The sequence below is a fragment of the Vigna unguiculata genome, chromosome 9, assembly GCF_004118075.2.
Source record: "Vigna unguiculata cultivar IT97K-499-35 chromosome 9, ASM411807v1, whole genome shotgun sequence".
Classification (NCBI taxonomy): Eukaryota; Viridiplantae; Streptophyta; class Magnoliopsida; order Fabales; family Fabaceae; genus Vigna; species Vigna unguiculata.
This window is the reverse complement of record NC_040287.1, coordinates 13,441,345-13,513,433: the sequence shown is the minus strand read 5'-3', so window position 1 is coordinate 13,513,433 and position 72,089 is coordinate 13,441,345. Positions and strand designations below refer to the sequence as shown.

The window sequence follows — 72,089 nt, the reverse complement described above, 5'->3', positions numbered from 1 at the left end:
GTTTAATTTAGTCCCAAATTTTGTTAAAATAGAACCATTTAATTTTTAAAAGGGTTAAATATATTTTTAATCCCTCAAGTTTCAGTGAATTTTGGAATTAGTCCCTCTTCGAAATTTTATACCAATTTAGTCCTTCATCTTTAGAAATGCGTGAATTTAGTCCTTCTTACCAAATTTTATGAAGTTTATTTGACATTTTAAACGCATTTTGTGATAATATTTGAGTTAACATTGAAGCAAAAATGTTTCAAACGGTGTAAATAATTCAAATACTATCATGAAATGCGCTTGAAACGTCAGATAAACTTAACAAAATTTGGCTAAAAGGACTAAATTCACGCATTTTTAAAGATGAAAGACTAAATTGGTCAAAAGTTTGGATGAGGGACTAATTCCAAATTTGGCTGAAACTTGAGGGACCAAAAATATATTTAACCCTTTTAAAAACTCGAGGGACCAAAAACTTGACATTATTATTAATTTTTTTTTAAATTCAATTATAAATTATAATATTTAATTATAAATTGAATATATTTCTTAGATTCAATTGTTAAATAAAATATAATTATTTAAATATTATTAAAATATAATTATTAAAATTTTAAAAATATATATTAACATTTGTAAAATTCACATTTAAATTTAAAATATTTAATATTTTTATTGCATTTTAGATATTAAAATCTAAAATATTTTTTATTTAAATGTTAATTTTACAAATATTAGTTTACTTTTCTAAAATATTTTATATTTACTTTTCTAAAATATTTTGAATATTTAAAATATTTGTATATATAATTTTAAAAGTATTTTAGAATATAAACATTAGAAAATTTTTTTAATAACTTTATTCTTATAATATTTTAAATAATTATATTCTATTTAGCAATTAAATATAAGAATTTTATTCAATTTATAATTAAATTTAATAATTTATAATTGAATTTAAAAAATAATTAATTCAAATGTCAATTTTAGAAAAAATATTAATATAATTTGTATAAAAGATATTAAATTGAATGTCAATTTGAAAGGGACAAAATTAATTTATTTTAACAAAAATTGGGATTAAATTGAACAAAAACAACGAATATAGGGACTAAATTGAAAAAAAAATAATACTACCACAAACTGACACGTGGCACTAGCATTGACACGTGGCACAAATGTGACTTGACACGTGGACAAATTTTTTGAAATAAAAAAAATTGAAAAATTTTAAAAAATTTAAAAAATATATAAAAAAATTAAAAAAAATTAAAAAAACTAGGAGCTGACACGTGTCATGTACTGTTCAAAAACATTAACTATTTAAACAATGTTAGTGAAAATGACCAAATTGACCACAATTTGACGAAAATGAGGACTTAATTGAACACAAATCGAAAAGATGGACCAATCTGAATAAAAACAACAAAAATAAGGATCAAATGTATATTTAAGCCTTTTGAATACTATGATGAAGCATCTAATTCTATTAGTTTCAAGCTGTTAAAATTGGGATGTTATAGTTTTGCCCTATTTTGAATGGTTGTATTAGAAAATTTAACTAGTCATCTATTGCAATCTTGATCTCACAAATTTTTGGGTAAAAAATGTTAGCAGTGAGATATTTATAGCTAGAAATGACTTTTGTGTTATCATTAAACAATCATAATCTTTGAAAAACCTCATGCAAATTCTCATTGCAAATCAATTGGCAAAGAAGTGTATTAACTTCATGTTGTTTTAACCAAAAGAACATATGATTTAACATATGACAATATTAAGCATTTAATAACTGGAATTCCATCTCAAGTACTCTAAACATAAATTTTTAGTAAAGAAATTCACAATTTTTTAACTGTTTCCTAAATTTTTCCATCCTTTAAGTTGTTATTGTCTAATATTGTACTTCTTCTATTTTTTATCTCTTTTTACAACTATTAACTTTCAAAATCAAATTAAGGCTATGTGTTGAACAACACATATGAAACAAAGATATTTTTTTACTGAGTGTGCCCAACTATAATTTATCCTTAATTTTTCAATCATGCTATCATTTGTGTTACAATTGTCCAAAGAGATAGTAAACAATTTTGTATCAACATTCCAGTCCAACAAAACTCAACTAATACATTATAAATTCTAATAGCTTTGGAAGGTGCAATAACAAAAATGAACTTTCAAATTAAACAATATTTTATAAGAAATTCATTTTTAGAGGTGCAAGAACAAAATTTATTAGGAAACTTCTAAATGTTGCAATTAATGCGAGATAAAAGTTTCAACAACCATACATTTAAATTTATAGTTTTTGGAAGACCTAGTGATGACTTAGGCTCAATCAAAGGCCTAGTCACTAGAGGCATTGTAAGACCCGCGAAATTGAAATAATTAAATAAATAATTATTTAATAAATGCGGGTAGTAGTAACCGTAGGACATTCAATGTTAATTGTTATGGCGTGGAAAAGTACTAACTCAAGTGGTTGAGAGTACCTGGTTGTGTGAGAGGACTTGGGTTTAAGTCCTATGTATGCCATTTATGTGTTGTTTGATTTATTATTAATTTTAATAAGGCTAAAATACTCCCTTGGTCCATGTTTTCGCTGGAAAATCTCAAATAGGTCCATAGATTTTTTTTAATCTCAATTTGGTCCATAATTCTACAAAATTGATTCAATTAAGCCCATTCCGTTATTTCTTCATAAATGGCGTTTACTGCTGATGACCTGGAGTTTTGTACATGCTTTGCTGTCAGTTAATTGTGAGAAGTAGTGCAAATGACGTGGTGTTCTCCTATTTAGTAACATCTAGTAGTTTGCCCTAGCATTTTGGGTGGCAGGAACTGAAAGGAGAGAAGAGAATAGTTTGTTTATGGCTTCTTCTCATTCATGGTTGACGTGCTCCTGTAATGGGTTGGAGGTGCAAAATCAAAGTGATTCTTGTCGTGGAGGTGGGTCAAAGAGGTTAGGTTCAATGCCTGTTTGCTATTGTGGTGAGAAAGCTGTCTTGAGAACTGCTAGAACCCCTAAAAATAGGGGGAAACAATTCTAGGGATGTCCTAAGTATAAGGTAAGATCCATGGAACTTTGATTTTTTTCGTTTAAGTTAAGCAGGAGATATTTGACGACTGTATGTATGGTTTTTGGACAGAGGGGTTCTGAACAATTGGTTGGCTACAATTACTTTAGTTGGTTCAGTGGAGATGAAAATGAAGAAATTGTTGGTTCAGTCACGAAGAATGAAGAAAAGGATGTTAGTATGCTGAATATGGAAGAAATGTACGGGCAAAGGATGAAAATTCTTATTTTAGAAAAATCTGTCATGAATTTGGAAAATAGGATAAGGGTGTTATTTTGGGGGGTTTGTTTTGTTTGTGTATTGAATGTAATATTATTTTCGTTGTTGATGAAAAATCCATAATGCATTGTAAAAGTTTGATTGTGTATTGAATGAAAAAGTTTGATTTAAGCACATAATTTTGGTGTTGTTATAACAGACCCAAACTTGTCTTCCTCATCAGTGTCGGTTGCAGTAAGGAATTCATCTGAGTGCCACTCAATATCTGAAAATTCATCACCAGATCCTACTCCTACAACCTCATCCTCACTTGAATTACTACAGTGTGGTTGACTGGAAGAACCTGCTCCTCCAATATCTTCTGGAGTACCACCAACTTCACATTCCATGTGACCATCCCATGGCTCAACTTCCTCGTCAGCTTCAACACTGACATCAACAAGCCCTTCATCACAAAACTTCTCTGCAGCAACATCAATCCTTGTATCCTCACCATTTGCATTTGACTTATCTTCAATTTCGTCATAAACCTCAACCACCTCCACCTCATCTGCCTAATGTAAGTTCTCTTCAACATCAGCATTAACCTCCTGCACATCCTCCTGCACATCCTCCTTATCAGTCTCTTTTTCTCCATCATCATCCAACTCCTTTTCAACTTCAGCATCAAAATCCTGCACATCCTCCTTATCCATTAACTTCATCATCTAACTCCTTTTCAACTTCACCATCACCCTCCACTTCTTTATCCCCTTCATTATCAACCACAACCCCTTCGATCATGTTAATAACCTCAGGTTCAGTCATCCTGTGCACCACATAAAGATGAACAACACCATTTATCATAGATATGGTGGCCATATGCATAGCACCTTTGTCATCAACTAGCTGCACCAACCTATCTTCTAGCACTGACTCTCCTCCAACAGAGTACCACAACTCTTTGGGATTAAGATGTCCCAACTCTCGTACTTCATGCAGAATCTCGAAATAGCTCCACGTATCAGGATCACAGAACCACGACACCCTTTCCCCACCGTCATACCGTAGCTTCCCATCACTGACAAAATGCCCACAGTGGTGGACCACCACTTCGAAACGATCTTCAGACATCCAACCTGAAATTAAAATGCCCACAAAAGGATACACATATTACTGTCCATACCACCGTCAAACTGACAAATTAATATGGGGGACCACAAATAATATAAACTACACTGCTCAAAGCAAATGGGGGACCACAGACCCACTCACAAAATGGAAAATGAAACACCTTAAACCCCAATCACACAACACTCCCACACTTCCATCCATGAAAACAAAGCAAATAAAAAACGAAAGTCGAAAAAACACTAAACCCCAATCAACGAAAATAACAAACAAAATTCCCAAATCCAACTTCTAACCTTCAATGTAGATGACCTTCGCTCAACAATGTCGTCATGATAAAGCCTGGAGATTGCAATCAACCTTGAAAAATGGTAGGGCCTTCCTCCGCCTTGCATTCCTCCGCCTCGATATCCCAATCCCTCGTCGCAATCCCAAACCCTACTCGTAATCCTTATTTCTCTTAATCCCTAATTTTAAAATCATCCCAAAACGACGTTATAATTACGAAATGAATAAACAAAACGCTGAACTTGAAAAACATGTCTGTTTAATTCAAAAATTAATTTCCACCTTGTACTGTTCACATTAAAAAATAAATTCACATCAGCCATCCATTGAAACGTGTACAGTGTTATACAAAAAATCGTTACTCAACTTAACGCTGTTAACGAATTGGGCTTAATTGAATCAATTTTGCATAATTATGGACCAAATTGAGATTAAAAAAATCTATGGACCTATTTGAGATTTTTCAGCGAAAACATGGACCAAGGGAGTATTTTAGCCTTTTAATAATATGCATGATTATGTGAGTGATAACATAATTATAGAATTATAGGAATTATCATGAAACATGATTGGTTGAATTGGTTGTGCTTAGACTTTATGATTCCATGGTTCTGTGTTGAAACCTTACTGAGAACAAAATTGATTTCTTTATTTTTGCTAATATAATGGTGACTTGAATGTGAAAGGGTGGGAAAAACCCTAGAATTAATGGGGGCAGCCAAGGTAGCTGGGAAAAACAACCCATAATGGTAATTATAAGCATTAAAAAGACCAATTTTCGTTATTTTTTGCCATTTACCACAATTAGGAACCATATAAAAAGGGAAATTTAGGTAATTAGGAGGGTTTTTGGAGTCTGAAAGCTAGAGTAAAACAAGAGCACAAGTTTTGGAATGAAAATGTGAGTTAGAGGGATTCAAGAGAGCTGAATTTGATGGGCATCAAGGGAAGTCAATTTTGGGGCAAGAAGAGCTATCACCTTCATTGTTTTAAGTAGAGGAAAACCAGGTTAGGGGAGATCTATTGTATGTAAATTTCTGATTCTTAATAATTTTGCCTATTCTGAAATATGCATGAATAAATGTATCCTTGTCATGAAATTTCGTTGTCATTGTGGTGTGAATTGGGGGTTTGCTTGTTTTGATGTTATATGATTAAACCCTCACGAGATTGTATGGGAATAATAGGATTTTTTGTACTATTGTGGATTAAGGTTCAATTTCGAATTTTGGTTGTCAATTTGGTGTTCCAATCATGTTCATAATGCTTATACTCTGTGATGAATTGCTTCATAAAGTTGAATGTGGTTTTGGACAAATTGGTTTGGTTTTTGAGTGCATGACAGAGAGAATGTCTGCTATTCTCGCCTAAGCTAGCGAGGCTCGCCTAAGCGAGAATAGCATAAACGCAAAACTTGGTTTGTGTTCGAGCATCTCACTCGGGCAAGAGCAGCTCGCCTAAGCAAGAAATCGAGTAGTTATGAGGTTGTGCTCGAAGGTCTTGCTCAGTCGAGGAGTCGATGGTTTGGGCGACTAAGCAACTCGCTCAGGCGAGAGCTACTTGCCTAAGCGAGAGATCGTGACAGGATGAGTGTGATGCTTCTTGTCTCGCCGTCGAGAGACTTAGTGTTGGGCGAGGGATGATTTCGCCCAAGCGAGACCTCGCGTTAAGTTTCTGTAGCACTCTCGCTCAGGTGAGGACGCTTAGCCTAAGTGAGATAGGCCTAGTCGCTTAAGCTAAGGCTCCTAGCCCAAGCGAGTTTAGTGCAATTTGTGTGTATTGTTGTATACATTTATGCGGACGTGGATGTTGTGCCATGAGACGGTAGGTTCATGGATGGTGGTTAACACGTGATGGTATGAGTGGGGAGGTTCATTCCCAATTACTCTCATGTGGGGATACGAGCGATGTAGGTTCGTATGTTCCATGCTCATATTTGAGAGATGCTACGTGTGGGAAGGTACGTAGCTGGTTGATCACGTGTGTTGGACTACGGGCGGGCAGATTCGTAAAGTAGGATTACGAGTGGGGAGGTTCGTAAAGGCAGGACCACGAGCGGGCAGGTTCGTGTGAGCATCATAAATCCCGAGTCTATGTTTAATCTTGTTATGTAAATTGAAGGTTGAAAAGCCTTGGGGTATTAAGAACTTGGCCAAGGTCTAGCTATGATAATATAACTAGTTGTTTATATATTATTTAATTTGTGTGATTTCTTATATTACTAAGCTCACCCTTTTTGTTTGTGCTTGGCGATGATCGTGTAATTCTTTACACGAAAGTAGTTGATGATATAGGTGATGCTGCTAATGCATGAGACGGAGAGAGGGGATAGCTTGGGTTGGAGCTAGGAAATCTATTATGTCTTTTCTTTTACCTTATCAGAATATTTTCGGAATTTGTAATAAGTTATTACACTAATATTGTTTAAATTATGACACCTCGGTTATTGGTTTTAATTTTCCTGCGTTTGGGAATAATGAAAATATGAGGTTATTAAATAAATTGGTTATTTATTTAAATTAATTAAGTAATTTCCAGTAGGGACGTTATAGGCATGCTGGGAAGGATACAGGAAGAGATGAAGCTTCAAAAGCCCAATGGGCTTCAAATACTATTTTCATGTGCGAAGGAAGATATCAAGATTTGATTGATGTGTCTTAGTCCATTAGTGTAGATTTAAATTAGGCCAAGTGTTTAGGCCATGCTTTCTAAATAAATTGTAAAAAGTATAGAAAGTAGATTGGATCATAACTCACCTAGCTTTTGAAATTGGATCCATTTAAGCCTAATTCCAAAAGCCAAGCCCAAGAATGTTGCTAGCTTGTCCATGCATTAAACATTTAGCACATGTTGTAAATGAGGGGGGGCGTGACCATGCCATGTGGCTAGTGATTCGAGAATTGTGGATCTAGGAGGTTAGATCTACATTTAGGCACCATTTTTTCAACTAGCATGTGCTACATTTGCATTCAATTTCGTTGTACATTTAACTTGCATTTGGAGTTTGCCTTCTACTATAAATGGTGGCCTCCATCGCTTGTATTTAGCATTGTTGACTATGTAAGGAAATGTTGTTGAGTTCACTCCACAACTTATAATTGAGAGTCACCTAGCTAAAGCTTCTCTTAGAATCTCCTATAGCCTTCCCCCTCTAAGATTGACCAACCTTCTTAGAGTTCTTTCATCATTCAATCACCACCACCAAAAACACCTTTTTGCACCTGTCTTTCGTTGCATTAAGCCATGAAGCCTCCTTGTTCCAGCAACCACATGAAAGGAATGTCATCAAGTGGTATCTAGAGCGATTTGAAATCATCTTCTCGGTTCAAGCTAAGTGTTCAGTCCTTTTCTTTTGAATTTTGTGTTGTATTGCATGCTCTTGATTATCTTGTTTATGTTTATCAAATATCTTGTGTTTACATGATTGTATACGTTAGTAATGAAATGGTAGTTCAAGCAAAGAAGAGGGGATTGAATTGACTATATAAAATTTTTAGAAAGATTAAAACCCCTTTTCTTTGAATCAATTAGATCACAAAATTCGATTACAAAAGCTGCAGGACAGTACACTTTCAACTGATCAAAATTAAAAATAGCAGGCTGATTTCACTACAAGAAAACTGTATATTATCTACGAAATTATTTTCATAGATAATTTTATTTTATCTATGAAAAATTTTCTTAGATAACACTAACATTTATATATAACAAAAAAATAAATTTATCTACAAAAGTTTCTACATTATATTTCATAGATAATAGTCGTAGGTAAGTTACCTACGAACAATATTTTCGTAGATAAAATTACTTATCAGCGTAATACCTGCGAAATTCAGTTCGTAGGTAATTCATAGGTAAATTTAAATTCTCTACGAAAAATGTCTATTACCTACAACTTATTGGCGTAGATAATAACCATATTTCTTGTAGTGTGTATTCATACACTATGAATCAACGGATTAAAATTTCAAAACAATTGGCTAAAATACTAGGAAATTATGCAAAATGTAGAATACAAAATTGGCGAATCTCACACAAACAACATGCTTTCTCACCCAAGATTTGTTCCAAATAGTATTGCTAACAAGATTACACTACCAAATAACACAGAACACATGCAAAATCAACAAATATTGATTTGCTTGATTTTCTTAAGATTTCAAACTAAGTAAGATAAGGGAAAGAGAATTTGATAGTTGTTTTTATACTGGTTCACTCAATCACAAAGCTACATCTAGTTTACCAGGACAACCTGAGCTTGGTTTCCACTATTATCAAAAGTTTTTCAAATCACAAACCAAGATTACACTTTTTAACAATAGAAACACGACTTACACAAAAATCTTAACCACACTACTGTAAGAAACACACTAACAGACCTGAAATCACACCAAGAACACAACCAGAGGCACAAGAACTACGAAACCTGAAGGTGGATCTCCCTAGCCAACCAAACTCGAGTTCTTAAAGCTCCAAGCAAGAGATGAATGATTGTTTTTTGCGCTAAAAAACTCAAAGTCGTGCCTCATCTCTCTAAAAGACAACTTATATAGTTTGGTCTTAAGTGAATTCAATAGGTTGATTTGTCTGTACAATAAGTTGGTTTCACTTGACTTAAGTGAAATTAGTTGATTGAAAAACAATTCAACTAATTGAATACATTCATACCAGAAACTATACACAACAAGTTTTTTAACTATGCAAATAAAAAGAAAAGAAAAACAAAATTATGCACAAAGATGCAAGAATAAACTATGCAAACTAGAACTCAAGTTGCCATTTCCCCAACAACTAAACTAAATTCATCAATGAAACTAAATAAAGATATGAAAGAATGCAATACATGAGACCTAATGGATTTGAGAAACTAAATTTAAATGGAATGAAAAAGTGCCTAAATAAGTGAAGCATGTGTGAACAAATTAGAAAAATGATGCAATGCACACATTAGCAATTATTATAGGCCATGAACAATGCTAAAACTAAATGCAAAATGAAATTTAGACAAGACCAAGATGATGTGCATGAATCCTGTGGTAGCAAGACTTAAATTTAATCAACCAATCAAGCACCTATGTCCACTACTAAATGTGACAACATGATTGCTTAGCCTATTTGAATGTAGAATGGTATACACCATTGATGTTAGATGCAATTCAGTGCAATGAAAACACACAAAGAGCAACCTATACCATGAGGAACTTGTTCATGCTCAAATCGTGGCAATAGAGTACAAGACGTGAATGCAACACATTAAAAACACTGAATCAGAGCATTAAACCAGAACTCAAATTTGTATCAATATATAATATGAATGCAAGGCATATTTGGTGCTCAATTCATAACAACAATTCACTCCATGAAATTAGCTTCAGTTTAGGTGATTTAAATCCAATGCAAGCATGCTTTATATAGAAGAAACCAATGAGATTGATGCTAATAAAGGTATAAAATAGAAGAACCTAATAAAAACTATTGTAGAAAAGTAAACTAATGCAGATGTAGGTGTATAAACTAAAAATGCATGAGATAAAAGTTCCTACCACTAATACCAACAGAAACAATGATCCTACAAACTAAATGCTGCAAGAATTTTAAATCTGAGACAAGGAAAGTAAATGATGCAAAATCATAAATCAATAATAGAACACTTTAGGATTAAAAATTACAAAAATAACAAACTGAAACATAGTACATGATATTCTCATGGATTCCTCTGCACTCGGGAATACATCTCGATAATTTATGCGCACTTTGGGGTCACTTGATTTCCAAAAGGAAACATTTATGTGTGCAGAATTGTGAATCATGCTCAATCATTAACTCAACAACACAAACTAAACTTAAAACTAGAAAGTAATAAAGAAAATTTAAATTGCTTTAGAATTAAATGCAGAAATCATAACATTGCAAGCAAAAACTAAACAAACTAAAATCAAAACAGAAAATTGGAAAGGAAACTGAATAGTAAAGTGTATTTCATTGTAGAATTAAATAAGTGTTACAAAAGGACAACGTAGAGGCTAAAATTAGAATGGTGAAAAGAGGTTCAATAAGCAATTCCCAACCACTTTGTGCTCGTGAAAAACCAAGTGAAACCACTCACACACAAAGGAAAAATCCAATCTTTGAAGGACACTTTGTGCTCATTAGAGATGGAGAACCTTTCTTACAATGGACTATTTCCCTCTCTCGTAAGAACACTCTCGAACCCTAGCCCCTAAAACAAATGTCTCTTCACGCACACACCAGGGTTCTCTTGAAAACCTAAAATGCTACGCTTAAAAACCGTAACAAAAAAAAAATAAAAAAGGAACGTGAAAACTACCTAACCCTTTCCTCCTTGCTCCAACAAAAATTGCAACCCTTGCTTTTGCTTTGATCCTTCCACGCATTCACGAATCTACCACGAATCTGCTCTAATCTCTCTCTATCTTGATCACACATCATCCTCCTTTGATTGCACATCAGACTCATCTGATTTTAGAATTAAATTTCCTCTCAAAATGGAGTGTTGCTCTTTATGACTCTCGTGGTTCTGCATCATAATGATCCAACTCCTTTTTTTTAACAAAACATGCATTTTGGCCACCAACAATTTAGTTGATCAGGGGCCTCTCTACAAAAAGAGAAAATTAGATTAAAGGGCTCACATGCAAATCAATAATGATAAGGTTTTCCTGGTAAAGCTAATTTATTCTAAAAAGGAGATCTAGAAAGGACTAACTAAATGCATTAAAATACTCTTAAAATTAACCTTTTTAACATATTTTTATGAAAACTTTATTTTTCTAAACTATCAACAAAAACTAATTAGTTAAAAATGAAAACACATTATTTATACTATAAAAAGAAAACTTTTAGAAAGGAAAAATATGGAAAAATGCAGTGCTAACAACTATCCACTCAAAACAGTTAACAACAGATGCATGCACGTTGGAAATCATGCAATAAAAGTGATTTATGGTCAATGCAATATGAAAAGTTGGGTTTAGCTTATGCATTAGTTGTTATTTACTACTATTACAGTCCAAACAATGTCATGTGATATTAATTTGACTGGGTCAATCAATTGAATTCAATTCGAGGATATCTACATCAACATAAGTGAAATCAACATATAAAAATGCAGAGTTAGTCGATTAAAAATGCACCAGGTCACACGAATTGAGTGTTATGCCAATTTTAAGTGAAATCTATGTGTTGTTTTTACAAATTTAATAGACTAAATTTCATATCACACGAAATTCATGCTATGATAGTTTAAGTGAAATTTATGTGTTATTTTGTGAAAATAGTAGATTAAAAACATGCTAGATCACACATTATGTTGATTTTGACAGTTTAAGTGAAATCTATGTGTTATTTTTGCAAATTCAACAAATTGAAATCTTGATAATTCACATTTTAAGCAGAATTTATCACTTTAAATGCAACAAGCACATGATCCAATATAACAAGCCAAACAAATATCAACACACATGCTTCATGTCCAGAACACCCAATTCAGTTCTAAGCTTGTTAAATCTATCACGTGCGAGTGGTTTAGCGAATAAGTTAGCCAATTAGTTTTCAGTTTTCACAAACTTGATTTCAATTTCACCTTTTTGAACATAATCTCTTATGAAATTATGCCTGATTTCAATGTGTTTAGTTTTAGAATGTTGAATTGGATTTTTAGTTAGGTTGATATCACTTGAATTACAATAAAAAGGTACCTTCTCTAGCTTTTCACCATAATTCATGACTTGATGCTTTAGTCAAATTATTTGAGCACATCCATGTCCAGATTAGGCTACACATGCTTGCTTATTCCATGAGATTAGGCTTGAGCCAAGTAGATGACATGTACCACTTGTGCTTTTCTTATCCAATTTGAACCTTGTATAGTTAGAATATGAAAAACCACTAAGAACAATGTTAGAATCACTAGGATACCATAATCCAACATTATTTGTTCCTTTCAGATACTTGAGAGTCTTTTTGTAGCTTTAAAGTGTGACTCCTTTGGATTGGATTGAAACCTTGCACACAAACATACACTAAATTGAATGTATGTCCTACTTGCTGCTAGATATAGCAAAGAACTAATCAACCCTCTATATTTGGTTGAATCAACTTGCTGCCTCACTACATCTGCATCCATAAGACAATTTGTGGCAATTGGAGTGGCAACCTCTTTGCAATCCTCCATTTTAAACTTTTTCAATAAGTCAAAACATTATTTTGACCTGTTTAAAAATGTCCCTTGCTTGAGTTGCTTTACTTGTAGCCCTAGGAAGTAGGTTAGCTCACCCATCATAGACATTTCAAATTCACCCTACATAGCTGCAACAAACTCTTTACACGTGGAATTATTATTTGAGCCAAATATTATATCTTCAACATACATTTGAACAAGTATAACATCACTTGCACGTTTTCTAATGAAGAGTATTTTATCAACAACACCTCTAGCATATCCTTTTGATAAAAGAAAGTTGCTTAGTCTTTAATACCACTATCGTGGTGCTTATTTTAAACCATAAAAAGCCTTTTTCAATTTGAAAACCTGGTTAGGGTAGAGGTGATCTTAAAAGCCAGGGGGTTATGATACATACACTTCTTCATTTAAGAAACCATTCAAGAATGCACTTTTCACATCCATTTGAGAAATTTTGAAATTACACATGCAAGCATATGCCGATAATAATCTCATAATTTCTAGCCTAGCTACATGTCCAATCAATACCTTTCTTTTGATTATACCCTTTAGCAACTAACCTAACTTTGTTTCTAACTATGTTACCATCTTCATCCATTTTATTTCTAAACATCCATTTAGTACCAATCACATTCATTTCATTTGTTCTGGGAACTAGAGACCATACTTCATTTCTGGTGAATTTATTAGTTCATCTTGCATAGCAACAACCCAATTACTATCACCTAAAGCATCAGTCAAATTCTTAGGTTCAATTTGAGACACAAATGTCACATGTTCACAATAAGTAAGCTTGTGTCTAGTGGATACTCTTTGACTCATATCACCAATGATGTTGTCCTTTGATAGTCCTTTAGGTTCAATCCACTCCTTGGGTAAGTTTCTATCTACAGCTTTTTCAGTCGACTGATTTTCCTTTTCAATTGATTGATTTACTGCAGCAGGTTGCTTTTCCATAAGTATATCTTCATCATCTGCATTCTTATACCTTGGATCTGGTAACATTGGGTTAGTTTCATCAAATACCATATTCACATACTCTTCAACAATCATCAGCCTTTTTTATATATCCTATATGCATGGCTATTTGTAGCATAACCAAGAAATATGCCTTCATCTACTTTAGAATCAAACTTTCCAAGTTCCTCTTTGCCATTATTTAAAAGAAAACATTTACAATTAAATACTTTTAGGTGATTTATAGCAAACCTTCTACCTTTGGAACATCATATTTCCTTGCATAGTAGTTCTTATAAACACGACCTTTCTTCATACAATAGTTTCAAGAAATGAATGGCGTATCATTTGGCTCACTTTTGGAAAAGAAACTAGAGAACTTCTTGGCTTTCTTTTCAAAAGTAGGATTATAACCAAGTTTAGCCTTCCCAAAAACACAATTTTGAGAGCTAAGAACAACTTCTGGGTTTGCTTTCCCTCTTGTGAATTTTGCACAAGTTTTCAAAAGGTATTTCACTTAATTTTTCAAAACAGTGCAATTTTCACACGGATTTGTAGCCAACTAGTTTTCAAAAGAACATGTTGAATTATAGTAAATCATGTCCAGGTGTTCGAAATCAATTTTTAAATCGATTATTTCTGATTCTAGCTTATTAACTCTGTTTTCTAGCCAGCTGTTTAATCCTTTTAATCGATTGTTTATGACAAAAATTTTGTTAACTTCATTATGCAACTCTTCAAACTCACACAACCATTGATTATAATCATTCTTGACTTTTTATGACATGGAACTCACTTGGCATGATGAAGATGACTCATATCTAGCCATGAGGCACAAGTTTGCTTCTTCACTTCCATCTTGTTATGAGCTACTTGTTGAATCATCATTGCCTTCCCAAGCTACGTAGGCACGTATTTCCTTGGCCTTTTTCTCCTTTTTCCTGTCACCAACCTTCTCCTTCTCTTTGGTAATGTTAAAACCTTCAATTTTTATATGTCCTTGCTTTCTAACAAGAGAAATTAGGAGTATTACTTGAATCATTTTGTTTAGAATTATACCTCCTATGATTACCTTTGTTGCCTTTCTTGAGATACTTTTCAAACCTTTTGACTAGTATATTCAAGTTGTTATTATCACTTGATTCAACCATCTCCTCCTCAGGTTCATCACTCCTTTTAATGCTAGTCTTCAAGGCTATGGTCTTTACCTTCTTCTCACTTGACTCTTGCTCACTTAGCCTTTGCATTTCAATTTCATGTTCCCTTAACTTGCCAAACAATGCAACTAAGGTGATGATGGATAAATCCTTTGATTATGAGATGGCAGTCACCTTAGGTTGCCAACTTCTATCAAGGCATTTTAGAACTTTGATGTTTAGCTCATCTTTGTCAAATTCTTTGTCCAAACCTATGAGATGGTTGAAATTGTGAGTGAAACTCTTTCGTACTTCTGTAATGGACTCTCCTTGTTTCATCCTGAACAGCTCATATTTGTGTATCAAAGCATGCTTCCTTGTTCTCTTCACATCATTTGTCCCCTCGTGTGTGACTTAAAGTAAATCCCACATATCCTTTGGACTTTTGCATTGGGAGACCCTAAAGAACTCATCCATGTTCAAACATGACGTGAGGATGTTCTTTGCAGTGCATTCATATTGCACTATTCTTCTTTCCTCCTATGTCCATTCAGTCCAAGGCTTGTCCACCTACTTATTTTCAACAACACACTTAGGAGTGTAAGGTCCATTCACAATTGTATCCTAAATACCTTTGTCTATTGATTCATTGAAAATTTTCATTCTAATTTTCCAAAACTGATAGTTAATACCACTAAACATAGGTGACCTATGAATAGAAGCATCTTCTGCAAAAGGAATCTTGTTTTCAGAATTTCAAAAAGATTTAAAATCAAACTTGAATAACTCTCAAGAACCTTGCTCTAATACCAATTGTTAGTAATGAAATGGTAGTTTAAGCTAAGAGGGAGGGGGGTTGAATTGACTACAAAAATTTTCTAAAAGCTTAAAACCCTTTTTCTTTTGAATCAATTAGACGCAGAATGCAGAATTCGTGAATTTCACCCAAACAACATGCTTTCTCACACAAGATTTGTTCCATACAGTATTTCTAACAAGATTACACTACCAGCTAACACAGAAACACATGCAAACACCACAAATATTGATTTGCTTTATTTTCTTGAGATTTTAAAGTGAGCAAGATGAGGGAGAATTTGGCAGTTGTTTTTATATTGGTTCACTCAATCACAAAGCTACATCCAATTTACTAGGACAACATGAGCATGGTTTTCACTCAACTGATTGAATACATTCACACCAGAAATTATATACAATAAGCTTTTTAACATGTTAAAACCCATTTTAATTGATTAAAAATGACACACTAAGACTAACAAGACATCTAACCTATGTCATATAGCCTACGAATATGGTACTGTAACATCCCGACCAAATATTACGAATTTAAATAATAAAATAAAGAAGGTTAAATTATACCTTTGGTCCTCATTTTCATAGCAAAATTTGAATTTGGTCCCTCAATTCTTTTTTATCTCAATCTGGTCCCTATTTTGGGAAATTTGATGCAATCAAGTCCTTTACGTTAGTGGTGTAGTAACGATATTATATGTGGGTGCCATGTGTCAGCTTCTGGATTTTTTGAATTTTTAATTTCTTTTAATTTTTTTAAATTTAAAAAAAAATAATAAATTTGCCACGTGTCAAGCTGACATCGTGCCACGTGGCATTGATAGTGTCACATGACAATGACAGTGCCATGTGTCACTATCATGACATATGTCATTTTCTCATTCTCAATTTGGTCGCTATATTTTAATTTTTGTCTTAATTTAGTTCCAATTTTTGTAAAAATTATGCAATTTCATCCCCCTCCAAATTCAAACAAACATTATAAAATGTTATACAAATATTTTTATTAAATTTAATTTTTTTATTCAAATTGATATTTTTATTATATATTTTCAATAAAACTAAGTTTATTTAAATTTGTTTCACATTCAATTTGACTTAAAATTGTTTTCAAATTTTAAATTTATTTGTTTTTAATTGTTACATAAACTAGTTAATTTTTCTTAAATTATATAATTATTATTTTTATACCAACTAAAACATTTGTATAGAAATTATTGAATTTTACACATTTTAAAAATATGTAATTATTTAAAATATAAATCCAAATAAAAAACAATATTAAAGTATGATGTAACAAAATATCAATATAATTTATGAATTTTTTTTGTTATTAACATTATTTTCTATTAACAACTTTAAAACAATTTTAAATAAAGTTTAATGTAAAATATAAATTAAAATAAACTTAATCTTGTTAAAAATATTTACTTGAAATATCAATTTTGATAGAAATATTTGTGCACATTTATATAGAAATTAAATTTGGTTTCAATTTGGAGAGGGACAAAATTGCACAATTTTTACTAAAATTGGGACTAAATTGAGACAATAATTAAAATACTGGGACCAAATTAAGAATAGAAAAATGACACATGGCATAATAGTGACACGTGGCATAATCACTACCACGTGGCACGATGTCAACTTGACACGTGGCAAATTTTTTAATTTTTTTAAAAATTTTAAAAAATAAATAAAAAATAAAAAAATTCAAAAAAAATTCAAAAAAAAATTCAAAAAATCCAGGAACTAACACGTGGCAGCCCATTTAACATTGTTACTACACCACTAACGAAAATGACTTGATTGCATCAAATTTCCCAAAATAGGAACCAGATTGAGATAAAAAAGAATTGAGGGACCAAATTCAAATTTTGCTACGAAAATGAGGATCAGAGGTATAATTTAACCAATAAAGAAATAATAAATAAGCGTCATTTATTGAAACATCATTTCCCAAAATGTGGAAAATTAAACGTTTATTATCTCAAAATTTATTCCAAAATCTATACTTATAAAACTCAATTACAATACCTGAGTCTAAAAATATAAAAGTTTAATATTCATTTAAAAACCATAAACTTAAAAACTCGGATAAATATTTTCTCCCATATAGCCTACGCTTCGGCTCTATGCCTCACCAGATCCACCTGTAACATCATCTACTCCCATGTACCGTGTACACGACCATCACCAAACACAAGAATATAGGGTGAGCTAACAGTGAAACAAAATATATATAAAACATATATACATATAAACACACCAAAGGAATTCCATCATTTGATTCCATATCACATGGCCACCACCATGTCATCCATGGTCTACGTCTTTAGACAACAATCTCAAGATGTCTTGTTGCCACACCTACAAGCCACAACTTGTAGAGCACGTGCGGGAAACCTGCTAGAAACCATACTCTGTAACGCTAGGTGGAGTTCCCAATACGAACATAGTTCGTAACATCCCATCACTACCAAACTCGTCAACTTAATACCGAGGAGGGAAATTTATTTGGACCCATCCATACGAGCCACCACTCGCACACTCACATTGGCAACACTCGCCAACCCAAGCCACAACTCAAGAGTTTCTCGTGTTCATCCACCATCCCAAACCACAACTCAAGAGATGCCATTCCGAGCCATAATTAAAAACATTTTATGTACAAAATTTTATCTTTCTGTTTTTACTTCTTTGTTAACCTGAGATGTAAATTTATGAGAGAATATCTAACCGGCTCTGCCAGATTTATATTCTCATAACCTTACATTCTCTCTCTTTCATTATCTTTCTGTTTTTACTTCTTTGTTAACCTGAGATGTAAATTTATGAGAGAATATCTAACCGGCTCTATCAGATTTATATTCTCATAACCTTACATTCTCTCTCTTTCATTGAGAGAATATCTAACCGGCTCTGCCAGATTTATATTCTCATAACCTTACATTCTCTCTCTTCATGATATTTTCATAAATCACAAAGGGCTCATTGTCCTTTATGCTACAAAAATTTTTGTATAAAATGTATTGCAACACATCTAAAAATACAAGAAATACCAATTTTTTTAGAACAAAAAGAAAACATAAAAGATAAAAACATAATTGATACTAGGACTTCAATTTTAGAAACCAGAATAAATAACCTTGAAGAAAAAATTCTTCGTCTAGAACAAATAATCCAAGATTCTGGAACAAGTATCATCTCAAAAAACATACGAAATAACATGATGGGAACCACAGAATGTATCCCATTAGTTTGTAATGAAAAACAACTAATATCTGTTAAAGTGTTAGTAAAATTAAATTTTCCAAAACAAAACAAAAACCCGGCTAAAGAAGAAATCATACAGGCCCTCTTAGACACTGGATGTTCTAAGACAGTCGTCTGCAAAACAAAAGTACCTTTATATATGATTACTAAAAGTAAACATATACAAAAACAAGAACTATGTCTGGAGTAGTAATGATAAACGACGAAGAAATAAACAATATTTCTCTTCAATTTACTACAAATTGTGACCTATTTGGCCAAAAAATACACCTTAAAACCATGCGTGTAGAAAATTTAGTCCCTTCAAAACAAAGCATGATTATTGGTTTAGATTTTATTTTAGGCCATAATAGAACTATCACTATAAACAAAGATTTATGTCATTATTAGTGATAAAACACAAATGTCACCCATAATTAGTGGAGACAGCTATACAAAACAATCCTCTGATGAATGTTCATGTACAAGCACCAAATCCTCAGAAAAATGTGATTGTATGAAAGAAGATTTGGAATTCATAGATTACTGTCCAGATGACACTATGGACTCTTTTTCATCCATAAAAATACCCAAAACAATCACTTTTGATAATATCCAACAAATTTTGGATAGGTTAAATAAAACTAGTATAATAGGAGAAGATCCTACAAAATTTTGGGATCATGATCCTATTACTTGTAAATTAAACATAATCAACCCTGATTTAATTATAAAGACTAAAGATATACAGTTCAATAATTGGGAGCAAGAAGAATGTCGAATGCATATTGACCACCTTCTGAAACTAAAAGTAATAGCTCCAAGTGAAAGTCCTCACAGGAGTCCTGCTTTCATAGTAAATAAATCTTCCGAACAAAAAAGAGGTAAATCTAGAATGGTTTACAATTATAAACGTTTAAACGATAATACAGTTGAAGATGGATATACAATTCCGTCTAAAGAAATTCTTATAAATCGTATTCAAAATGCAAATGGTTTTCAAAATTTGATCTCAAAAGTGGATTCCATCAAGTAAAAATGGAACCAGAATCTATAAAATGGACAGCCTTCTTCTGTTCTGAAGGGTTATACGAATGGCATGTAATGCCTTTTGGTCTTAAAAATGCTCCTGCAATTTTTCAAAGAAAAATGGATAACATTTTCAATGACTGCAAAACTTTTACATATGTCTATATAGACGATATACTAGTTTTTTCCAAAACAAAAGAAGATCATTATCTCCATTTGAAACAAGTATTATACAAACTTGAAAGATATGACTTAATTATATCAAAAGGAAAAATGGAAATTTGTAAAAATTTCATAGAATTCCTTGGAACAGAAATAGGTAATGGAACCATAAAACTCCAACCTTACATTTCTAAGAAAATTCAAGACTTTCCTGATAAAATGGAAGACATAAAAACCCTAAGATCTTTTTTAGGACTCTTAAATTATGCCAGGAGTTTTATCCCAGATTTGGGAAAATACACTGCCCCTTTATACAATAAAACTTCTCTAAAAGGAGAAAGAAAGTTTGATTCTGAAGATATAAAATTGGTTAAAGATATAAAACAAAAGGTAAATAAATTACCTACTTTACAATTACCATTAGATTCAGATTACTTAGTACTTGAATGTGATGGATGTGAATCAGGATGGGGAGCTATCCTAAAAAGGAAGAAAAATAAATATCTGTCAAAAGATAATGAACAAATATGCAGATATGCTTCTGGAAAATATACTGTGAAACCACAAGTTTATCAGACCAGCACTGATTATGAGGTCAACGCAATTATACACGCCTTAGAAGCATTTAAATTATTTTTGATAAATAAACCAGAAATAACCATTAGAACTGATTGTGAAGCAATCGTTTCCTATGGAAAAAACCAAATAAATAATGACAAAAAACCTCACAGACGATGGTTACTTTTTAGAGACTACATAAATTCTAGAAAAATGATAAATTTTGAACATATCAAAGGATCTGACAATATGTTTGCTGATATCCTTTCCAGGTACATCATACAAAAGTGAGACTATACAGTCATAATATATGAATATCTTGCGTATTCAAATTCAAGATCCTGAAATCCTTCTTGAATTTCGGGTCAGAATACAAATACAACCACTAGGGATTAGTCCTGTCTTTAGCCCTAATCCCTCCATTAAAATCACTAAACAAATAAAAAGGTTTAAAAGAAGGATATCCTGCCTAAGGCTACGAAAAACAGAATTATGCCAACAAAATCCCTTCCAATATTATTCTACACTTACCTCCTACAAAGCTAACATCAGAGTTTTGGAGTATCAGCTACAAATGCTCAGACATTTTATTGCTTAACCCATTTGCTTCTATATTGCAGGTACAAATATCCCAAAATGGAATTTATACAAAACACAAAGAAAGGATTTTCAGGTCCTAAACCAGTCAAGTCCCCCTTTGTGGTGGAACAATACACAAAGTATGGCAAACAAGAATTGCCAATACTCATAACTACTTACCATTTTCCTGGTAGAGACAACACAAATGTCAAATTAAATGTTTTAATTGACAACATATGGAATATTCCAAAATACACAGTTCGAAATGAACACCAAGTCACTAAGGTGAAACAAAGCATCATTAGCGCACTATACAATTTCTGCAATACAGATAACAAAGGAGTTCTGTTAACTTCACCAGCCTCTCCCTCTAGGAAAGGATTTACACATTATGCCCTAATTACAGGGCCAAATAAAGGAGTTTATACTTCCTTCAAAGACCTTTCTGAGGCAAAATAAGACCAATTTTGGTCTACTTACAAAGGCTTTAATTCTTTAGAAGAAGCCCAAATGCCTTTAAAGCTGGGAACTATTGATGAAGAAAAAATAAAAACAGGGTTGACATTTGAACCAAGAACTCAAACACATACCTATGCTGCCTCTTGTAGCTTCTCATCACAAATGAACCCAAACATTTTCCTTGCAAAATTCGAAGTCATACAAGAGTTCTTGTTTGAAGTTCATGCAGAAATACAAAATTACAATGGATTATTTGTAAAACCCCAAACTTATTTTGACACAAAAACACCATGCCAAGAGTCTTCGGACTATTGCAAAACAGTAACCACAAAATGCACATGCCAAATAAAATTCATTTTTAGAAAGGCTCAAATTGATTTAAAAACCTTTAAAAATCAATTATATAGAGACATAGTAATATGTCCTTCACTATTATTAGAGGCAGGATGTCTCCAAACGCTTCTTATCCCACCTACCGAAAAATTCAACTCTCTAACCCAGGAGATAAACTCGGTAGTAAATGAAATACAAGCAGAATATATGACCAATATCTGTTTACAAATCACCTCTTCCCCAAAAAGCGCCACAACCCCTGATAGTGTGGCAACACATGTCATAAAACTATTCACAGAATCAAATCCAGAGGCCCATGTCCATCTAGAACACGGTCTCTTGAAAGGTTTATCACTCAACAAAGAAAAGCTATACTAGTACCAACTTTGGAAAGCTTACGTTGAAGGGTCAAATTGGAATTTCTCCAAAAAGGATAATATCGAATATATCCTTTTAAAAGAAACCATAAACACCAAAATATACTGGAAAAAGTTTATGGGAAACAAATTTCATCCTTTCCCTATAGAAGCCAGTCCAATACTGGTTAAAAGATTTGAAAAAGAAAGGATATATAGAGAAATTTATGAAGAAACAGGAAGCCACGGACAAGGAACTCCTGGATCTTCTTTCCCTTCTGACAATGAAGACTCAGACCAAATACTTGAGGAAGATCCCGAAGACTTGATTTCTACGGTAGTCTCCAAAAGAGGACAATAAAGTGTTCTTACCTGTGACATAGTAATTTTACTCATAACTGGGTAATAGACTGAAGGGTAAAAACACACAACGTTCAAATACAGACCACGTCACCAGATGACTTAGACTCTAGGTAACTGGTCACTTGAAAACCGGTTCAACAAGTTACAGGTTTCAAAGTTTTTCTATAAAAGAGTCTTTAAGTCCCTTATGTTGGGCAAGAACTCTGAACCCCTCTCTCTCTCTTAACCCCTCTCTCTCTCTACCTCTGCCTTCTCTCTACATTTTATGTACAAAATTTTATCTTTCTGTTTTCACTTCTTTGTTAACCTGAGACGTAAATTTATGAGAGAATATCTAACCGGCTCTGCCACATTTATATTCTAATAACCTTACATTTTCTCTCTTTCATTATCTTTCTGTTTTTACTTCTTTGTTAACCTGAGATGTAAATTTATGAGAGAATATCTAATCGGCTCTGCCAGATTTATATTCTCATAACCTTACATTTTCTCTCTTTCATTGAGAGAATATCTAACCGGCTCTGCCAGATTTATATTCTCATAACCTTACATTCTCTCTCTTTCATAGGAATGCCACGTGCTTAACCCCTATCCCGAGCAACAACTCAAGGGATACGTTTCGAGCCACAACTCAAGGAACACCAGGAAGACGACCTTCGAGATATCACCAAAGCCTTGTAGACCATGCACATCTAAAGCAAGCAAAACACAAGCCTGCCAAGCACATCTGATGCCTCTAACTTGCAAGTATCGCTTGGCGGGACGACCCTCACCGTCAGGCGCCACACAATCCAGTAGCCATTAGTTTTGTAGCTACTGCCTGGCGGCTCCCAACCCTCCGCCAGGTGCTACACCAGTACATCGAGTTATACTAGCTATTCCACTGTAGCCTGATTTTTTCCACAAGTGTAAGTACCACAACAAGGTTTCAACCTCTATTACTCATAACAATCCTATGTACCAATGTACTATATTCATATACATGTAGGGATATTTACAACTCTAAACCATGTCATTTCAGCAATTAGCCACAAGGTTATTCCATTCCAAGAGACTCTAATACAATTAGGTAACATCATGTGTTTCCCCAAAACCAGTACATAAATATTTTTTGTTATTGTCCTGATAACACTTTAAATTTACAATATCTATTATAACTCACTATATTACCCATTATCATTCCATAAACTCCTTTATACACACATAAGATCAAGCTTACAAGGTAAAATTGTGAACATTATCATCCTACTTATGATCACCCTAAACCAGCCACTGCACCATTTTATAACTTAATTCCAACCTTAATTATAAGACTAATTTACACTCAATTTGAAATTCCTCTTCAATTCCTTTAATTATACTTTCTCTCCAACATCTGAGGTATCCATAATAACACATTTTCCCAAATTTCACATCTATATCATCCAACCCTACAACTGTTCCACTCGTGCCCATTCCGCACAAAGCCACATTGCTCTGAGTTACACAATGTCGCCTAACGGTAGATTACATCCTGCCAGGCAACACTTCAGTTTCTAGAAATCCAAATTCTAGAAATCCAGATTCTGGAGTACTTGCTCAAACCCTTCCCCAATCCCAGAATGCCCTTTCGGTCTAACTTCACCATCAAATCTTGCATTTATACTCCTAAAAGGTCTAATTATCAATTCACAAGCAAACATAACAATTCTTCATGAGATTCCTACATCATTTTAATCGCGTAACATCCATATCCCCAATTTTCCCAACTGTAAAACCTATTCATACGAATTTCCCTTAATTAATCCAAACCATATGTAAATTCGTCAATTATTTGCAACCATCATTCCATTTTCAAGTAAGAATCCCTTTCTCCCCGATCAGTATAACCCAAAACTCACCAAAACATCAAAATCGAGACAAAATTGGATCGCATCATCTGGCGGGTGTTCATCATCGTTAGACCATTCATCAAAACCTAGAAAACTAGGTTGATCAGCTTGCGTCGTCTAGAGGCACAACGCTCACCGCTAGGCGATTCCTTATCGGAAACCTAGAAAACACACAAAAACAGCATGAGTCGCCTAGCGGCTTTGAAGGCCCGCCAGGTGGTTTCTAGAAAATTTCCAGAAACCTAGAATTACAAGTTAATTCAGAGGGAAACATGAAATTTTATACATACACCAATGCAATATATCTCAACACATTAAATTATAGGTTCAGCTCTCCTAACCTAGATTCCTTGCGCAAATGTGCACAGTTCTTGAGTCTTGATCTCGATTCACCTTAGCTCGTGATTCCTCCTTCAAGACTCTTTCTCCACTCTCACAGAACCATTACTAGTTGGTTTTTTTCCAACCGCTCTTAGCTGCCCCTTCTGACAGCTTGGGTTATCTATGCCCTTTCACATTCACGCCAAAAAGAAAATTGGCAAAAAGAAAATTTAATTTGGGTCTACCAAGGTTCAAACCCATAACCATGCCAATGCCAAATCAATGCACACCCATTCAACCAATTCATGTTTCGTGATAATTCCTATAATTCTAGAATTTTATTATCACTCATCATGATCAAACATACTATTAAAATAATAATCAATTAAATAACACATAAATAGCATATATAGGACTTGAACCCAAGTCCTCTTACACAATCAAGTACTCTCAACCATTTGAACTAGTATAATTAAACGTCATAACAATCAACATTTAATGTCATAAAGGCTCCCAACGCCTGCATTTATTTATTAATTAATTAATTTAGCGGATCTTACAGGTACTGTTAGTTTTGAAATGGTTGAAAAGCCAAGAAGGGGGGGGGTTGAATTGGCTAGTTAAAAATTTAGGCTATCTTTGCAAGATAAAAACCACCTTTAATTGAATTAAATAGATCATAAAATTAGGATGCAAACAGTACTAAACTGTACACTTTCAATCGATCAAAAACAAAGTTAACAAATTGATTTTACTAAATAGATTTTGTTCTAGTATAATCAATCGATTGAAACTGAAAAACAGTCGACTGAAATACTGGGAAAAATGCAGAAATGTGAATTTGAATTTTAAACCAGAAATAATGCTCAAGAATGATCAAGACCAGTTCCAAATGATTATACAAACATGCTCAATGCTACAGATGCCATGAAAACATGTAAGAACATGAAAAAGATTATTAAAGCACAAGTTCTTGAAACTTTAAAATGAAAATGCAAGAGAGAAAGGTTAGAGAGGAGAGGACACCACAAGATTTTTATACTGGTTCACTCAAACCTGAGCTACATCCAGTTTGTCAAGGAAACCTTAGCTTAACTTTGCACTATTTCAAAAGTTTTACAAAGTATCCACCCTTACACTTCCAAAATATGCAAAAACACCACAAAAGACTCTTGAATCACATAAGAATCACACCAACACAGCAAGAACCCTCTTGCAAACCTGGAAACCACCAGGCACACACACAAAGCTTGAGAAAGATCAAACCTCAGTGGTAGCACAGTCTAGCGTACCACAAACCACTTTCTCCAAGCTTCAAACCAAGCCAAAAGCTCCAAGAATTGATCCATGATCAATCTTCAACAGCTGCAACACCTATGATCACAAAGGAGAGAGTTTCCACAAGTTTCCAGAACAAAATCGTGCTTTAAAATGATCAACAAACTTCTCTTTCGAAAATCACAAATTTTATAGTCAAACTGTTACAAAATTCAACAGGTTGATTTTCAAATCAATCGGTTGATTTCACTTAACTTAAGTGAAATCAGTCGATTAAAAACTAAATCAACTGATTGAATTTGTTGCAATTTAAGACTACTGCAGCCAACCTTTTAACCTGTTGAAAAACTATTCAACATACTAAAAGAGACATTTTAACATGTTGAAAAACCATTCAACAGATTAAAAACACAATAAAGACCAAACTACATCTAATTAATGCTATAAGGTCTACAACATGAATTACAAACTACAAATACACTTTCATAATGATGTAACTACATGGAGAGCACATGTTCCAGCCTTGATCACCATGGATATCATCAAATCTCCTTTCCTTCATCAATGTAGGCTTCATTCCAATGGTAATGGCTTCAAGATAGTTCAAAAGAGCTTCATTCAATCTTCATCAAATCTTCAAGAAGCAAACCACCTTGCCTTCTCATGTCAATAATCTCCCCCTGATTTGATGAAGCCAACCTCAATTTCCTTTCATCTATTTTCTTCTACCTTCCATTGCAAAATGCTTCCATTTGTTGGATACCAATTGATGAAGTAAAACCTTAGCTTGAAGCTTGTGAACCTGAAAAACATTTACAACAACAATACACACAAGCTAGCAAGTATACAAGTGTGATCATGCTCCCCCTATCAATAATATGAGTTCAAATTCATATTTGATTATTGCTTCCAATTTTAATGCTTAGTTTAATGTGATCAATTATCCAATTTCCAATTTTTCCAACTTTTCTCCCCCTTTGGATTCATCAAACAGAACAAATGCATAAAGATAACAAGCATTGCATTTCCTTTCATTAATACTGGAAGGGAATACAACCAACAGAAATTGAAAAACAACCAACTAAAACAGACAAAACTCAAATTGAAAAATCACAAACACAACGATGCAATGCATGATCCTAAACCACCACCATACTTAGTTATCCTGAGGATCATTTCTGGTCTGGAATAAGTGGAGCATATCATGGATGTCATGGATTTGGCCATCCAATGCATTGAACCTCTCATTGCAATAGTTGTGATGTTCATGTTGAGACACATTGAGCTCATGCAGCTGGTTCAGCACCATCCTCTCAAAATGTGAGTACACAGGACCTCTATCCTCTAGAGGGTTGTAGGGAATCAAGTCCATAGGTCCAGCAGTGGGTTCTTCCTCTTGATTTGCACCACTTGGACCGGCTTCATGGTCATGTGCACCACCAACAACAGCTACAACAGTTGTCCATCCATTTCCCACCTTGATAAAGCCCATTTTGTGTAGATTTTGGTTGGAGGTATGGTTCAATAGTCCAGTTGACTCCTCTAGCTCATCCTCTACATCAATACCAAAGTATTCAATGAATTTAGACACCAAAACCACATATGGAAGCCTAAAATCCGTGAGCCTCTTGGCCTTGAGCATGTGATGTATAATGAAAATGCAGCAATACAAGTGCTGTATTTATAATTCAACAAGCTGATTTTCAGAAACAGATGATTAAATGGTGCAGATTTTTCTAATTAATTCATTTTAGGTTACCCAAATCAATTTAATGCAGTGCAAAACAATATCTCATGCATTCATGATGTTTTCAATGTGTTTTTATGAGTGAATCAATCAGTTCGATCATGTGAGCTGCATGCACATTGGAATTGTACACTAGAATGCTTTTTGGTCAAACAATTCTGTAAAAGTAACACATGGCTGATGAAATAGGCAGTTAGGAGCAGATAGTACCTAACAAAAAGATACTTTTTTTGACTGGGTCAGCTTAACAATTCAATTCATGAATAAATGTACAGTTTAAGTAAAATCAACACGTTGAAAAACAGAATCAGTCGACTAAAACAACTTTAGAGCATCAAAGATTAAAAACAGAATCTGGTTAAGTGAAATCAACTAACTGATTTTGAAAATCAATCAATTGAAAACTGTGAAATTGAACTTTATTTTTTCTAATTCAGTTTTAATGAAATCAACATACTGAATTGTGAAAATAGCAGATTAAAAATCATAGCAAATCAATTTTTCAGCATTCAATGGCAGTTTAAGTGAAATAAACATGTTAAAATACAGAATCAACAGGTTGACAAATTATGAATTGTGCAAACAGAGGCAGATTTAAGTGAAATCAACACGTTGAAATGCAAAATCAACAGGTTGACTATGACACTTTTTAACTTTTGCATACAACAGCAGATTTTTATGAAACCAATGCATGATTACATAAGATTAACATGCTACAAACACATCAGACCACATTCTTGATGTCTAAAATGCCTAGTTCAATTCTTAGCTTGTTAAACCTATCTTTAGCCAATGGTTTTGTAAACAAATCCGCCAATTGATTTTTAGTTTTAACAAATTTGATTTCACAATCTCCCTTTTGAACATGATCACAAATGAAATGATGCCTAATCTCTATATGCTTGGTTTTAGAATGTTGTATTGGATTCTTGGTTAAGTTGATTGCACTAGTATTATCACAATATAAAGGTACCTTGCTTAACCTTACATCATAGTCCAAAAGTTGATGCTTCAACCATATGATTTGTGCACAACCATGTCCAGTAGCAATATAGTCAGCTTCAGCTTGGAAAGTGCCACACAAGCTTGCTTTTTTCTATTCCATGAGATTAGACTTGATCCAAGCAAATGGCAAGTACCACTTGTGCTTTTCCTATCCAATTTGCACCCTGCATAGTCCGAATCTGAAAAGCCACTAAGATTTATGTTAGAATCACATGGATACCATAAACCAACATTGGTTGTTCCTTTAAGGTACTTTAGAATCCTTTTTGCAGCCTTAAAGTGTGATTCCTTTGGATTTGCTTGAAATCTAGCACATAAGCATACTCCAAACTGAATATCTGGCCTACTTGCTGTAAGATAGAGCAAAGACTCAATCAACCCTCTATATTTGGTTGAATCCAATGGTTGGCCAACCTCATCTGCATCCATAAGACAATTTGTTGCAATTAGACTGGCAGCTTCCTTGCAATCCTCCATTTTGAACTTTTTCAACAAGTCAAAACAATATTTTGATTGATTTAAAAATGTTCCATGCTTGAGTTGCTTGACTTGCAGCCCTAGAAAGTAGGTAAGCTCACCCATCATGGACATCTCAAATTCTCCCTGTATAATTACAACAAACTCTTCACACATTGTATTGTTATTTAAACAAAAGATGATATCATCAACATACACTTGAACAAGCATAACATCATTATCACATTTTCTAATTAAGAGTGTTTTATCCATTGCACCTCTAGCATAACCTTTTGATAAGAGAAAATTGCTTAGCCTTTCATACCATTGTCTTGGTGCTTGTTTCAAACCATATAAGGCCTTTTTTAATTTGAAAACATGGTTAGGATAGAGATGATCCTCAAATCCATGAGGTTGTGATACATACACTTCTTCATTTAGGAAATCATTCAAGAATGCACTTTTCACATCCATTTGATGCAATTTAAAGTTACACATGCAAGCATATGCTAAGAGTAATCTCACAGCTTCTAGCCTAGCTACAAGTGCATAAGTTTCATCAAAATCAATACATTCTTCTTGATTATAACCTTTAGCAACTAGTTTAGCTTTGTTTCTTACAATATTACCATCTTCATCCATTTTGTTTCTAAAAACCCATTTGGTTCCAATTATATTCATATCATTAGTTTTAGGCACTAGAAACCACACATCATTTCTTGTGAATTGATTGAGTTCATCTTGCATAGCCACAGTCCAATTACTATCATTCAAAGCATCATTCACATTCTTAGGTTCAATTTGAGATACAAAAGCAACATGTTCACAAAATACAATCCTACGTCTAGTAGATACTCCCTATTTGATATCACCTATGATGTTGTCCTTTGATAAACCTCTAGGCTGGATCCAATCCTTGGGCAAGTTGTTGTCTGCAGCTTTTTCATTCGACTGTTTTGTCTTTTCAGTTGATTGATTTCCTGTGACAGTAGACTTTTCTGCAACAGAAATCTGTTTCTGCAGTAGATCTTCTTCATCTGCATTCATTGGCACTTGATCTTGCAACTTTGGGTTAGTTTCATCAAATACAACATGCATATACTCTTCAACAGTCATCAATCTCTTATTATAGACTCTATATGCATGACTTTGTGTAGCATAGCCTAGAAAAACACCTTCATTTATAAGAAAGCAATGTATACTATATGATGCATGATGCAGATCAATCAAGTATATTTGTTGACTCTTTTTCCTATCAATACAATACTACTACATGCATCATAGATAAGACAATGATTTGGTTCAAACACAACTTTAAAACCTTTGTCACTAAGTTGGTCAAGGTACCACAAGTCTTTCTTTTCACTTTTGATAACCTGCAAAACAAATATACATTACATGGTGCCCTTTTATAGGTTGGGTCCAACATGGTTAAGCCTTTCTTGATCCTTTTGGGATCCATTTCATAATCCCTTTAGGAACATCATATTTTCTAGCATAACAGTTCTTAATGACATGACCTTTTTGCATAGAATAGTTGCATGAAATGAATGGCATGTCACTTGGCATATTTTTTGAAAAGAAACTAGAGAACTTCTTGGTTTTCTTTTGAAAAGAAAGATTAAACCCAAGTCCAGCTTTGCCAAACACACAGTTTTGAGAACCAAGAACAACCTCTAAGTTTGCTTCCCCTCTTATGAACCTTGCACAGGTCGTTATAAGGTATTTCACTTGATTTTTCAAAACTGTGTAGTTTTCACAGGGTTTTTTAGCCGATTGATTTGTAAAACAGTCGGTTGAATTACTGTAAATCATTTCTAAATGCTCAAAATTAGTTTTTAAATCAGCTATTTCTTTTTCCAGTTGGCTAACTTTGTTTTCCAGCCAGTTGTTTAAGCCTTTCAACCGATTGTTTAATGCAGAAATCTTGTTTGCTTCATTATGCAACTCTTCAAAATCATGCAACAATTGATTATAGTCATTTAAGTCTAGAGAAATTACTTGGCTTAAGGAAGATGACTCCTAACCAGCCATGAGACACAAGTTGGCTTCTTCACTCTCATCTTGTGAGGAGCTACTTGTTGTTGAATCATCATTATCCTCCCATGCAATGTATGCACGTTTCTCCTTTGACTTCTTCTCCTTTTTCCTATCAACACTCTTCTCCTTTTCTTTGTTAGCATTTGGACATTCAATTTTGATATGTCCTTTTTTTCCACAGTTATAACATGTAAAATTAGAAGAGTTTGAATCATTGTGTTTGGAAGTATACCTCTTGGGATTACCTTTTATACCTTTCCTTTTGAGATACTTACCAAACCTCTTGACAAGGAGATTCAAGTTCTCACTTTCACTTGATTCAGCCACCTCATCCTCGAGTTCTTCATTCTTCTTGGTGCTAGTCTTCAAGGTTATGTTCTTAACCTTTTTCTCACTTGACTCAAGCTCATTAAGCCTTTACATCTCAATCTCATGCTCCCTAAGCTTACCAAACAATGCAGCTGCAGTCAAAGTGGATAGATCTCTTGTTTCTAAGATGGTCGTGACCTTTGGTTGCCAAGATCTATCAAGACACTTTAGCACCTTGATGTTTAACTCTTCCTTGTCAAATTCCTTACCCAAACCTATGAGATGGTTGACTATGTGAGTGAATCTCTTTTGCACATCCGCTATGGATTCTCCTTGTTTCATCTTGAATAGCTCATAGTCTTGAATCAAGGCATGTTTTCTTGCTCTCTTAACATCATTGGTTCCTTCATGAGTTACTTCAAAAACCTCCCACATTTCCTTGGCACTCTTGCATTGTGAAACACGAAAAAACTCATCCATGTTGAGAGATGAAGTGAGGATATTCTTTGCATTGCAATCATATTGAGCTCTCCTCCTTTCTTCCTCATTCCATTGAGTCCATGGCTTATTAACCTACACATCATCAACAATATGCTTAGGAGTATATGGTCCATTTATGATTGCATCCTATATCCCTTGATCTATTGACTCAATAAAGATTTTCATCCTAATTTTCCAAATTTGGTAATTAATGCCACTAAACATAGGGGGTCTATGAATTGAGGCACCTTCACCAAAGGGTAACTTGTTTTCAGCCATTTCAAGTAGTTCAAAACAGATTTAGGACCTTACTTGATCAAATTTCAAGTACCTTGCTCTAGATACCAATTGTTAGTTTTGAAATGGTTGAAAAGCCAAGAAAAGGGGGGGTTGAATTGGCTAGTTAAAAATTTAGGCTATCTTTGCAAGCTAAAAACCACCTTTAATTAAATCAAATAGATCATCAAATTAGGATGCAAACAGTACTGAACTGTACACTTTCAATCGATCAAAAACAGAGTTAACAGATTGATTTTACTAAATAGATTTTGTTCTGGTATAATCAATCGATTGAAACTAAAAAACAGTTGACTAAAATACTGGGAAAAATGCAGAAATGCGAATTTGAATTTTAAACCAGAAACAATGCTAAGGAATGATCAAGACCAGTTCCAAATGATTATACAAACATGCTCAATGCTGCAGATGCCATGAAAACATGCAAGAACATGAAAAAGATGATTAAAGCACAAGTTCTTGAAACCTTAAAATGAAAATGCAAGAGAGAAAGGTTAGAGAAGAGAGGACACCACAAGATTTTTATACTGGTTCACTCAAACCTGAGCTACATCCAGTTTGTCAAGGAAACCTTAGCTTGACTTTGCACTATTTCAAAAGTTTTACAAAGTATTGTCGCAACCAGAATCGCGACGAGAAGGCGAACCGAAAAGAAAAACGGGTTTAAAAAGAGATTTGGAGTCGCCACCATAGTTATTCTGGAAAACTATGGAAAACCTAAAAATAAAACAAGTCTACGAAAAACCAGATTTTGGATCCGGAAGTTGGTTACGCGTAGGGAAGGTGTTAGCACCCTACCGCGCCCGCCCGAGGGCGGTACCTTTAATTAAAAATGCAAAGTTGATGTGATTTTCAAAATATTAATTTTCCCAAAAATAATGACACAAATAATACTAAAAAGAAACAAAAATATTTTTCTTTTTATTTTGGGCCCGACAAGGATTGACCTTGGTCCTACGTATTTTCATTTAAAGTGAGAAATCAGGGTTACGTAGTTCTTTAAAAGATATTTGCAAAACAATTGAGAAAAAGATTTGATTTTTTTAGAGGTGAACCTGACAAGGACTGGCCTTGCTCCTACGTATCTCACAGTGGAGAATCAAGGATCACGTAGTTCTTAAAAAGATATCTTGTTTTAAAACGTTGATGTTTTTATATTTTGAAATCTTATATATTTTTTTTGGTGTTTTTGAATTACTTGAAAACATGTGTCACACGACGCGAGCGGTCGGACAAACACCAAGAGGGAAAGAAAACTATTTTTGATATTTTTGAAAATGAGTGTCACACGGTGCGGGCGACCAGACAAACACAATAAAGCAAAAGAAAATATTTTCGTTTTTTATATTTTTCTATTTTTTTGTAATTTTATATAATTTAAAATATTTTCATTTTCTCTTTTTTAAGAAAAGAAAAAAAATAATAATAACAAAAAAGATAGTAAAAAAAAAAACAACAACAATAGTAGGGTGCATGAGTAGTGTGGGAGGTGTAGAAAGTAATGCATAAACACAAGCCCCAAAAATGAGAACAAAAATATATGGGGTGCGAGTTATCAGATTTGGGAGGTGCACGCAGTAAATGAGGTGTGTGTACTAAAAGGTGGGGTGCAACGAGTAAAATATAAACAAGCCCAAAATAGGAGTAAAAACTGTGTGCAAGGGTGTATGATTAGTAATTGTGGAGGTGCGCGAGGAAGTGAAATGATGCAGCGACAGCCCAACAAGCAAAAAAACAAGGCGGGAGTGCAAGATCGTAAAAAGTGGAGGTGCACGAAGAATAAACATCCAACCTACGAAAGTCGTGCGTGGCGAAACTTAATATTGGGGGTGCGCGAGAAAAAACACACAGACCCAATTTTTTCTCTAACCCTAATTAGCTAAATCTCTCTTCACTTCACCAACGTCAGCCCCCCTCTCCAATTCCTCGAGCCACCGAGCCACCAAGACTCCAGCAGCAGGTGTAACTGCCGCAAGTCCCACGGCCGGCGAGACACGCCACCGTCGACGCCAGTCACCACCGGAAGCATCGCAGGGGAGAACCCAACTCCCTAAATCGTCCCTTTCTCATTTTTTTTCCTCCCGCGCGCGAGACAGAGGTTGTTTCTCCTTCAAGATGCCGCTGACGAAGCGTCTGTGACCACCGCCGTGAATGTTGATGTCGCTGGTGCTGCCAAGCTTCCCGAATCACCAGTTTTCTTGTTTCTTCTTCCCATGAGAGAGAAAGGCGTCCTAGCCTCTGCCACTCGCCACCACCGCGCCAGTCCCATTGTGACTAGGTCCGCAAACATAATGTGATCACACTCCACCGTTCAGAGCTCCGACTCGATGGAAGACTAAGTCCCACGCGATGCCGCCGACGTTTTTCTTTTTTCCTGTTTCTCCATTTCTGATTTGATGTATGTGATCGAAAGAAAAGCGAGAGCTTGCTGTTGTTCAGTTTTTAACAGAAGATGAAGAGTGGCGGTGAAGCGGGTTTGCTTGATTTTTCTGATTGCAGGTTGAAGGTGATGGAAGATGATAATGGAGAAGAGTAGGGACGGTGATGATGGTTAATAGAGGTGGTGATAATGCACAGTGGTATTGACAGGCTATGAAGGTGATGATGATTCACGGTGGTTTTGGGCTGGGTTATGTGGTGTTGAGAATGTGAGGATGAAGGTGCTGTTTTTGTTTTTTAGAGAAATGAATTCGGGAAAGCCTCCATGAGTGAAGAAGTTCCATCCTCATGAATGAAGGGATCTCTGATGATATTTGTTGTGCATCTGCTCTGTTCCTTTCCCACCTTGAGACGTGGGATAAGGCTGAAAGCAGATGTTGCTTCCTGCTCCTTCCTTCTTCAGCCATCATGACCATGGCCAGCTAGCTACCACCCATAACCATCAGAGACCTTACGTTAACCTCTTGGTCTTCTCTTTTTTTTTCATTTTATTTTTTTCTTAAATAATAAAAAGTAAAAAAGGAAAATAAAGAAAATTGTAAATAAAATAAAAATAAATAATATGATTAAAACAAAACAAAATAAAATAAAATAAAATATAATATAATAAAATAAAATAACATAAAATAAAAGAAAAAATAAAAATATAAAACAAAAAATAAAAATAAAATAAAAATAGAATAATAATAAAAATAAAATAAAATAAAATAAAAGTAAAATAAGATGAAAAGAAAAAAAATATTATAACCCGGACAAAATTGGGTGTTAACAAGTATCCACCTTTACACTTCCAAAATATGCAAAAACACCACAAAAGACTCTTGAATCACACAAGAATCACACCAATACAGCAATAACCCTCTTGCAGACTTGGAAAACCACCAGGAACACACACAAGGCTTGAGAAAGATCAAACCTCAGTGGTAGCACAGTTTAGCGTACCATAAACCACTTTCTCCAAGCTTCAAACCAAGCCAAAAGCTCCAAGAATTGATCCAAGATCAATCTTCAACAGCTGCAACACCTATGATCACAAAGGAGAGAGTTTCCACAAGTTTCCAGAACAAATCCGTGCTCTAAAATGATCAACAAACTTCTCTTTCGAAAATCACAACTTTTATAGTCAAACTGTTACGAAATTCAACAGGTTGATTTTCAAATCAATCGGTTGATTTCACTTAACTTAAGTGAAATCAGTCGATTAAAAACTAAATCAACTGATTGAATTTGTTGCAATTTAAGACTACTGCAGCCAACCTTTTAACCTGTTGAGAAACTATTCAACAGACTAAAAGAGACATTTTAACCTGTTGAAAAACCACTCAACAGATTAAAAACACAATAAAGACCAAACTACATCTAATTAATGCTATAAGGTCTACAACATGAATTACAAACTACAAATACACTTTCATAATGATGTAACTACATGGAGAGCACATGTTCCAGCCTTGATCACCATGGATATCATCAAATCTCCTTTCCTTCATCAATGTAGGCTTCATTCCAATGGTAATGGCTTCAAGATAGTTCAAAAGAGCTTCATTCAATCTTCATCAAATCTTCAAGAAGCAAACCATCTTGGCTTCTCATGTCAACAGTACAACATGTAAGCATCATATTCTACAATTTATTTCCAAATTTAACATTATCATCAAATGGATTTTCATCAATCTTCATCAACCACATGTGATCTCATGCACTTTGCTTTATCAAATCTTTGAACCAAGGTTTCTTATGCTAACAATATGATGATTCAATCTCACTTTCTTGTTGAATCATTTGGTGCAATCAACTAGGAACTCCAATCTAATTTCCAGCACTGCAGTTTTTTTTAATTGAATTTTTATTTGAGCATCATATACTTGTTGTATTAAGTCATGTGTTTCATTTACATGTCAAATCTCATGAGTTTTACCATTTAAAGTTTGCTTTTATAGATTGAATGTTAGAACCAATGAAAAATGCTAGAAGAATCATTGTTTTCTATAATGCAATTTGTTCTTGATGCATTTGTAAGCCACTTTCACTGATTGGTTTAGCTTTGAAGGGTTTTAATTTTTCTTTAATGATTCATGCTTGATACTAGATCATAATTAAGTTCATAGTAATAGCTTTTCCAATTGAAATTTTACAAATTTGTTTCAGTTTATCAAATATGTTCCAACAATTTGTTCAGACTGCACACTTATTGCTTTTGATTTATCACAATTAATTGAGCAATGCAAAGTCATATCTGTTTTGAACATAATTTGAGTAAAACCTTCACGAAAGAAAGACTCAAAGATGTTCTTATAGAGTTGATATAATACATCGTAAAGATATTTAGACTTTTGAATGGACTTCTCTACCACTTGCAATTGTCATCAGTCAAGTACTTGTCCTTCTCCTAGCAAAGATGAGGTTGTACCTGCAAAAAGTGTTTCAACGTTCAAGTCAATACAAAGCTTTTTCTCCCAAGGTATAATCTTTGAATTTAGTGATTAATGAAAAAAATGTCCCTAATTACCTGGTCCACCTGTATTTATACTAAAATTCCTTAAGAGTTAATACTTGTTTAACTTACCATCTTACATGTGTTGTGGTTTGGTTGTTAGTTTCAGCCTTAGGGCCTTTAGTTAGGGGTTGCGTGGGCTTGATACTAGAGACCTAATTTTTCTAGGAAGTTTGTTAGGTCTTTAGTGAATTCTTCTAAGTTCTGTTGGGAGAGAAGGGGAAAAGAGTCGTTCACATGTCAATATGTTGACATGAGTCTTTGTTGTTGTCTTTGTTAATTTTGTTAAATAGTTGGTGTGAGCTTTAGGGAACGACTGATATGTAGTCAAAAACATAATTTTATAATTAAATTAATAGAGGTGTATTAGTACTTAAAATAAAATTGGAAACCTTTGGTTTTAGAGAAACCTAAAATAAGGACTTTACATGCTTAGACTTAGACCTTAAGCCTGTTTGCTGACAATTATTTTTCTTCTTCAATTTAGTTGTTTGGAAATACCAAGTTCTTCCCTATAGAATATGTACTATGTCGGTTGTCCGGGGCCTGATCTGATTCTCAAAGATGCGTGAGATATCCCAAAACTGACCTAAAGTTTCTGGGCTCAAGAATTGGGCCTAAGTCCATCTTGTGACTAGTTGATATTTTATTAAGATATATCATCGTATAAGAGAAATTAGATATTTTATTAGTTAGTTAATATTTTTGTAACTACTTTGCCTATAAATTAAATGTTAACTCCTTTGGTCAAGGGATGAAACTATTTTGACTCGAGTACCCATTACTTCACCTTAGGTAAAGAGAGTTATTCATATTTTGGCTTCGGTAAACGATGCTTAATATTTTACCAAAATAATGGGTGTCCATCATGGGCCGATAAAGAAACCATATGTCCCTTAAGCCCTCCATTGAAAATGATCTATCATTCCCTTTAGACCTCGACTGGGGTTAATGTTCTTACTGCGTCGAAAAGTCTCACATCGCTTAGAAGTCAAGGTTAAAGACAGTTTAAATACCCTTAATGCCTCAAATTTATGGTGATTGACAATTAATTTATCATCAGACTTGAAATCGGAACAATTGGCGCCCACCATGGAGTTTAGTAAAACTCGATCTCAACCATACTCACTAAAAAACTCATTGCTTCATCTTTCATTCTCCATTGTTGAACCACCACCACAATCCTAAACCCCAAAATGTGAGTCTTTGCTTGTCGATCCTCTAGTTTCTTCAAGCGCAATCTAATAATTTTTAGTATAACCCTAATTTCATCTTGATTGGAGAATTCAAACAATCCATCGTAATCCCCACAACAACAACAATTATGTGGAAGTGAAGAAGAAAAATGTGCAAGGACCTTAAATTTCAGAGCATCATCCTCTACGAGCCCAACCAAATACTATTGATCTCACATCTCAGAACCCTTACAAGTCGCTTCGACTTCACGCTCTGTGGAGTTGGTACTTTCGTCCTCAAGTTTCCTACCCATCCTCGAAATCTTTGAGCACCCCTTCAAGTGCATTTTCTTTTGTCACCTCTCCTGGAAGGCCATCGTTCAGATCGAACAGGAGTACCAGGCACTTGCAAAGGAGATTCCTTGCATCATCACACGATTTCAAAAGCTTATGCTCATGATGAAAGAAGGCAAATTCCACATTCTCTCACCCTTTCAACGTCTTTATATATATATATATATATATATATATATATATATATATATATATATATATATATATATATATATATATATATATATATATATATATATATATATATATATATATATATATATATATATATATATATATATATATATATATATATATATATATATATATATGTATGTATGTATACTAACACATCAAAGTCAAACTTCAGGTTCTCCTTTTTACAATGACCCTCTCCTTGGGAATGGTTAGGTCCAAGTTATCTTTTGTGACAAATAATCCTTTCCATCGGAATGGTCAAGTCGAGGTCCTTCTTTTAGATATGGACCCTCCGCTTGAGAGTGTTGGATCCACGTTGTTGCATCGAGACCTTCTCCATGGGAATGGTCATCAAGTTTCTCACATATGGGCTCTCTCCTTGGGATTAGCCAAATCTTTCTTTCTGATCAAGGCACTCTACAAGGCAATGGTCATTGATTTCTTTGTCACATCAAGACCCTCTCCTTTGGAATGGTCATTGATTTCCTTTCTTTACATCATGGCCCTCTTCGAGGCAATGGTCATGGTTCCTTTGTTACATCGAGTCCCTCTCCCTAGGAATGGTCATCAATTTCTTTTCATCTCGACCCTGTCCTTGGGATTGGCCAAATCTTTCTTTTAGGTCGTGACTCTCTACTTGGTAATAGTCACCACATCTTTCCAAATCCTGACCCTCTTCATGGAATTGGTCATCGCATCCCTTTAAATAAGTTTTTATTCACCTTTTTCCTCTTTGAAACCCGAACGAAATTAGTGTCTCTATCTTTACTTATCTTTTACTATGATATTATGAAAAGTCAATTTTCAAATTATCTGGTAAAATCTAAGTAAAGAGAGGCAGATGTCAACCCCTAATTTCGTCCGGATGATAATGATAAGAAATAAAAGGTGAAAATAATATATAGAGAATATAAAAAAGAACACAAAATGGAAAATAAAATATACTTTTATTATTTAAGAAATAATATATATACTTATATTATATTTTTACCTTATTTAATTTGAATCTCTTTATTTTATCTTATTTTATTTTTGACTTTATTATTATTTTGATTTTATTTTTATTCTTTTTATTCTTATTTTACAATTTTATTTATTTATTATTATTATTATCTCTTTTTATTTTTATTTTTTATTTTTAGTTTTATATTACGTGTATATGTATATTTTTCTTTTCTTTTCTTCTCTAATTTATTTTACCCTTTTGTTTTATTCCATTTTTCTTTTCTTTTCTTTTTTAACTTTTATTTTATTTATTTATTTATTTATTGTGATGGTCAGGTTCACGGTTAGCTTTTTCTTTATTTGGGGAGTAATCAGTTGGCTAAGGTCCTACTCTATTACCATTCTTACTATTCATATAAAAAAATGGAAAGATTGCACCAGGGGGAAGTGATGGAAGGGGGGATAGGGTGGCTGACTCCATCTATTGGAAGTGATTAAAGGGGAAGATGACCAATATCAAAAGAAAAATTATAGCCAAGAAGCAACAACCATTCCCTTGGCCTAACCCTATATCTTGATGTTGGAGGCATAGAGTGCTTCAGTTTTTGAATCCTGCCCTAGATCTTTAACAGAGAGGAAGAGATTTGGATAACAACAGAATACAAATCTCTAGGGAGGAGAACAAAAGAAAAATAGAAGGAGGACGCACCTCTGAAAAAAAGAGAGAAGGAAATATTGGGAGAGAGCAACAAAAATCCAGTTGCAAGCAACACAAGCACAAGGAGACTACAAGAGGTAAGCACAACTAAATTCTTGAAATGTATGGATGAATGTTAAATAAAGGGTAGAGGAGAACCAATGTTGTCGGTGAGTCAAAGTCTCGAACGATGGCGGTCTTGGTCGCAACAGTCGCAGGGTTTGGTGTTTGGTTGCGTCACGTTGAGACGGGAAGAAGAAGAAGTGGACTTGGTCACGAAGGCCCTCTCGTTGAACGACGATGAGGCTACAAAGGTGGTCTTGGTTGCGATGACCAAGGTTTGGTTTCCGTGGTGCTCGCGTGACCCAGTCGCGGTGGCTGGTGTGGTGGGGGCGAGTTGTAGGAGTCATGGCGCTTTTTCCTCTCGCAAAAGAAGATGGTCGAGGATTGATGAGTGCACATTTTTGCCCTCATTTAATGTTTAGTTCTGGGTATTTAATTGAATTTGTGTGCTTAAAGTGTGATTTAATTAACAATTCTGATAATTAGGTTGTTTGAGCTTTGTGATAAAAATGTCTTAAAAAGTTATTTTTAGCTGCATAAATTATTTTTGGATATTTTAACGTTTGTTGATGCAGTTGAAGTTAAGATTAAGCTCATCTAAGGTGGAAAAATAAATTGATTGAAGTTACAAACCACCTTTAAATAAGGCTAAAATCAGCAGTTCTGGAAAAATCACTTCTGCACCCTCAGTTTTTATTTTACACACTCCTCTTGCAAGTGGACCACTTAAAAAATAAACTTGTTTTACACCCCTAGTTTCTACTAAGTTGCACCCCTCCTACCACTTAAACTCCACTCAACCAGATCATGCCATGTGGCAATCCTCCACTTATTAAACTAACCAATTAGAGAATGACACGTGTCATGATCCAGCAACTCAAAATTCAGCCAATCAAATGGTGCCACGTCATCATCTTCCATCTCTCCCACAAATGAGAAACCCTAATTTCTCCTCTTGCACCATGGAGCCTCCATCAGGCCCGCTGCTGATAGCACCTGCACCAGTTACGACCACCACAACAACGTTTAGCCACTATAGTTTCGTCATCATCTTCACGCAGCCAAAGGAGGAAGAAACCCTAAGGGAGGAGAGAGAATTGGATTGATGAGAGAAAAGATATGTCACGTGTTAGTTTGTTATTACACAGTTAACGAGTCAACTCTGGTTAATCATTCAAAGACCGATCAAACATTGCATATTCTGGTCAATGCGGGTCAAATGGTCAAATAAGAGGGGTTGAATTGGAAATATTGATATTTTTGGATGTATCTGCAAATTTGGACTACAGGATTAAAAATGGCTTATTAAGAAAATTAATGCAAATATTATTTGGTGATAATTTATCAGATATCTTTAAATAATTAATTTATTTAATTATATCATAAATTATTAACCAACTATATTTGTCAAATAGTTTATATCTCTCCAAATATCTTTGAATATTTATCTTTATATTTATTTTAAAAGATATTTGAGAGGTTTTAGCAACCGAAAAGCCTAGCCTAAGTCCTATATAAAGAGACCAAGGGAGGAGAAGAAGGAAAAGTTGGGACTTCGGAGATTTGGAACCCTTAGGGAGGCCTAATTTTGTTTCCTTTTTCTCTCTCCATTCTTCTATTATTTTTATTTTATTTTGCATTCCATGGAAGGTTAAACTTCTTGGGTTGATTCCATTGTAATTTCTTAATTGGATTATGAGGTTAGATCAATTAATTTGTTTGTTCTTTTGATTCTTGTTGAGATTTATTTTCATTTATGTCTTTTGGTTCTTAATTTAGTAAAAGTAATGATTTTTACATTGTAGCAAGTTAGCATAGTGTTAAATCTACATAACATAACAATTGTATGAGTCCAAGGGTTTTTAAATTTTAATTGAGAAGTTACTTTGATTAATTTTAGAAACTTTCATATGATTGAATGAGTTTTTGCTAATAATTGAAAAGTTACTTTGATTAAAGGTGAAAACTTATATTAGAATTAATCAAGAAGTTACTTTGGTTAATTAGCTTTTTACTAGATATAAAAGGTAAAAGAATGGACATAATTAGGATTAGTAATATTTAATTGAGAACTTACTTTGGTTAAATTTACTAAGATTAATCTACAAAGTTCTTGCTTTTGATTGAGAAGTTACTTTGGTTAAAAGTAAAGACGCCAACAAATTAATTGAGAGGTTACATTGATTAATTTGAAGTCTTAAATGAGAAATCAATAACAATAATCTTTAGGAAACCAATGATGAATCCTATTTTGAAAAAACAATGGAATCAATCTATTTTCTTTACTATTGTTTCTATCTTATTTTATCTTTTTATCTTTATCTCTCATATTTTTATTATTTTATTTGACAAACTCTTTTGTATAGTTTTATAAGAACTAAGTTGTTAAAAATCAATTCTGTGTTCGTTGAGAGATGACTTTGGGTTACTTTACCCTTTCTATTTTGTTGACTACTTTCTTAACAATATTGAAGTTGTTATAGATAAGTAGTATTAATTTGATCACATCAATGACAACGTTATCTAGGATCGAGGAGGATTTAACGCATGTGTGGACGCCGACGAAGACTGAAGTTATCGGTGATGGCCTTCAGTCGAGCCGCGTGGTGGCGTGATGGCGTGGTGAAGCAAAGATGAAAGTGGTGTGATGGTGGACAATGATGCGTGAGGAGGTCCTTGGCATCGAGAGGGAAAGGGCTTGCCTCTTGATTAATGAGCAATTAGGGTTAGATTAATTGGGTTTCATTTAGGGCTTAGACTATGCTTCAGATCATTTCTGCCCTCTGCACCCGAGTTTTGATTTTTACCCTCCCACGGGTTCACTGTATTGGGCCAGTTACATCGACTTTGTGCACCCCCCCCCTCTTATTAATCTTGCACCCTTTCTTTGTATTTCAATTGGGCATGCTTCCATGTTCCCTCTGCACCCCCGTTTATTCATTCCTGCATTTGATTTACACTACACACCCCTCACATATTAACCTCACTTTTTTTTGTTTTGTTTTGGGCTTGTTTTATATTTTACTTGTTGCACTCCCACTTTCACTTTACACACCTCATTTACTTCATGCACCTCACTCATCACTTTTGCATTCATATCATATTTTTGTTTCCCACTTTTATCCTTCTTTTCCACCTTTTTAATATTTTCTAAAAACCCCAAAATATTTGAAAATCATGAAAATTCATAAAAATATGAAAAAAATCTAAAATCTAAAATCTAAGAAATGAAAAATGTTTTCTTTTTCCTTTGGTGTTTGTTCGACCGCTTGCTTCGTGTGACATTATTTTTCAAATAATTCAAAAATACCAAAAAATATAAAATAGAAAAATAGAAAAATAGCAACATTTTCAAACAAAAAGTCTTTCTTAAGAACTACGTGATATTTGATTCTCCATTGCGAAATACGTAGGAGCAAGGCTAGTCCTTGTCAGGTTCACCTTTAAAAAATCAAATCATTTTCTCAATTGCTTTCCAAATATCTTTTAAGGAACTACATAGCCATGATTTCTCATTTTGAATGAGAATATGTAGGACCAAGGTCAATCATTGTCTGGCCCAAAAAACTAAAAAATATATTTTGTTTCTTTTAAGTATTATTTTCTTACTTTTGGTGAAAATTAACATTTTAAAGACCACACCAACTTTGCATGCTTAAAGGTACCGCCCTCAAGCGGACGTTGTAGTGTGCTAACACCTTCCCTACGCGTAATCGACTCTCGAACCCAATAATCTGGTTTTTCACAAACTTGTTTTATTTTCATGGTTTTCCATAGTTTCCTAAAAATAACTATGGTGGCAACTCCAAAATCTATTTTTAAGCCTGTTTCTTTTTTTGGTTCATCGTCCTGTCACGATTCTGGTTGTGACACCATGGAAGTAGAAAATATAGGACAACATATTTGGCTTTCTGGCTGAGCACAAGAAATGGAGCTAAGCCTCATGAGGAAATCCTCGTTACAAGGAAACCTAGAGCCCAAATTCATAAGGCTGAGCAACTAGGAAAACTCTTCCAAGAAGGAAAGATCACGTGCTAAGCACCAGGACAAGAGGCTGAGCTGAGAAGGAAACCCACTTGTGAAGTAACCCTTATAGTTGAGCACCGCCAAAAAATTCCTATAAATAAAGACCTTGGGTCTTCATTCTGGGCATTGAGTGGAGGGTCCACAATGTAGTAGTAGGATAGAATAGGGTTTGTGAGGCACGAGGGAAATGCTCTTAGTGTAGATCTTATGTGTAGATGTTATTGTAATTGCATTGTAATATTCTATGAGTAGTTGAACTCCCTCGTGTTCAGGATTGATGTAATCTATTATGATTCTATTCACTTCTACTTTTTGGGTATTTATCTTTGCTTTCATTCAATTGTCTGTGATTTGATTTATGCTTAATGATGATTTGATCACTCATCTTATTTCACGGGTTTGATTTGAGTTGGAAAATTGGTCTCAACTTGTGTGTATGAATTGACGGCTCATCATTATTAACTAGTTGAGATTGAGTTAAAAGACTGATCTCAAACTAAGGTCCAAAATCAATCATCATACCTATACTGGTATTGATTCAGTAGCTAGAGGGATGTTGGAGGAGAGAGTCTTGCACATTAAAGCAAGGACTCATTCTACCAGGAGTTGAGAAATCACACTAGGTTTGGAGTCCTTAGGTTCTAGTCTATTAGGGATGAACCTAGATGGACAAGGACTAATGCACCACTTTGCAACAATTTTTTTAGGTTATTAGTTTGTTTAAATAATGGCCCAATCTTTTGTAAAACTGGCTGATCAAATTATGTTTTGGGTATCAATTAATGGGCTCTAGTTTGGTTCTATTTCAAGTTGTAATAATGGTCCAATTGGCAACTTAGTCATCAGCCTTTGGGAGGTCAAGATGATGCATAGCTGAATGCTTTTGGTGACTTTTAGGTTGCCAAAATTTCAATTACAATCAACCATTAAGTAGTGGAATCATTATTAGCTTAAGTGGGATGTAATTGCAATGAATGGGTCTTTTGTAATTATAATGGTTAAAACTTCTATATAAGTTGAATAGTATTTATCAATGAAAGACAAGTTGAGTTTTATTTAGAAATATTAGAGTTCATCTCTTCTATCTTAGTGAGAGTGATTCTCTTAAGTTATTGAGTGATACAAGAACCCTTGGTTGTATCAAAGAACTTTGTCATCCTTTGTATGTTGCCTCCTTTGGAAAGAGTGATTATTTTCTTCCACCTTTCATATTTACCTTTTGTTCTTTCTTCTTCACCTAAATTCCAGGAAAAAAAATCCAATTATGTGTAGATTTATTTGGTGGCCATAACTTTTATTCTACTCGCCCAAAATTAGTGTTTCTTAAGCCTAAATTATAGTTCAGAACGTGAACTTTAATTTCGTTTTAGAATCACATCAATTAGATTTCTATAGCATGAGATATTGACATTTCCACCATATTGTCCAAATTGGAATTTCAACCTTTTTCTATTCCACATTTTAACTAATTTTTTAAGTTTCTTACAAGGTTCTAAAACAACCCTTGTACAAATTGGGTTCACGTCATCAAGGAACAAAACTATTTTAAACCAAATACTCTTTACTTTATTTTAGGTCTTTACTTCACCTTAAATTAAAAAAATTATTCATATTTTTGTCTTCATTAAAAGATGCTAGAACTTATAAATGCTCCTAATTCACTTCAACTTCTTACCTTTATGGTGTGTTTGGATAGGGTAATTTAATTAAGCAATTCATTTTTTTGAAGAATTTAGATTTCTTTGTAATGAAATGCTTTGTTTGGATATAGAAATTACAAAGCACTTAAAATGCAGACATTGTTTTGAAGTATTTCAATTAGCTAAATTAGTAGAAATTCAAATACCTCAAAATAGGTGGAATTTGAAATTCTTCTCACTCAACCTCACATTCTGGACTCAACCCCAAACAGACCCGGCAAGCCCGACATCCATGAAGGACTAGGCCGACCAAACGATCTAGATGGATCGAGTCGGCTTGCCAACACAAACAGATCGGGCAAACCGACGACCCAGACAAGCTCGACGATCGAAACGGTTCGGGCGGACTAGACGACCCTAACAGACCGGGGTGGCCTGACGACACTTATAGGTCAGACGACCCAAACAGGTCGATAAAGCCTGACAACCCAGACAGGTCCGACCTACCCGAACCAGCCCATTAACCCGACAAGCTTGACCAGCCCAACGACCTAGACAAGCCTGACAACCTAGGCGGTACTGACAAGTCCGACGACCTAGTCGTGTCGGGCCAACCTAATGACACTAACTGGTTGGGTGTGCCCGATGACACAAACGGGCCTGACAACCCAAATGGGTCGGGCGGGCTCGACGATCTAGTGGGGCTAAGCTGGGCCAACAACCCACACGAGTCAGGCCCTCCTTGGTCGACGAACTTGATGGGCATGATCGACCCTTATGGGCTGTCAAGCCAGTTAGGCCTGTCTAGATCGTCGGGCCGGCCCAGCCCAGCCTGTTTGGGTTTTTCGGTTGGCCCGACTCGTTTGGGTCGTTGGGTTGAACCAACCCATCTAGGTCGTCTTGTTGGTCCGACCATCTAGGTCGTTGAACTCGTTTCCAAATTTATCATAAACTCAAAACATAATTAAATCTAAAATAAATATGGTCAAAATGAAATTTTATCTCACAAGAAATTCAATTATTTTATTTAAACAAAAAATTGAGATGTAAGATATTTTAATTTCATTATCCAAACACTTTATTTAAAAAATGAAGAGAATTTAATTACAAACAATTCAAATACAATACATTTTAATTTTTTAACATTGTTAAAATATTCATCCAAACATAAGATTAATAGTTTAAATTCGGCCATTTTAAACCGTTATATTCGAACTATTCATTTTGAAATTCTAATTCGTTCCAAACATATTTTAAATTTTACTCTACAGATTTTAACTTGTAACAACTTATCGGTATACGATCATTAATTATCATAATAATAACTTCAAATCAACCTTAACCATAAACAAATTGTACATGCTGATATAAAAGTTTTGGTCTCTTAAAAATTTATTATATCATCATATTAAATTTCATACTATAGTATAAAAAAAATTAAATAATAACTAATTTTAGAAAAAAATAATTATTCACGTAACTAATTTTATTTTATTTTATAAATTAAACATTATTATATCTAAAATAACTTTTACTATAATTTAAAAAGTTTAATTAATTTATGAATTAAAATCTAAGTCGACTTTAATATTAAATATCAAATTTTTAAATATAAACAAAAATTGTATCTAACTTAATCTCTAATTTAACATAATTATATTAAATTTTATAGCATTACTACAATAAAAAATCAAATATAAAATATAAAAAAAAAATCAAACTATTATATTTTATCTTTAATTATTTTTCAACTTGTGTTTTAATAATATTTTTATTTAGAAAGTGTCCAAAATATATTCCCATAGTTATATCAAAATGGAAGTTTGTATGACTTTTTGAGTATAGTAGATGTGAGTATTTATTGAAGTAGGAACAAGAAGGATAGAGAAGGAAGAGGTTTGACCGATGAGAAGTGAAAAACAGTAGAACAGAAGAAGCAAACGTCGAATGAATCCTTTGCTTCAACCATTGAATCTGCGTGTCTGAGAGATGGAATTTGCAGTTGCAGAAAATGTTGGATTAAGAGGACACGTGGTGGCCATGCCTTACCCTAGCCAGGGACACGTAAACTCCATGATCAACCTCTGCAACCAACTTGCTTCACTTCAAACTTCCATTCTCATCACCATTGTCGTCACACAAGAATGGCTTGGCTTAATCGCCTCCAACCCTAAGCCCACCAACATTCACTTCGCCACCATCCCCAACGTTATCCCTCTCCAATCTCAGATTGCCTCCGATATCACTGCTTTCTTCCAAGCTGCCGTCACCAACCTCCAACCTCCCTTCCGCCGCCTCCTCCACCGCCTTCACCCCACCGTCACCGCCCTCCTCGCCGACGTAGAGCTCCAATTCCCAGTCGCCGTCGCACGCCGCATGAATATTCCGGTCGCGCTGCTTTGGACCATGTCGGCTTCCTTTTTCCTCAGCTTACATCAACTACGAAACTTGGTTCCAAACGGAGCTTTGAAGGCTGATCTTTTAGGTAACATTTCTGTTTGAAGTGATGCCTCATTTGCTGTTTATCTCCTCGGTGAAATCCCCAAAGACCCATCCGTTTCTGTTTATATTAATGGCCGTTTTGAATTTTGTACACTGTAATCTTCAAAACAAGATAGTAGAATCTGTCCATGATTCTAATAACTCAATTCTGAAGGTAACCCAGGTACTTGTAAGTGTTGTTTTTTGTTTCAAGATACAAGGAAGATTAATGGAACAGTGTGAATTTGGGGATTCCAGGTTTTCATGTTTAATACAAGTTTTAATTTGTTTTTTTTATAATTACTGAATATCAATTAAGCAAGTTTCACTTGAATACACTATAATTGTTTGGTGTTTGAATTGTGTGGCTTTCAATGACGTAGATGATTGTGAAGAGCATATACCAGGAATTTCTCCGGCACAATTGTCTGATCTTCGAACAGTGCTTCGTGAGAATGACTTGAGGTTTCTGCAACTTGAGTTGGAATGCATTTCAGAAGTGCCGAAAGCAGATTGTGTTATAGTTAATAGTGTTCAAGGGTTGGAAGCTGAGGCAATTGGTTCTTTGAGGGCCATGTTCCACCTTCCAATTTATCCCATTGCCTTCCCTTACTTCAAACCCCAAGCAAGTCATTCAGTTTCCAACAGTGATTACAACTTTGACTACTTAAATTGGTTAGACTCTCAGCCAGCTATGTCAGTATTGTACATTTCTCTGGGTAGTTTCCTGTCTGTGTCTTGTGCCCAAATGAATGAGACTGTTTCTGCTTTAAAAACGAGTGGTGTTCGTTATTTGTGGGTGGTTCGTGGAGAAGTTTCCTGGCTAAAAGACAAATGTGGGGATAAGGGTTTAGTGGTGCCTTGGTGTGACCAATTGAAGGTTTTGTCGCATCCTTCTGTGGGTGGATTTTGGAGCCATTGTGGGTGGAATTCCACTCTTGAAGCTGTTTTTGCTGGTATTCCAATGCTGACATTCCCTCTATTCTTTGACCAAGTCCCAAATAGTAGGCAAATTTTGGAAGTGTGGAAGAATGGGTGGGAGTTAAAAAGATCAGAGTTAGGAAGTGAAGAATTGGTAACAGAGAAGGAAATATTGGAAGTGATTGGAGAGTTTATGGATGTTGAAAAGGGTAAAGAACTTCGAGAGAGGGTCCTAGAACTTAAGGGTATATGTGAGCAAGCAGTCGCTGAAGGTGGATCCTCCAATATGAACCTGAATGCCCTTATAAAAGATGTTTTGTGTATTCAAGGTGGTCATTCAGCTTCAGAGGAGTGCTAGTTCCTCAGTGTGACAACTATAAAATAGGCAAATAAAATGTGATATGTTACATTACTTTGTTTTGTTTAAAATACGCTAATAAAAACTAGAAATGAGAAATTTCATAGGTTAAATAATCTTGTCATTTGTTTTTTTGGTTCATGTGAGAGTGAAGAATAATGATAGTGAAACTCATTTGTATTTTAACTAAAAGCATACTCATTTTGTATTTTTTTCTTGATACGAATGATAAAAAAAATGCATGCAAAAAGAGAATACCTACAGGTGTTGAACATTGTCTCTGTATTTATAATGTAATTTATATGATTTTTATTTGGCATACAGTGGTTTTGACCAAGTTTGCCTTGAAGGTGTATGTAGTTGTTTTCTAAAATTTCATTGAATTGACATAATTAATTTAATTAATAAATGATATTTGCAAAAATATATCATATGCATTTAGATTTAGAAATTAAATACAAATATTAATTTAAAACTAAACTTCATAAGCTGATTTTTGTTTTTTGAAAAACAATAAAAAACAAACAAAAAAATGTTAAAAAACATGATTTAAAAAAATAAAAAATGTCCTTGAAAACCAATTTTTAAAATATGAAAAAAAAAAACGACATTGTTAAAAGAATCAAAAAAATATTAAACACGTTTCAAAGCGAAATTAAAATCAATGGAACTTCTAAACATAACTTTCTTTAGAAAAGGAAAATAAAAAATGTCTTAAAGGACGACTTCAATAAGATGAAATTAATCTCATTAGTGAAAAAAAAAAAAAAAAAACCGAATTCCGACATCCTGTTTTTAAGCTGTTTTAAATCATGTATACAATCCGGAACAACCTTAAAAGCATGCCTAGAAACTTGGATAACTAACCCATATTTGACTAAAAACTCTCACAAAACATGGATGATTGCAATTTGCAACCAAAAGATAGTCTTAACCGCAAATTGCGACTTTGAATGTAAAACAATTAACAGCATTTCATTCTACTTTATTTCATTTCTTCCTATCATTTCGAGCACGATAGAAATTCATATAATTCCCCAATGGGAGTCACATATTCAGTTAAATCTACATGGATTTTTCACCTAATACAAAAATGTTTGGGAAAGAAAGTTAATCACTGGCATTTGTCATCCAGATATTTGCCTCAGAAAAACAAAAATACCTGTAAGCAAAGCAACCCACGCTATTTTTGGTGGGGCAGAGAAGAAAAGGAAGGAGTAGCATTGTTGCTTAGCAGCACATAGTATGTTACATTATTTCTCCAGAATACAAGTATGAGCGTTCCAATGTGTTGGATCTTCACCTCATAACTGCTGATCAAGATATGCATCTCTGGGAGATTTGGGCGTCATAGGAGTTCCAACGGCAGTTCCAATATACCCAATTACATTTCCAGAAACATTCTTCAACCAGGAGGTGCTTCGTGTTAACCAACCACCCTGTTCTTGTTCTTGCATTTCTTGGCTGTTTCTCCTCTCCTCCTCCAACAATATATCAAGCCACCTCTTGGCCATAAACCCCTTTACGGCTTCAACCCCTTGATTTACAATCTCCATTGGTGGCAATTCAAGAGGATTCTGCTCCAGGTTTAGCTTGGTCAAATTATCAAGGCGCCCAAATGTATCAGGAAGCGCATGAATCTGATTATTGCTGAGATCCAATTCCCTGAGGTTAGTCAAATCACCAAATGTCTCTGGTAGTTCTTTCAGGTCACTGAAGTTACTGCTCAGGTTGAGAACCTCAAGATTGGTCATTCTCCCAATTGCAATGGGAAGCCCATGTAGCTCATTAAAATGAGCATCTAAATAGCGCAAGGACTTCAACTCACAGATAGATGAGGGAAGAGATCGAATCTTGTTCAACTGAATCATGAGTTTCTGCAAGTTCGGTAATTCATATCCAATGTTTGTTGGCAAATATGATAGACTGTTAAAGCTTACATCCAACTCAACCAATGACCTGATCATTCAATACAATAGGAGATCAATCAATCATATTCTTTATAGTTTAAACTCAACGACTCCGGTACCAGTTTTCAAAATTGAGATGATATTCGCAGAAACAAAAACACAGCGAGGTACTTTACAGTGTTTGAACGTAGATTTTAAAACGGCGAAAGACGCAGAAATAAAATGTCAATCCATATAACCTTGATATAATATAAGACACTCAAACAAATTTGAATTTAAAAAAAAAAAAAAAAAAAAAAACAGATTTTGATCATAACTGGTCCTAGTTCACTATTCTTGTCAGACTGGTGGTCTATTATGGCTTACAAAATAATCATATGCAGCTCTAAGGTTTGCATAGATACCAAACCACAAGGCATAGAAAAATTGGTGGCCATAACATAGTGTTACTCCAATGAATTTCTAACTTACCTGCAGTGACAGATGGTATCAGGAAGCGCAGTCAGCTTGTTTCCAGAGACATTGAGCAACTTCAACTTTTGTAATAACCCAATTGAATCTGGCAGAGACTCCAAAAGATTTGAAGACAGATTAAGCTCCTCAAGGTTTTGCAGTCCAGCTATTGAATCAGGAATAGCCTATTGATGCACAGAATATTATTAGTATGTATGCTAAGCAGTAAAAACACTTGTTTGGAGAAACTTCTAAATAAGTGCTTATAAAATAAAATTAAAAATTAAAAACAGAAAATAAATTAAGTTTTTTCTTATAACAAGACAACTTATGCAAACGCTAAAATTAACTTTGGAGAAGTTAAAAAGAGCTATTATAAAAATTGAAGTATTAAGCTTATGTTAACTTCTTATTTTCTCCTAAGGTTCTAAATTATTGAAACAAACCAGTACCGCGGCACGTTTTAAACATACTAATGGTAAACCACGAAACATACACACTCACATTCACAATAAGAGGTAACATTAACTATAAATATTTCTGGCAGGTAGATGTAGATTTCTACAATTTAGTTTAACGCAATTTAGTTTATACAAGAAACTAAAATAATTTAACATTTTTATTTTCTTCTCACAGGGCCTGATAGATAAATTTATATAAACAAATTGTAATTGATTTATCATGTGGAAAGAAAAAAAATAGAAGGGTGAGTTGTGTGAGATAAGAAAAGTTGAAGTAGTAGTGACCGAGAGTTGATTGGCAGAAAGATCAAAGACGAGCAAGCCAGGAATTCGACCAAATGCTTCAGGCAAGAGCTTCAATTGGCGAGCAGAAAGATTGAGGCGTTCCATTCCCTTGCCATAGGCCTCTTGCAGAATTCCCACAACCTCTTCGTTCACTTCGTCGCCAACAACATCGCCATCACCATCTTCCTTCGACTCGTACATTTTCACCAACCGCTTCTCCGCGTCCTTCAGAACCTTCTCGTACGCCTCGTGCATCTCGTCCAGCTGCAGCACCGACTTCCAGATTCGCTTCTCCGTCTCCGCCCGCTCCCGGCACTCCCTCTCCTTCTCGGCCTGGTGGGCCCGCCACCCGTGAATCTCCATCTCCGCGGGCCGGGCCTGGAGCACGATCTCCTCCAGCTCGTGGGACAGCTGGGCCTCGATCTCCGCCAGCCTGGCCCTGGCGCTGTCGACTTCCTCGTGCGTGGGCCGCTCCCCGATCAGGTTCAGGACCGTTCGGGCCTGGACCACCTGGGATACGGCCCGGCCCATGGAAGCCATGAGGTCCGGGTCGGCGAGGTGCGGCATTTGGCCCACGATCTCCGGGGCCCGCGGCTGCTCGACGTCGAACTGGTCGGAGTCGGAGTTCGCGGCGGCGGCGGCTGGTCTGGGAGTGAGAGAAGGGAGGCGAGACATGACGTAGGAGAGGATGGGAAAGGTTCGAGGGTTGGGATCCATGGCGAGAGAGAAAGACAGATTGATTTTGGGGTTTGGGAATTTCGGATGAGTTGGGATAATTTGGAATCGATTCAATGCAGCGTTGAGAATATCGTCCTTCGAATTTTGTTTGGTTTGGTTACAATTAGGAATGGGACAGTGACTTCTGATTTCATTGCTGCACTTAAGTAAAAGTTCAGAATGGAATCTGCTACAACTGAGTTCAGTTACTGCTTACTCTCGTCTTTTTTTCTCTTCTCTCTTTCTTCCTTTTGTGTTTTTAGGTCCAAACCAAACAAAATATCAATTTTTTTTTATTTGTACATATCACAAATATATGCATAATTAATTAATTTTTACATAAAAAAAAGAAGGATTTAAGTGGTCTCTTGAAGTTTGAAAAGGATCAACAAATGACAAAAATAAAAGATTTTTAGGTAAGAAAGAGTGATTATAACTTAGTCAAACCATGACCTCCCCAGACGTAACAAATACATGGTCAATTTGTTTCTTCAAGCAAACCGAATGGTTGGATTTGAGTATTGAAGTAGAAAAACAAGGGTAAGAATATGTTCAACAAATACAATTATAATTTTTAAACCATTCTTTTTTGTATAACTTGGGAAAGAAAGATTCTTTGTGTGTCTTATTATTGGTGAAAGAAACATATTTTGTGTCCATATTTTTTTTTATTGGAGAACAGAGGGAATAGCAATGAGAAAAATAAAAGTAATTTTAGTCATACCGCATTATAAAAAGTGTTCGTATAATCTTAAGTTTAGAATTTATTTATGCATAGCGCCATATATTTTGGGGACCATATTTACAAATTTTACTTCCCATTCTTTCCATGTCTCTATCAATATCAACCTTACTTTAGAACTTCTTTTTATGTCTTCTTGAATTTATAATCACATACTATCTTGCAGATTTAGTATAAATTATAATAATGGGTAAGTTGAATTGATGTTCACCACATATCGAGGAAGTAGTGACCATATGTTATCTCTTTAATTTAATTTTCAAATTATATAGAAGTAATGTATGAAAAAATTACTTTCGTCTTTTATATTCGCATAGAAGTTGTACAAGTTAAAAACTATCTTAATTTGACTAATTTTTTTGTTAATATATTAAAATCGTGTGTGGCGGTAGAGATGAGTTTCTTTAAATCTACAATTACAACTTTGATCGTTTTATTTGTAAATTGAAGTTGTCGAGAAGAATGATTTAAGTATATTTGTTTATTTTATTTTTAAATGGAAGTTATATATGATACGCACAACTTTTAACTTTTTAAAATTTTATTATTTTATTTATGTTTTTTTAAGTTGAAATAAATTTGTTATGAATGAATCTTATGGGCTAATTAGGTTCATTATTTTTTAGAGTTTGTAAGATTATAGTTATGCTTTAGAGTCCTTTTTAAATTATTATTCTAGTTAAAACAAAGACAAACATTGCACAATATTTATGGTTATAATTCTTCTTCTTTTCTCTTTGTTTTCATATTTTTTTATTAAATAACAGATAACTAAATCTACGATGATCAATTCATGGAATCAAAATTAAATAATATGAATTGAGTTCTTGCATTGATCGTTCTTCACTTCAAGTTTATTCTTCTATTCTCTAATTTCAGTTTTGTTCTTTATAATATCAATTTGTATTTTTTATTTTAGAATCAAATTATGAATTGATTGAATCTTGATCGATAGCTAAATACAACTTGGATGGAATAATATTGACATTTTATTTTGTATAATTGATTTAGAATATTGATTAAATCAATTTATTGTTCAAATTAGGATGTGAATCTTTAAAAAACTATGACTTTCTAATGGCTTAATTATTGAAATTGTGGTTTGATCTCTTTTAATTTTTCTTGATTTTTCTTTTGATTTCTAGTTCTATTTTCTAATTTTAGTTTTATGTTTTTTGATTCCTAAAAGCCCAAACTTTTATTTGTACGAAAATAGTGAATATAATTTCATATGTACCTTAAGAATTGACCTAAATTGTACTCTATATTGAAAAATTTAGAGAATTTTAGCATTTTTGGATTTCACCTGCAATAATGAAATATTAGTAGTAGATCTTGATTGAAGTTACTTTTGGTCAAAGTTCAATATTCTTTTCATTGTATATTTGCAAAAGTTTTTCTCAATTTACATTAAGCAAAATTATTTTCAAGTTATGAAATGTTAGAATGGGTTAGGTCCAAGTAAGATAGCATCAAGATGAACTCATGTAAGGTTGAGTCGAGTCAGTTAGGGTTAGAATCAAGCCAAGCCAACTTCAGTCAAGTCAATTTGAGCCTAGCTTGAGCCAAGTAGGTTCAATTCCCGATTGAGCCAGGTTGGTCCTAACTCAGGTCAAGTAGAGTTAGCTCAGACCTAGGTTTAGTTATTTTAGTCTTAACCTACGCCGACTTGAGTCAATCTAGGTCCAGGTTAAACCAAGTCAGTTTAGGCTCAGGTTGAGTCATGTTGGGACATTCCACATCTAGTCAAGTCAAGGCAAGTCCACATTCACCAAAGGTGGGACCAGCCCATGTTCAATCGAGTTGGGCTTGGTCTAGGTTGGTCCTTTTCCGAGTTAAAGACGAGTTGAGTTGGTCCAAGCCCAATCTAATTGAGTCAGAGCAAGGTGAGTCGAACCAAGTTGGGTTGAACCCATGTTAAGTTGAGTTGGCATTAACACAAGTGGAGCTTATTAAGAAGGATGGTCCAATTCAAGAGGTGTGAGCTGAACTCTTTTTAAAACTTTAGAAAATCTTCAAAATTTAGAATGAAAATTATTATTAATCAATTTTGACTAATGAATTTAAGATTTTGTTTTCCGATCAAATGTTTGGTACAAAAGATTAATTCAAGTTTAACACCAAATTTGATATATAAAAAAAACAAAATTTGTTATGGTCTTCAAAACACTTCAAGAACTTTTTCTACTTAACTCTAAAAGAATAGCCTAGACGTTTTTAGGAAAGTTTTCGCTCAAATGTTATGTTCAAAAAGGTCAAGGAAAGTTATATAGATTTAAACTCTCTACTTTAATAGATTAAAATTTCATTTTAAAATGTTAATTTCACTTAGTTAAGAAATTAATGGATTAAAATTTTGTTATAACATATTGTAATCTAAAACTTCTTAAAACATAGAAAATTTTAATCTATTACTGAAAACAAGTTTTAACTTATTAAAACCTTGGTCCAAAACTATTCATGGCTCTAAGTCATTTTAATCAATTAAAATGAAAACTTAATCAATTAAAATGTCATCTACCAAATAGATAAGAATATTTTAATAGATTAAAGTGATTTTTAATCAACCAAAACTTTCTTATAACCAAGACAAGTTCAAAAATAGTTTTAAGTAGTTTTTATAACTCGTTTAAAAGATAATATCACTGAAATAAAACTGAACAAAGATAAACTATAATAAAAACAACTATATCTAATCAAAAGGAGAGATACACTTTATCTAATCAAAAGGAGATTCTCTAAACATCTAGAAATCTAGCTTTTAATCTTCATGTCAATATATGTTGGAAAGCTTGGATTCATAAAATATTCATATCTTCATCAAGTATAGTAGCAACCCAATATTAATACTCCACAATAAAATATGTTTCATTAATAACCAATTTTAATAATTAAAAATTGTTAGTTACTATAGTGGCCAATTTATAAACTAATTTACAAAAAAAAAAATTGGTTACTAAAATAGTTACTCTTATGAATAAAAAATTATAATTAGTCTCTAAATTGGTTTTTAAAATTTACTACCAAAATTTTAGCTATCAAAGAAAATTAGTCGATAAACATTGGTTAGCTAGCCTTTTGCTACCAAATAAATGGTTTCTAAATTAGTCTCTTAGTGATCAATTATAATTTTTTATTCATAATAGTTATTATTTTAGTAACCAATAATTTTTTATTTGTGAATTGGTATCTAAATTGATCACTAAAGTGACTAACAATTTTTTGTCACTAAAATTGGTTATTAATCACTAAAATTGGTTATTAATGAAGCATTTTCTTGTAGTGATAGAGCCAAATCAACACTAATATGGAAAAAAGCTTTTTAAATTTGATATTTTAGGCTTTTTACATCTGCTTAGGTTAAAGGTTAAACGTGTAATTCTAGGAGACGTAAATTAATGTATGAGTATGATAAATTATTAGATGTAACAAATAGAAATTTACGTTGATGCTTGTATAATAGATGTAAATTTACGTTTGATATAAAGACAACAAACATCAATTTTTGACCTATTTTTCTTTATTTTTCATCAAAATTTACATATGTTAGTGCATTAACAGACGTAAATTTTGGATTTTTTTTAAATTGAATTGGTTAACTTAAAAATTAGAAAATATCCAAAACAACATATATATATATATATATATATATATATATATATATATATATATATATATATATTTCAACTTATAGTACATTTTACAAAGTCAAAATAAATATATAGTTGAATAAAATATATAATCTAACTTAAAAAACCCAATCCTCTACTAAACGGTTGAAGAGATAACTTATCCATTCTTTTCTTATTTCGATCATCTCCTTCTTTAATGTGGATGATGGATCATCAAATACCTAAAACAATGATATAATGTTAGCATGTTTATAGTTTCTTAAGCCATACAATTCATACACAGTTTATAAGTGTTTACATACTTGTATCCAATTTTGAATGATTCCTACCCTAGTTTTGAACGACTCCTACCCTAATGACAGCTTTAATCCAATGCATGACATAATAGTCATGTGTGAAAGAATTGTTTTCCCTATTACATTAAAATAACACAAGGAAAAAGTTAATATCATATAACTTTTATACAAAATAATTAATTTAAGACATGAGTCAAGTCGAACTAAGTTAAATCGACATCATATGATGTAGAATCGAGTCTACCCAAATATAAGATAAGTCAGAATCCTAATCAATCCAAACTAAAAACAAAAAAGAAAAAACTAAAATATGATTTTAATAATATAAAAGATTTTAAATTATTATTTTTAAGTAAAATTTGATTTTTCTTTTAATTTTAACTAATCTAATTTTTCTATTGAAATTCTTTTCCTTCAAAATTCTTTACCCAAATAACATATTTTATTATAAAACATTTCAAATACTCTAAAAAAAGAAGCCTTTTAAATGCCTTGTCTAAAGACACTAGAAATTTGAAACACCCTGTTAGGAATTTGTGAATTTGCTATGAAACACAGATAATTATGGATCATGGGCATTGTATTGTTCAATCATCACTGAGATATAAAGGTGTCTACTTTAGCAAGTGACTCATGTATAGATACTTTATTAATTTACTAATTTATTTAATTAAAATAAAAATATATTGCTTTAAGCTGTTAGTTTACAACTTATTAATGCTTTTGCTCTTGCTATAATATTAGTTTATATTAAATATCATAATAGGATTGATAAATTCATAGAAGATTAACTCCTGTATGTAGTTGTTTCAACTTCTCTTAAGTCAATGTATAGATTTCGTCCTAATGGACGACGCACGCACGAACACACGTGCAGAAAGTCCCTATTTAACAAATAACAAACAGGGACTTTATAAAGATATTTTTCCTTAATTTAATTCCATACATCTGAAATAGAAATAAATATAAATTTTTATTTCAAAAATAGAGTCGAGTATTGTGGTACATAGTACATAGGAAATTAGTCATTCCATCTGCCTGTAATTTCTTCCGTTCAAACCTTCTCATAGTTTAATGGATAGAAACTATAAATAAAGTTTGAACCAGCGTTATAAAATAATACAAAATAAATCATATCTGATAAGATGTTTCAGAAGAACGCTAATTGCTCTAGAGAAAACTCATTTTTCTTTTGTCTAGCACATTTGTTATACCTCCCTAATATAATCCTTATCCATTTGAGTTCTGAGACATGATCAAAATCTCTTCCTGAACCAGTTCAAATATTTCCTTCAATCGAAGGTTAAACTTGGCTATTATGTTGCGGTTGATCCTCTGCTGAAACTTGGAGCTCTTAAGCCACATGACACTAATGTAAGCTTCACACTTGCAAGCACATTCACCAAGAGGTGATGGCTCAATTTCGAACTTAAAATGAATCTGCAGCCAAACAAAACAATATGAACAAGATGAACAAAGTTAATTTATCACAAGTAATTGAATACAAGTTTGAGTTTGCAGTTAGCATACATGAAAGTGATCAGCAAAAGGGACACCGTGAAGAGCCATAACTTCAACCACAGTCCAACCTCCAGTGTCTGCATTTGGAGATTTTTGCTGTGTGCTTGTGACTTCACCTCCAAAAGTTGATACTTGTCGATTGAATTGGTAAGAAACACGCCTCTCGAACACCTCAGGTTTTACTAGCTCCCACGCCGTTGTTTCATAGTTCATACATCCTGTTCTCTGCATAATTTTATGCTCCAGGGTTCCTCCATCAAAAATTCCCATCACAGATATCATCTGAGCCAGAGTACGTGACATAACTCATTAGAGCTAGATTAGCTTATTACTACACATAAAATAATCTTAAAGAGGCCAATTCTGTCTTTAGTTTTATTTAATTGGTTGCTTACCCTGATTGGTACTTCTGCAGAGAAGATTCTGGACATGTTTTCTTCATTCTCTAAGACAGATGCTGAGTCTTCTGGAATTACAAAGCCTTCTTGATCATCATGTTCTTCTGTAATTTGTTCTTTCTGATAGGGGTTCAGAATTCTTGTTCTCCACAAGGCCTTTATTGTTCTTTGGTGGAAACAGAATAAGATGTCAATGGACGGCATCGATTTATAAGATTAGGAATATAAGCATGCCTTGTTCATACCTGCAAGCAGCACCAAATGAAGAAAATGATTGAAAATGAAACCTAAGTCTCCCTTCTTCATCTTGAGTCTTTGCACCGTGCCTTGCATCAATACCTCGACCACTTCGCAGGATTATGACCAATGTAGGGCTTCCTAATGTTGCCAACGATGGAGGAAGCACTTGTATGTCTTCAATGTCTTCCCAAAGGAAGAAAAATTTGGTTTTGTGTCCAAAGAAATTGGCATAAAAACCCAGAATCCTTGCTGAAAGAAACAGCCGACCCTATAGCAGGAAAGCAGCATCCATGCTTTAATTATGGAGTCTATCACTCAAACATCACCAGATAACTTACAACATTTCATATAATTTGAACAATTTTCCACTTTGATGTCTTGCATACCTGTAAAGGCATTTTTCTCTTGAGGTAACAAGTTAAATCTTTTATGAGAAATTCTTCCGGAGGTAATGCAAACAATTTCTGGAATGTAGAACTCCTTTGTGGTGATCTAAGATTCAACTGTCATTCAGCTATTCAGTTATATACAATAAATAGGTCTAAATGTTCTATGACAGAAAAAAATAAAGTAGGTTTGGTTGAACTGCATGATACCAATTACCAAGGCATGTGCATGGGGCAAGGAGAAGGGAGCAAGTCAGATTCCTAATGCTAATGCTTACCTTTTTGCCTACTTCCTTTTCCATCTTCCCCAAATATTCCTTGATTGTCTCAACTCCTTTATTATTGTCCAAGAAAATTCTCAGGTGCAACTTTGACTGAGAAGATTGAGCAAGTTTTCCTTCCAGCAAGAGCCACATGTCTGCCAACTCAGTTGATGTGTGCTTTAGGAAATTGATCTCAGCATGTCCAAGTGAAACATCCTGGTCAAATGGACCATCAAAATCAAACACTTCCACATCCAAAACTGATGGTGGTTCTTCCATAGCTTCAAACTCTAATATTTCTGCATGTGAATACAAATAGACAATTTCGGTGAAGTTATATCCATATCAAAGCAAAGTTATTGCATATTAGAGAACTATCAAGAAGTTAGAAGGCAGAACCATTCCATTGAGGATTCGATGTTTGAAGTTTGACAGAGCTTGATCTTGTTTGTGCATTACAGGTTAACACTACGTAGGGATCTGACAACCCTTCTGATGCCAAGGAGGCCAAGTCAACCCCCTCAATTAAAGCCACAGTAAGAACCCATCCAACACCATTAGCTTTGAGGCCATGGTCAGTTCCTATTAGAGGAAAATGAAGAGGATTGTGATCCCTCAGATGAAGTTCATTGACAGAGATAAAAAGCATGGTAATACGTTCAAATGATATGCTTACTTACCCATTTGAAATCTAGCTTGAACAAAGTGAGACAGCATATTGTAAACACGCTGCAACTGGATGGATAAAATTCCACCTATAATGAATTCCCCATAACTATCTGGCAATTCAAGCCCCCTAAATTCCAAGCCCTGAGGTGGACTTGGACTACAATAAAAAATATGCACCATCACATACAAACACATGAAAATGGTGGAAACCACAGTGAAATTACAAAAGTATGCAACTTCCTGCCACCAATGCCACTGGTCTTCAGTCTGCAAAGTTGCCAAAAAATGTTCCTTGTCTGAAAAATTTGCCTTATCTTGCACCTTAAAGTTCTGCGCTAGTTTTTGGGAGAACTGGTTAAAACTATCCTTCAATCCCTGTCTTGCCCCACTTTCTATCATGCCTTTCATCATTGTGCTTTGGAGGAAGACAATGCCCCATGACACAGCAAGATGAGAGGATTCCTCTCCTGAAGGTACCTCTTCACCAGGCATTATCTTGTAAAGCAATTCAATCCTAAATGTATTCCCGTATGGAGCTTCAGGTGTACTTATATTACAAAGTATAGCAAATTCCTTTCTACACACTCTAATGTACGTTTGCTCCTCAGTGCAAGTAACTTCCTTCACCAATTTTGTTGCAGCTTTTGTACAAGTAACAACTCGTGTCAAACTTGACATGTCTCCATTTTTCCATGTCCAAGGTCCTTCTTGCACATTTGTTATTCCCTGCAGCTCAGCCAAATCTTTACGAAACTGTGACTTGGGTGCAAAAAGAAACAAATTAAGGTCCTTTGGAGAGAATAAATAAGTCTGATCTACTAGAACACCGCCCGATAAATTTTCAGGCATCTCAGGTTTGTTGTCTCTTGATTCCATTTGTGCAAGGGCTTCTTCAAAGCTACAAGAAGGTGAATTTTCCTGAACACTATCTTCAGGATCCGATAATAACGTGGATGATAGTTCTGAAGAATCCCCGGGCTTCGAGTTTCCTTCTTTCTTTTTCAAAATCTTATGCAGACTATTCGCAATAACCCTCAACAGTTTGCCTACACCCATTTTATCACAAGGTGCCCGACATGAACTGTGAAGACCTTCCAATTCCTTTGAGTTCTCAACTGCAACAGTTGAATTTGAAGAATGCTTATGCTTGGTAAAAGCACGGCCTTTACCACGAAGATAAACAGTAAGGAGAATTTTCCCTGATAAACGAACACATAAAGTAAGAGAAAATAGGTCATACACTAGTATAATAACAAGTTTATATATAGAATTGTGCATCAAGTCTCAACTTCACAAGTCATAAATATGATTATGTTCATGCTAGTGCATGTAAGTAATGTAGTGAGGGAAACAAACCACAATATTTATTGAAAAATTTCCCACTCTTGGGGCTTTGAAGAGAGAACCAGGTGGGGAGCAAGGTCTGTTTATCCTCAAAAGAAATTGAGCCTACAGGTATCCGAACCTCACCCAGGAAACCGACATAACCATTGCTCACTCTGCACTCATTCACATGACTAACAACAGACACAACGAGCACGTCCTCAGCATCATGCACCTTGAAACAAAACTCCTGGTTCCAAACGGGGTTGCACGTGTTTGTCAAAATCCTTGTCTTGGCCTTGGACTTGGCGAGTCTAAGCTTCACGTACGTAGCCCTCACAGGAAGGTCCTTGGCCTCCAACACACACACGTGAAGCCTCAACATAGCGTGGAAGAAACTTGGCTCTTTACAACTCGTAACACATAAAAAGCAAAAGTAGGGTGGCATGTTAGTGTGAAGGGGTGTTACAGTAAAAGGGATATAGTGGTTTTTTCTTCTGTATGATCGTGGAATGAAGAGAGAGAGTCACGTGTTAGAGGTATACGTGGACGTTGAAGGGAAATGACACGGGGTTTTGTTGCAAACGGAAACTCGTTGGTTATTATTAGACATTCCTTGTGGATGATGGTTTCCTCAGAATTCATGATTCATGTAAGTCGTCTCTTGTGAGGTTTGGTGGTTGTGTAGTTATTACGGGGTCCAAGTTTCCTTAAAATTTAGTTTTGGTGTGGGTTTCTTGTCTGTGATGTGTTGTGTAAGCGGTGCCATAATGGTTTAAGAGGAAATGGGAAATTGGGTTGCAGTAGCCGGCAATATAGGATAAGCATCTGCTTGGGATTCCGATAATTTTTCTTATTATATTATAAGAACTTGGAAATGGAATTTTGTAGTCAAAGGAAGAATATATCATCATGGAAAATGTTTCATGTACAAACCTTCATAATTTATACTCTTGCCACATCATGACGTGGTTATTGAAGTCAATTTTTTAAGGTGAATAAGGGGGATTCATTTAGCGAGTTATTAGTAAGTTATTGACTGTAGTTTATCGAAAAAAAGGTGAGAAGTTTGTGAAAAGATGGTGAAATGAGAAAAAGAAAAGGAAGAAAGTGCACAATGAAAAAATAATAGAACCATCAAGGAATAATAGTGAAACAGAGGAAAAAAAGGAAGAAGGTGCATGGTGAAGGATGCGAGGGCTACAATAGAACAACAGAACCACTAAGCAATAGTGGAACGGCGGAGGAAGAACGGAATGATGGTAAAGGGTGGGAAAGTAGTAACCCATCGGCGATCAAAACGGGGTTGAAAGGTTTGAACAACAAAATCATGCAATGGAAATCATCAAAGAAAGTGCACCATTGATTGACCAAGGTGTAACCAAGGGATTGATGTTATTGATGTTATGCATAAGAATTCCTAAACTCGTGCACATTAAATTGAAATAAACATTAAACTCACCTTACAATAGAGTTAATCACATTTCTCAACCCTTTTAACCAATCAATTTGTAGTTCCCGACTAGTTATGGATCGATCACCCTTCTTCTAAGATGTCAATCATAAAAAATCTTATTTATTAACTTTAGTTCAATGCAAAGGTCATATTCATTCTTAACCTGATTTTCTAGATTAATACAAACTCAATTATCGACCGCATTTAATTAGTTAATTTAACCCTTATTATTGGAAATGAAGTCCAAAGGTGTAAACAACAAAATTATGCAATTGAAGCTATCAAGGGATGTCTTCCCCTAGACCATGACCGAACAAGGCATGACCAAGGAATTTATGATATTCATAAGGATTTTACAATTTAACCCATTACATAACATACCTAACCACATTTGTCAACAATTTTAACCACTTAATTTGTAGGTCTAAAATCAGTCATGGAATTAGTAAGACTTCCTCGAACCAAGTTGTCAACTAAAAAAAGGTACTTATCCATTCACTTTAGCACAATTTCATGCAATGATCATGCTATTCTTAGGTAAATGAATATGATTTCCAAACCTAATACTCATATAACTAAGAATTGACTACATGTAACCACATTGTACCATGACTTTAGCCACAATTGTTGGCAATGAAGTTCAAGGGTGTTAATAACAAAATCATGCAATGAAATCCATCAAAACACATATTGGAGCACACCATTGATTAGACAAGGCATGACCAAGGGATTGATGTCATTCATAAGGATTTCACATTTGATATTCACATTTAACTCACTCCCCAACATAACTAACCACATTTCTAAATTATTTTAACCAATCAATTTGTATGTCCAAAATCATTCATATAATTGATCATGTTAGTTATTTTCGTGTCAATAAAAGTTCCTATTTTATAGGACTGAATGGGTCTTTAGTTAGTTGCTTTATTTGTTCCAATTTTAGTGCCACTAGTGTGTTGTTTCTGGTAATTTGTTTCTAGCAGTCTGTAAGGCTTATAAAAGTCATTCCTTGCATCTGAATAAAACAAAATCTTATATACATTCTTGTGTGATACTTGCATATATACTATAAGTTTCAACAATTGGTATCATATCTCCGTAAGGGGCCTGATCCAGTGTGTGATTGAGCTATATGTGAGGAGAAGAAATATCCAGATTCAGTGTGAAGAAAAATTTGGTATAGAGTGTGAAAGCAAACAAAGTGAGGATACCTAGATCCAATGAAAGCAAGGATGTCCACATCAGAAAAGTTTGTTCGATTGGCTATCCCAAGGTTTGATGGCCACTATGATTTTTGGTCCATGACCATGGAAACCTTTTTACGTAGTAAGGAATTGTGGCAACTAGTAGAAGATGGCATACCAACGCTTGGAGCCACACCCACTAAGCATAGAGGAAGAATGTCGCTGAAACAAGCTAAAGGATTTGAAAGTAAAAAACTACTTGTTCCAGGCTATTGATCAGGAGATTCTTGAAACAATAATAGACAAAAGCACATCACAGGCAATATGGAGTTCCATGTAGTAGAAATAACAAAGATCAACAAGAGTCAAATGTGCTCAACTATAAGCATTGTGATAAGAGTTTCAACTATTGACCATGAAAGATGGCGAGAAGATTGATAGCTGTCTAGGACAAACTCTCAGTGTAGTTAACAAAATGAAAACGAATGGTGAATCATTAGACTTAAGTACAATGGTTAGCAAGATACTTATATCTCTAACCCCAAATTTCAACTATGTGGTATGTTCAATTGAGGAGTCCAACGACTTGAGTACCCTAGGTCTCAATTAACTTCATGGCAGCTTAATCGTTGATGAGTAGAGAATGCAAAGCTTTCAACTTGATGAAGAAGTGCTGAAAGTCACTCATGAAGATCGATGGGGAGTAAGTCGTGGTGATAGCAAAGGAAGTCGTGGAAGGGGAAGAGGACGTGGCAGACAAGCATTCAATAAAGCACTTATTGAATGTTTTCAATGTCACAAACTATGCCATATTTAGTACGAATGTCCAAGAGTGGAGAAGCAAACTCATTATGAAATATTTGAGGAAAGAGTAGAGGAAGAAATTGAGATTCTGTTGGTGGCATTTGAAGAGATGACACAACTTGTCCAGAGGGAAGATTGGTTTCTAGATTCTGGATGCAGTTATCATATGATTGAAAATAAGCAGTGGTTCACATAAATGAATGAAGAAGGGCTCAATAAGACTGTCAAACTTGGAAACGATACAAAATTGAAAACTCCCTAGGTTATATGCATCACTTTCCCTATTGGGAAAAAACATAGAGATTTTATACCGAAACAAAGTTCATGGAAAACATCAAAGAGACTCCAATTAGTTCATGTTGATGTATGTGGTCCCATTTTACCGGCTTCACACAACAGAAAAAGGTACTTTTCAAGTTTTATTGATGATTATAGTAGTAAAACTTGGATCTATTTTTTGCATGCAAAATATGAAACGTTTAATGCATTCAAAAGCTTCAAAGCATACGTTGACACATTGCTTGTTTGAAAATTGACAAAGGTGGTGAATTCAATTCCAAAGAGTTTTTAGACTTCAGTAGCTATCATGGTATCATTAGGCAATTGAAAGTTGCCTACACACCTCAACAAAATGGAGTTGTAGAGCGCAAGAATCACACAATCATGAATGCAGTGAGAGCACTGCTTCATGACAAGAAAATGCCAAAAACCTTCTAGCCTAAGGTAATACGGTGGTGTGTTCATGTACAAAATTGAAGTCCAACCTCTACAGTAGATCAAGGAACACTAGAAGAGGTGTGGAGTGGAGTAAAGCCACATGTTGATTACTTTCGAACATTTGGATGTGTTGCACATGTCCATATTTCAAATCAAAAGATAAGCAAACTAAATGCAAAGAGTCAACAATGTGCTATCTTGGGTGTAAGTGATGAGGCAAAAACTTACAAACTCTTTGATCCCATTACAAACAAAGTTATAGTAAGCAAAGATGTAGTGTTTGAAGAAGACAAAAGTTGGCATTGGGACGTGAATAAAGATAGAGGTATACCTGTTGCTCTTGATTTGGGAAACAAAGGCGTTGAAGAAATTGCAAATGAAGGATCTGCACCTCAACACATAACATCTAGTGATGATCACTTCGAAACACTCGAGCCAACTTCAAATTCAACACCTATTAATTCTCTAACTGAAGGGAAGGCAACCAGGACTTAGAGACAACCATTATGGATGTTTGACTATGAGACCAATCTATTTATAGAAGAAAATGGATTACTGCCAATGATGATGAAACTAATTCTAAAGATCCCTAATCCTTTGAAGAAGCTTGCACAAGTCAGAAATGGAAAGAAGCGATGAATGATAGATTAAAGCAATTGAAAAGAATAACACATGGGAACTTGTAGATCCTCTAGACGGTAGTACACCCATTGGCGTGAAATGGGTATTCAAAATCAAACTCAATGAACGTGGTTAGATAGAGAAATATAAAGCCAGATTAGTGGCTAAAGGCTATGCCCAAAAAATTGGAATTAGCTATATAGAAGTATTTGCTCCTATTGCTAGACTTAACATAGTAAGAATTTTGGTAGCGATGGCAGCTCAAAGGGAATGGGAGGTATTCCAAACCGATGTCAAAAGTGCATTCTTACATGGTGAACTTCAAGAAAAGGTGTGCTTTCAACAACTATTGGCTTCATCAAGAAAGGGAGAGAAAACCATGTATACAAACTTAAGAAAGCTCTATATGGGCTTAAATAGGCTTCACGAGCCTGGTGCAGTAAGATAGAAGCCTACATTGCCAAAGAAAAGTTTGAATGTTGCTCTAGTGAACACACCTTGTTCACGAAAAAGATTCATACTAAAAAAAGTCTCTATGTGGATGATTTAATCTTTACTGGAAATGGTAAAGATGTATATGAAGAGTTCAAAAGCTCAATGCAGTTGGAGTTTGATATGACCGACTTGGGTAAAATGAGACATTTTTTGGGAGTAAAAGTAATACAAAATGATGCAGGAATTTTCATTTGTCAAAGATGGTATGCACATGAGGTACTAGCTCGGTTAAGCATGATGGACAACAACTTTGTTCGAAATCCCATTGTACCCGAGACTATAATGTCTAAGGATGATGAAGGGGCTCCAATAAATGCTTCAAAGTTTAAATAAATTGTTGGCAGCTTCACAGTTACACGACTAGACTTGATGTTTGGAGTAAGTTTAATTACCAGATACATGGCTAATCCAAAGGAGTCACATTGGGCTACAACAAAATGGATTTTCAAGTATATAAGAGGCACCATTGAGTACGATCTTTTCCATAAAAAAGGAAAGAAAATGAGTCTCATAGCCTATAGCGATAATAACTATGTAGGGGACTTAAATGATAGAAAAAACACCTCTAGTTCAATATTTATGATGGGAACTGCAGCCATATCATGCACTTACAAAAAACAGCATGTAGTAAGTTTATCTACTACAGAGGATGAATATATTGCTACAGGATTTTGTGATTGTCAATGCATTTGGCTTAGAAGAATTTTGGAGAATCTTGAGTTAGAAGAAAAGGAAGCCACTAATATCTTGTGTGACAACAACTCTACAATTCAATTATCCAAGAATCTTGTTTTTCATGGAAGAAGTAGGCATATTGAATTGAAGATTTCACTTCCCCAGAGATTTGGTAAATTATCAAGTAGTTCAACTGAAATATTGTAGCCCTAATGAACAAGTGGCTGACGTAATGGCTAAAGCTTTGAAGCTTGATCAATTTGAGAAATTCAAACACATGCTTGGTGTAGTTAAATTTACTGAAATAAGCTAAAACTTAAGGGAGGGAAATGTTAGTTATTTTCGTGTCAATAAAAGCTCTTATTTTATACGGCTAAATAGGTCTTTAGCTAGTTTCTTTATTTGTTCCTATTTTAGTGCCACTAATGTGTTGTTTCTGGCAGTCTGTAAGATTTATAAAAGCCATTCCTTGCATCTGAATAAGACAGACTCATATACATTCTTATGTGATACTTGCATATATACTTTGAGTTTCAATAGTTCACTCTTCTCCCTACTAACCCTTCAATTTAGCCCAATTCATGCAAATGTCATGCTCATTTTTAGCCATAGAATTGTATTTCTCAACCTAAAACACATTCAACCAACTACTACCTACGTGTAACCATATTTGACCATTAGTTTAATCATTATTGTTGGAAATGAAGTCCAAAGTTGTAAACAACAAAGTTATGCAATGAAAGCTTTCAAAGGACATCTTCTATTAGACTATTAGCGAATCAAAGCATGACCATATGGTTGATGAAATTTATAAGGATTTTTCAACTCATGCATACTTAACACACCACAACCGAGTTAACCACAATTTGTTGGTCCAAAATCAGTCATGGATTTAATTACCCTTTCTCCAACCATTGTGTTATCACAAAAAATAGCTTATCCATTAAATTTAGCCTAATTCATGCAAAGTTCATTAATATTCCTTGGTCGATCAATATGATTTCCAAACCTAACATACATTTAACCAATTATTGACAATATGTAACCACATTTTTTTCAAAGTTTAACCTCTATTACATACAATGAAATCCAACGGTGTGCACAAAAAACTTATGCAATGAAAGTCATTAAGGCATGAACATGTGACTGATAACATTCATAAGGATTTCTCAACTGATATGCACATTTAACCCACCACACAACATACTTAACCATATATGCCACAATTTTAACCAATCAATTTTTAGGTCTAAAATCAAACATGGAATAAAAAAGACTTACCACCAACGAAGGTTTCAACCATAAAAAAAAATCCTTTCACTTTAACACAATTCATGCAAAGGTCATGCTCATTCTTAAGTTAGTCAACATGATTTTCAAACCTAATAGACATTTAACTAACAACCAACCATATATGTAACACATTCTAGAATTAGTTTAATCATTATTGTTGACAATGAAGTTCAAGGATGTGAACAACAAAATCATGCAATGTAAGGTATCAAAGCACATAATAGAATGCATTATTGAGTGAGAGAGGTTGGACCAAGGGATTGATGTTATGCATAAGGATTTCACAACTAATATGCATATTTAACCCACTAAACAATAAAGTTAACCACATTCATAAATCTTTCTAACCAACCAATTTATAAATCTAATAAAATCCATCATCCTTCTCCAAACCAAGGCACCAATCACAACAAATACCTTATCCATTCACTTTAGCAGAATTCATGCTAAGACAATTGTCATTTTTAAGTAACTTAACATGATTTTCAAACCTAACATACATTTAACCAACTTTTAAACACATGTAATAACATTTTACCGAGAGTTTAAACATTGTTGTTGGCAATGACGATGAAAGTTGTGAAGAATCAAATTATGCAATGAAGACAATCAGTGGATGTCTTCCATTAGACTATTAAGTGAGAAAGGCATGACCTGGGAATTGATGAAATTCATAATGATTCTATAACTAGTATACACATTTAATCCACCACACAAAATACTTAACAACATTGGTCAATCATTTCAACCAATCAATTTTCAAGTTCAAAATCAATCATGACAACAATAAAACTTCCCCCAACAAATGTGTCGACCACAAAAATACCTTATACATTCATATTTTAGCCTCATTCATGCAATTTCTATGCTCACCAGAAACCATGAAGGGGCATCTTAGGCTAAATGACTCATTGATGAATGCATTAATAAGGGATTCATGTCATTCATAATGACTCCAAATTGATAAGGTTAATTAACCAATCGTAAAATCCACTTAACCACATTTGCAACCAATTTGATCAAACATTTTGTTGTGCATCTTCCCTGAAGGGGTCAATCCTAATTGCCATAATTTAAATTTGTTTA

At 34.2% G+C, this 72,089-nt stretch overlaps 3 protein-coding genes across 4 annotated transcripts; 1 reads left to right on the top strand and 2 right to left on the bottom strand.

The window, feature by feature from the left end:
• Nucleotides 1–48,539: 48,539 nt before the first annotated feature.
• LOC114196047 (UDP-glycosyltransferase 87A1-like) lies at nt 48,540–50,572 on the top strand. Its single transcript, XM_028086544.1, has 2 exons — nt 48,540–49,184; nt 49,564–50,572. Exons 1-2 carry the CDS (start codon nt 48,689–48,691, stop codon nt 50,457–50,459), a joined length of 1,392 nt encoding a protein of 463 aa, XP_027942345.1. The 5' UTR covers nt 48,540–48,688; the 3' UTR covers nt 50,460–50,572.
• Nucleotides 50,573–51,415: 843 nt separating this feature from the next.
• On the bottom strand, nt 51,416–54,533 carry LOC114163832 (plant intracellular Ras-group-related LRR protein 9-like). The gene is made up of 3 exons (XM_028048185.1): nt 53,569–54,533; nt 52,841–53,007; nt 51,416–52,418 (listed from the first exon to the last, which is right to left on the bottom strand). The coding sequence occupies exons 1-3, from the start codon at nt 54,283–54,285 to the stop codon at nt 51,764–51,766; spliced, it is 1,539 nt and encodes a 512-aa protein (XP_027903986.1). The 5' UTR covers nt 54,286–54,533; the 3' UTR covers nt 51,416–51,763.
• Nucleotides 54,534–59,950: 5,417 nt separating this feature from the next.
• On the bottom strand, nt 59,951–64,449 carry LOC114162777 (C2 and GRAM domain-containing protein At5g50170). Of its 2 annotated transcripts, none has more exons than XM_028046752.1 (9): nt 63,789–64,449; nt 62,444–63,631; nt 62,163–62,345; nt 61,779–62,062; nt 61,501–61,617; nt 61,120–61,382; nt 60,872–61,040; nt 60,486–60,758; nt 59,951–60,395 (listed from the first exon to the last, which is right to left on the bottom strand). In XM_028046752.1, the coding sequence occupies exons 1-9, from the start codon at nt 64,201–64,203 to the stop codon at nt 60,186–60,188; spliced, it is 3,102 nt and encodes a 1,033-aa protein (XP_027902553.1). In that variant the 5' UTR covers nt 64,204–64,449; the 3' UTR covers nt 59,951–60,185. The 2 variants fall into 2 exon arrangements, with proteins under 2 accessions (XP_027902553.1, XP_027902554.1); XM_028046753.1 differs by having other exon boundaries at nt 63,903–64,447.
• Nucleotides 64,450–72,089: the final 7,640 nt, after the last annotated feature.

Excerpts from the sequence above, each read along its gene's own strand:
- LOC114196047 (XM_028086544.1), top strand. The coding sequence starts at position 48,689 with ATGGAATTTGCAGTTGCAGAAAATGTTGGATTAAGAGGACACGTGGTG. Across the intron at positions 49,185-49,563 it reads TTTGAAGGCTGATCTTTTAG|ATGATTGTGAAGAGCATATA; the intron begins GTAACATTTCTG and ends TCAATGACGTAG.
- LOC114162777 (XM_028046752.1), bottom strand. The coding sequence starts at position 64,203 with ATGCCACCCTACTTTTGCTTTTTATGTGTTACGAGTTGTAAAGAGCCA. Across the intron at positions 63,632-63,788 it reads ATTTTTCAATAAATATTGTG|GGAAAATTCTCCTTACTGTT; the intron begins GTTTGTTTCCCT and ends TTCGTTTATCAG. Across the intron at positions 61,041-61,119 it reads TCATTTGGTGCTGCTTGCAG|AACAATAAAGGCCTTGTGGA; the intron begins GTATGAACAAGG and ends TTTCCACCAAAG.
- LOC114163832 (XM_028048185.1), bottom strand. The coding sequence starts at position 54,285 with ATGGATCCCAACCCTCGAACCTTTCCCATCCTCTCCTACGTCATGTCT. Across the intron at positions 53,008-53,568 it reads TTTCTGCCAATCAACTCTCG|GCTATTCCTGATTCAATAGC; the intron begins GTCACTACTACT and ends GTGCATCAATAG. Across the intron at positions 52,419-52,840 it reads GATACCATCTGTCACTGCAG|GTCATTGGTTGAGTTGGATG; the intron begins GTAAGTTAGAAA and ends TTGAATGATCAG.